The sequence below is a fragment of the Macrobrachium rosenbergii genome, chromosome 1 (genome assembly GCF_040412425.1).
Source record: "Macrobrachium rosenbergii isolate ZJJX-2024 chromosome 1, ASM4041242v1, whole genome shotgun sequence".
NCBI classification, from domain to species: domain Eukaryota; kingdom Metazoa; phylum Arthropoda; class Malacostraca; order Decapoda; family Palaemonidae; genus Macrobrachium; species Macrobrachium rosenbergii.
Genome location: NC_089741.1, coordinates 12,754,626 through 12,826,714, shown reverse-complemented (window position 1 = coordinate 12,826,714; position 72,089 = coordinate 12,754,626). Strand labels below are relative to the sequence as shown.

The 72,089-nt window shown below is 36.7% G+C and overlaps 1 protein-coding gene across 1 annotated transcript; it reads right to left on the bottom strand.

Moving 5' to 3' along the window:
• Positions 1–30,673: 30,673 nt before the first annotated feature.
• LOC136839506 (protein FAM200C-like) lies at positions 30,674–32,174 on the bottom strand. Its single transcript, XM_067105675.1, has 2 exons — positions 31,350–32,174; positions 30,674–31,108 (listed from the first exon to the last, which is right to left on the bottom strand). The coding sequence occupies exons 1-2, from the start codon at positions 32,172–32,174 to the stop codon at positions 30,674–30,676; spliced, it is 1,260 nt and encodes a 419-aa protein (XP_066961776.1).
• Between the last annotated feature and the right edge of the window lie 39,915 nt (positions 32,175–72,089).

Genomic DNA, 72,089 nt, shown 5'->3' with positions numbered 1-72,089 from the left:
TGAGTGTGATGCCAATAATCAACAAATGAATAGCTTTCATCGATCATTTCCAAAATAAAAGTGACTTAATGCATAGTGATGCAATCTTTTCAGACACTTCCCCCCTTTTTACGAAATTCATGAATCAAGAGTTCCAATCTAAGGTCAAAATACCCAAAGAATACATTATTCTCGTTGAGGATTATGATGCGGTAATTATTTTCCTTGGAGTAAAATTCTGTTGGAATTGTATGAGTCTTTCCTCCTCCCTGTGCAGGATGATGCAATTTCCCACATGGGGTCAACGGGGCCTTGAAGTAATGGATCATTACTTCGAATATAATGGTAAACCCCCTGGAAATATCCCTGTCTCAAATGACTAAACAAATTGACAGAGAAACGATTAACCGCAAATCAGAGACAAACGTCGCTCAGCATCAATTAAAAATTCCCCATGGATGCTAGCCTCAGAAAATTCATATTCATCTCAAATAAACACAAGCAAAAAATGCCCCCGAAGTTTCTCCGGCGCAATCGAGTTTTCTGTACAGCGTATAATGCTGTATGAAACTTTCAGCCACGGCCCATGAAACCCTTAACCGCGGCCCATAAAACTCAGCCACAGTCCGGTGAAGGCCTGTGTTGTTGGTACCTATAGCGGCGCCAGAAGTACGATTATGGCTAACTTTAACCTTACATAAAATTAAAACTACTGTGGCTAGAGGGCTGCAATTTGGTTTGTTTGATAACTGGAGGGTGTATGATCAATATACCAATTTACAGCCCTCTAGCCTCGGTAGTTTTTAACATCGAAGGGCGGACAGGAAAAGTACAGACGGACAAACAAAGCATTTCAATAGCGTTCTTTTACAGAAAACTAAAAATTTTCCATCTGGATACAGAAGAGGAAAAGATTCGAGGAAATTTGGTTCAGGCCAAGAAAGATTTTGTGAAAGAATTGCAAAGTGTGGCTGAGGTGAATGACTGTTATAAAGAAAATCTTGAATACCTTGTGACAGAAAAAAAGCAATTAATTACAGTCATAACTACATAAATCATCATTTCTGTAAATAAATGAACATTCGGCAAGTTTTCACAGTCTTATTTGAGAAGCTTTGAAGATTAGTTTTAACTTGAAAAGTGGACTAATTGGTCTTACTTTAAACTTTCCTTACGTCTGTAGTGTCGTGAATTCTGACCCATTCAAAAGAGTTCGTCTGGAGTAATGCATTTCTTTGAGTTCCGTTCGCTAAGATACAGTTTTCATATATGGTAAATGTGTCCAAAACAGATCCTACATTCTCTATCTTCTAGGAGAATGTTTACGTAAAATCGTTGCATATTTTTGAAGAATTTTAATTATTATTTCGACCGTGTCGGATGTATAAAAACGAGGGATGAACATCAACAGAAATGCCGTATTTTAACAAAAGTTACTTTTCCATTTAAAAATTCTCTTTTCCTTCAAACGATGCAGCGTATATTTGTCAGTAACTGTTTGATGATATGTTGCTTATTTGACTGCCCGCGACATATCTCCCTTTCCAGTGTTCTGTAAAAGAAAACTATTGTGCCGGGTTTTTCTGTCCGTTCGCACTTTTTTCTGTTCACACTTTTTTTTGTCCGCACTTTTTCTGTCCTCCCTCAGATCTTTAGAAACTACTGAGGCTAGACGGCTGCAAATTGCTATGTTGATCATCCGCTCTCCAATCATGAAACATACTAAATTGCAGCCCTCTAACCTCAGGTAGTGTTTATTTTATTTATGGTTAAAGTTAGCCCTAATCGTGCTTCTGGCAACGATATAGGATAGACCACCACTGGGCCGTGGTTAAAGTTTCATGGGCCGCGGCTCATACAGCATTATACCGAGACCTCCGAAAGATAGATCTATTTTCCGTGGCCATGATTTTACGCTGTAGTGGCTGTACAGAAAACTCGATTGCGCCGAAAAAAACTTCGGCGCATTGTTTCTTGTTTTATTTAACTAAACCTTTGAGAAGGATTAAATTTTAGGTAAAAATAAAAGGCTGAATAGACGCCAAAAAAACTCACAAAATTATCACTGAATGTTAATTAAATTTTGTGCCATTCTAACACATGGAGCAAGGATGAATTATTAGATTTTCAGTTTAATCCGGATTCAGATGGGCATTTAGGATTACTTGAGTGTCTGTCCTTTATTCCAGAAGGTATCTCAAAAGGTTATGGATGGGGAGGGTTGACTTTGGAATAAATAAGATTTGCTTAGATGTGGAAATGGATTTGGATTAAAGCAATGAATTTGTGCATGTCTCTCTTTAGAAGACCTCTCAAATTATTTACATTAATTTTAATAAAATAGTATGAAATGATTTTCATTGAGTTTTTTAATGTTATTGTTTGGCTTCAGTGTAGTTTCTTGGAGAAGCAACTTATTCATGAACACATACGAATCCTCTGCCAAGTTTAACTTTCTTTTCGCATTTTACTGTCCTGTGCCTCCTTTTGGCTGGTATTTTCATCTTTCCTTTCACTCATGAAGTTTTTATTGCTATTTCTGTGGGCTACCCAACGCTAATGCCACTCCATGATTATAGCATCAGTCTATTTGTCCAAGTCTTCTCTTTTACATCTTCTTGATCTTCGTTCAACTTTATTGCCTGCACTTGAGAACATGGAATTTTGTACTTCGCCTTCGTCATTTTCTCCCTTTAATTTGTCTACGTCAACCTTCTGTTTTCTGTCCATCCTTTTCCGCATCCCAGATCTCATTTGATATCTATCGTTTCCGCCTTGTTATTCCTCCTCACTTTTAGTTTCTAGACATTCAGTGTCCTAAGCTTCTCAATGTTAATCTTCAAGAACCTTTACCGTATTCAGTCTTGATGGTCAGCAGCCTTTTTTTTTTTTTTTTTTTTGTCAAGTACTTTTAATTTGAACTTAAGTGTGGCCATGTCAAGTTGGTAATCTCTGCCAACAACTTTTTCTCTGTAGCCTCTAACATTCCTGTGTTTTTTCTCTTGATTAATGGTTCCAGGATCTGTTTGATTTCTGATTGCCGTCAGGAGAAGTCCAAGATTTGGTTTTGTTGGAAAAGAGCAAATACAATCATCAGATTATTTGCAGTGCGAAAACTAATATCCGTTACAACTTTTTACATTCGTTGTCCCTACCAATTTCGCATTCATATCACTAACAACAATATTATTCTTATATCTCCTTCTGGTATGTCATCTGTCTCATTCTGCAGTTTTATGTAAATTTCATCGTTTATATCTTCAGACGTCATTCATTGATGCATAGCGCACTAAAATGCTCATTTGCGCTGATTTTCTGCATTTTGTGGTAAGGTCATGATTACTCCATCTGTTCTCACTGAATTAGTATATACATTAACCCCTTCCAGTCTTTATTTTTCCATCCCTTTGCACCATGATTCACAAACAATTAAGATGTCCAAACTGTATCTCTTGAATTCCTTTTCTTCCCTGTTCTGTATTTCCAATATGATTTAGGGTTCCTATACAGTACAATTGCCAATTCTTCGTTTATCCTCAGTTTTTATAAGCCAGGGGACCCCTCACAATCCCATATGCCCGGAATCGGGGGCCGTTTTTAAATTGTACCTACCAATTTTGGGCAGAATCCATGGACGTTTCATTAGCTAAAAACATTAAGTGATACCCATTTCCTTGCATTGTCTTGTTGGTAGCTGTCTGGGTGCCAGTGATATTTGCCATTACTCATTGGATTTTAGCCAAGGTCATCCATCAGGTGTACAAACTTGAAGTCAAAGAGACAAAAGACTCAACTCCCTGACCTTATCTATCATCCTACTGCAAATGATTTCTGGCACTCCTCCTGAGCAAGGCTACAATTTTCAATTGTGGATTTGGCCTTTACCTAAAAAGGTGTCAACCTAAGAGGCTGCCGGTGCTCATACCCTGAGCTCAGAGATCTAATCTAGTTACTGCTAAACCTGATTCTTGCTGATAGGCAGTGACGCAAGTACCCGGTGTAAACATACTCCAGTTACCTCGTTACATACCTCAGTTACCACAATTAACCGACGTAAATCTCAGGCAGTCTCATTTGCCTACAGTATATTGAATACTATATTTTTTCCCCTTAAGGTGAGATATGTTGAAGAAAATCGCTTTAAAAACATTTATATTCTCTGGGATCTCTGAGGTCTGATTCAGTGCATTCATTCGGAAAGGGTGAAAGGCTTCCTCAGCCTCACCCCAATTTGCCTTCATTTCCTCCCACCACACAACCTTTTCCTGCGTTCTTACTCTTTTTTTTTTTCTTTCCTCTTTTTCATTCCCATGGGAAATCCAGTTCAGTGAAGCCTATTGAATGATTAATAATGTGAAGCCACGGGCGTTTTCTGATAGAATTGTCTTTCTCTTTCACCTTTTGTTATTACCAGAGGGAGTATTAAAAAGAAAGAGGATTGTGACATAATGGCGAGTAAAATTTTACCTTTCTATTTCTATGCTTAGACTAAGATTTTCGAAAGGTGAAGTTGCAGCAATACTTTGGAAAAACTTCATTTACGTCTTTTGATTTACAACCAATTCGTTCATAATTTTTCATTTCCTTGGTGGAAGAAGGGTTTTATAACAATCTGCCAAGAAGAGAGATTTGATTTTTTGTCTGATTAAGCTCAAGAACTATTGCTGCTTTCCCAAACGGTGCACAGCATACCAAGATTTTATCAATAGATTACCAGTTTTCGTAAACTTGATAAAAAATTTATGAATATTAGTATGCTGATGACAGAGTAATGACAAAATACATGAAACAATGAACTTATTAAGTGCAGTTTATCAAGTGAGTAAATTAGTATTATATTTAGTTCTAGAAGAATTTCAAAGTATTTTCATGCTCCTTTATATTATATTTTCCTACTGAAGCACTGTTATTCTACTAGTAAAAATTCGATGACCGAACCACAAGAAAAAGTAAAGTAAATGTCAAAATAACAAATACCGTAATATACTTCTCTATTTTGATAAGGAGCAGACAAATATGACATTTCTTCAACTGATTTCCCTCGCTCTTCCACAAGAGGGGATTCTCTCTCTCTCTCTCTCTCTCTCTCTCTCTCTCTCTCTCTCTCTCTCTCTCTCTCTCTCTCTCTCTCTCTCTCTCGCTCTTCTTATGCTGAAGCTAAGGAGTTTATGAAAAATTTACTCTTACCAACCGATAAACTTCTGAAAAAACGAAACTGGCATTTCTTTGTTCCCCTCTCCTGGAGTGGAAGCATTTGCTCATAGGAAATTAATCATCCGCGGCTCATGACTATTCAACATGACGAAGCGGTAACTGTCATCTCTCTCTCTCTCTCTCTCTCTCTCTCTCTCTCTCTCTCTCTCTCTCTCTCTCTCTCTCTCTCTCTCTCTCTCGCGATATATCTTCCTTAAATAAATTAGACTGCAGCAGATTTTACCAAATGTGATTAATAGAATAATTTTTTTCCCGTGGATGTGTTTAAGAATAAGCTCGACAAATATTTAAGATGCATCCCAAACCATCCAAGACTGGAAGATGCAAAATATACCGGAAGATGCATTAACAATTCTCTGGTAGACATCAGAGGTGCCTCACACTGAGGGACCTGGGGCAACCCGAACGAACTGTAAGGTCTGTAAGATAAGGTAAGATTAATAGAGAATAACACTACACAAAAGAAAATGCAAAATTTCTTTAATAATTCCAAGAGAAAGAGAGCGAGAGACAAAACTCAAACCAAGACAGAATTAAATTGGAAATATTTGTCATATAATTTTCAAAGACTCCAGGTGTGCCATTAAAAAATAAATCTGCATCTCGTTCCCAAAAGTTACCACAAGATCGTCTTCAACTTTCAGTGACCGCCCAGGGAGGAAAGGTACCCTGACTTACTTAGCAACTATATCTGAACCTGTTACCAGCTCCAGTTGTACTGTTGCGTTTTTAGTCAACAAAGAAACCTAATTTCATCTTGAATACAATTCCGTCTCTCAACCGAATGGACTCCAAAGTACCAGCCCGAAGTACAGGCACACATACCAAATTGAAGATGTGCATAGTGGCATGATGAGGATGCACCTTTTGAAAGGTCTAACTTATTACTTCCCAGGCAGCGCCAATAGAAGTCACTACTGGGGCCATCAAAGACTATGCCTAACCAGAGAACCTCTTGTCACCATGACAGGAGTTATCAAGTAAAAGTCTGACCCAGGGTGCTTCTTCCTAGTTTTAACCCCTCACAATGAGAGATAAAGCATCACCAGGCTTACAGTATGAAAATATTTACATCACTAGGCTCCTTTTCCACTGATTTCAATCTCACATTCCAGTGATGGGCTCGGGTAAATCATTACCTGTGATTTTTGATTGGTTGATACTTTCCGCTCTAAGCCATATTCTTGTATGAGTGCTACTTTTCATGTATTTATGTTTTTTTTCTCCCAAGGATAATCAGGCTTGCAGTCATGAAACATTCAGAGTAATGAAAACAACCTTAAATGATTAGACCTTGGATTTTTCACTTGGTGTAGGTCCCAAACCCGGATAAATAGCGGGGCTGGAGTCAGTAATGGCATACATCCATAGAATTTCCGTTCAAAATATAAACAGCCATGTATACATACACACACACACACCCACATACACACACACACACACACACACACACACACACACACACACATATATATATATATATATATATATATATATATATATATATATATATATATATATATATATATATAAGAATCCCACAGGAAAAAAGACAGGCAGAAGTTCAGTAGTACAAAGCGTTTACACGTTTATTGACGCATCGTCGGGGTACGAATGAGACAAAAATATGAAGAAGGTTACAAAGTAAACAAAAAAGAACAAGAATACCAGATGGTCAATTGTCAAAGGTAATAAACAGAAAGTTAATCCAGGATAATCCCGGATCGAGCTGTCACAAACTGAACCTAAGACCACACAAAAAGAAATACTAAAGTTTAGGCTTACAAAATCCAAAAACATGTATAACCTTGAATATTAGATGGTTAATTGCCAGGGGTTAAACAGAAAAGGTTAATCCACGGTAAATCCGGGATCACACGGTCAAAAACTAATCCAAATATATACTTAACCATAAGGCAAACGGCTTCTTACACATTCAAATTGCAGAAACATGTATATTAATTTCCTTATATTTATCAACAACTTTTTTAATTATTAAAGCATCAAGTTTAAATAAACCAAGACTTAAATTTAGAACCATTTAATTAAACAGTTTACCACTCAGTGTCCCACCCTACCATATCTCTACGTTTTAGTCAAGACGCACAAAATCAATAACCCTATTAGACCAATCATTAGTTCAACAGGCTCAGTTTCGTATAACTTATCTAAATGGCTTGTAACAATTCTTACACCATTGGTAGGAAACATTTCTAATACGAATATAAAAAAATAATGTCGACTTTATAGACAAATTGAATAGTCTGAATTTGAAATTTGATTTTACTATGGTTAGTTTTGATGTTGTCGCTTTATTTACGAGTGCCGGTAGATGATTTACTGGAATTTTTAGAGGAAGAATTAGTAAGTTATGGCATTCCCTTAACTGTAGCAAACCTCACAAAACTTATAAGGTTAATTATCAAAGATAGTAAATTTTGTTTCAATGGGGAATTTTTTTGTACAAAAGTTTGGTATGGCTATGGGTAATAACTTATCTCCTGTCCTTAGCAATATTTACATGGAATATTTTGAGACAAAATTCTCACCAAGAATTTTGCCCGGAAAAGTTATATGGTTTAGGTATGTAGATGACATTTTTTGTATCTGGCCAGTTCACGAAAATCTCCAGGAATTTCTCGTTAAGCTAAATAGTTTAGTCCCTTCTATAAAATTTACTGTAGAGGAAGAAAGAAATTGTAATTTGAATTTTCTTGATATAACTGTCCATAGACATGATAGAAATTTCACCTTTTCAGTCTTTCGAAAATCAACTAACATTGCCTCTTTTGTTCATTATTATTCCAATCACCATCAGAATGTTAAATTCTCTGTTTGTTCTGGAATGCTCTTAAGGGCTTTACGTGTTTGTAGCCCGCAGTTCATTGATGCTGAGATCAAAACTATTTATGATATTGCTTTGAAACTTAAATACCCAAGGACCTTTGTAGATGTAGCATGGAAAAGAGCCAGGAAAACATTTTATTTAACTAATAACAAACTTGAATTCAGTAAGCATAATATTCTCAAATTACCGTATGATGAAAGGTTTTTACAGATTCCTAGAATTTTAAAGCTTTTCAACATAAATGTTGTTTTCAGTAATTTAAATGTTAAGAGTTTAGTGATAAAAAATTCTCCTAAAGATGTTTCTGGCTGCATCTATGAAATTCCTTGTAAAAAAAATGTCATAAAATATATTATGGACAAACTGGAAAACCACTTTCACAAAGCATCAAACAACACTAATATTCTGTGAGAACTGGCCAAATATCGAATGCATTATTCGTACGTATGAGAGATTTTGATCATCCTATTAACTGGAGTAAAGCAAGACCTTTAGTCCCGTGCAATGACACAGTTAAAAGGAATATCATCGAATCTTGTTTTATTAAGTCAAATAATGAAAGTGTTCTAAATTTAAGTCTTGGTTTATTTAAACTTGATGCTTTATTAACGAAAAAAGTTGTTGATAAATATAAGCAAAATTAATACACATGTTTCTGCAATTTGAATGGTTAAGTATATATTTGGATTAGTTTTTGACCGTGTGATCCCGGATTTACCGTGGATTAACCTTTTCTGTTTAACCCCTGGCAATTAACCATCTGGTATTCAAGATTATACATGATTTTGGATTTTGTAAGCCTAAACTTTAGTATTTCTTTTTGTGTGGTCTTAGGTTCAGTTTGTGACAGCTCGATCCGGGATTATCCTGGATTAACTTTCTGTTTATTACCCTTTGACAACTGACCGTCTGGTATTCTTGTTCTTTTTTGTTTACTTTGTAACCTTCTTCAAATTTTTGTCTCATTCGTACCCCGACGATGCGTCAATAAACGTGAAAGCGCTTTGTACTACTGAACTTCTGCCTGTCTTTTTCCTGTGGGATTCGCTTATACACTGAAGTCACGTGCATCTACTGTGATTTTTAAGCATATATATATATATATATATATATATATATATATATATATATATATATATATATATATATATATATATATATGCAGAATCTAAGTTAAGAGGGCATTGTGGCTATTAGAATTACATATATATATATATATATATATATATATATATATATATATATATATATATATATATATATATATATATATATATATATATATATATATATATATGTATATGTATATATATATATATATATATATATATATATATATATATATATATATATATATATATATATATATATATATATATATATATATATATATATATATATATATATATATATATATATATATATATATATATATATATATATATATATATATGTATATATATATATATATATATATATATATATATATATATATATATATATATATATATATATATATATATATATATATATATATATATATATATATATATATATATATATATATATATATATATATATATATATATATATATATATATATATATATATAATATATATTTATATATATATATATATATATATATATATATAATATATATTTATATATATATATATATATATATATATATATATATATATATATATATATATATATATATATATATATATATATATATATATATATATATATATATATATATATATATATATATATATATATATATATATATATTCCCTGCATTACTAACTCTTTTTTTACTCGTTAGAGCATTATTGCTGTCGTCCTGAAGCATACATTCACGTAAACTCTTTCTTATGTCAATGTAGATGACACTCAGTAATGTTATGAGCGCGTAATTCAAACTAACTAATATGTGTGTTTAAACCTAATTGACCACCGGAATTTATTCTTTTTGTTAAATTGCCAGTCATATTAGCATCTGCAACTAGCAAATAAAAAAATTATTTTCAATGTCGTCTCTACTAGCATGCAGTACAGATTTCTATGAGAGAATGTTTCAGGCTGATACCGAGTAGACACAAAGGTTGCACGAACTTCTGAACTGCAGGAGAAAGTTTTTTCCTGTTGTGAGCTGGCACTGCTGTGCTATTGTAACTTGTAGCATATTAGACGCATGCTCAAGCCAGTTTTAGAGTAAAATTTTACTGTTATTTAACCTTTAGTCGCAATAAGTCATATTTATCTCCTGAAAAGATGATTAGTATGTCAGTTATGCTGGTATATAACAGATTTTTTTTTAAATGGTGCTTATGACTACGACAGGTACTGAATTTTCTGCAGAAGAAAGTTGTTACACCCCTGAAAGACGGTTGGTAAATCTATGTTTGTAACTCAGAGCATCAGTGAAGTGAGTTCATACGTGTTCTAGAGCTGTTATATGCTGCGTGGAAAAGTTATTGACAATATCATCTAATTTATTTACGATGTCACCTGAAATCGCATGTGAGAAAGCTTTCTATGAAAGTAAGCTTACGGCAGGTAGGCACAAATGTGGCACTGACTACCGAGAGAGAGAATGAGATTATATTTCTTGCTATAGCATGGACAGTAACTGTTGTGGGCGCGTAACTCGAGGCACCTGTTCAAGAGGAACGCATCTTAAATACTAGTTAGAACTAATTCGAGAGGTGAATTTTTTCACTTGTTTATTTGCTACTTACATTGCTTTTTATATGCATCATGAAAAGTGGTTTAACAATGTCATTCACATCAAGTTGCGAGAGAACTTTCTATAACAGCATGGATATGGTTTAGAGCAGGTAAACACACAGTCGGTGTCATGGCAATGCCTCCCTCTTTAGTTTTAAATATCTCCTGTACGATGTGAAGATCTTCCCTAGTGGAGCATTTATGGTGCAGTTATCATGCAGTTACCATATTTGTATCTTCCTGTGAAAGGACACGCACCCATGGAATGCAACACTACAAGAAAAAGATATGTAACCACTATCATCAGACTTGCAGTCACTGAGGTTGGTATTTGTACAGGTGGACTGATAAGATTACTTAAGAAAAGAGCTAAAGATGTCTGTGCATTTTGTTTAAGAAACAACAATAGTTCATGACAGCAAGAGCAACGATATTAAGGTTCATGTGGAACAGAAATAATTAGTATGAGTGTTAAAGGAATCAAAATAGTTGAACCGTTTGCCAAGAAACCAGTTTGGCAACCAATCCCAGAAAAGCCATGTTAAGAGAGACAAATAATTGAGGAAAGGTTTGGAGAAAGTTTTGAATTTGGGTCTTCTGGGAGGCCAAAGTCAAAACTGAATAATGATCACTTACTTTAGCATTTGTATAACAAGGTTGGCGATAGTACAGAAATGAATAAGTAAGTTGAAACTGTTGAGAAGAATTCAGTTGCATAAAAAAAAAAAACATGGAAAATTTCACACCGGAATTGTGAAATTCTCCAAAAACGGATCGAGACATCTTAAGAAATTCACTGAAAAACAAATTATCATAAGGTTTTGTCTTGTGGAATGATATGTAGATTGAATGAGCAATTTGGAAATTTGATCTAGCAAGCTCTGAGTGCGCAGCATGAGTGTTAAAATGAAATATGATTGTATATCATGAGTGATAAAATGAAATCTGACTGTGGCATAAGTGGTCCACAGCAATGGAACTAGAGTAAAGATATAAACATCCAGTGCATGAAATAGCAGAGGTTCGCAGTGTCGCTGATGATCCTGGAAGCTGAATATGATATTATCTGCTTTCACATTTTTCTGACCTTGTCCCTCTCTGGGAAATCTAGCGTTGTTTGTCGTTATTGTTAATAATAACAATAATTCTGGTTGTCTATATATATATATATATATATATATATATATATATATATATATATATATATATATATATATATATATATATATATATACACGATACAAAATGGCAGTGCCGTACTCATACATTTCCATATATATCCAGTGTAGTCACTATAAATTAGCATTCAACATTTAATTCAAATCCTCATTACCCTGCCAAATCTATAAAAGCATGAATAACCTAAAACCAAAGGCTCGGGAATAATAATAATAATAATAATAATAATAATAATAATAATAATAATAATAATAATAATAATATATATTCAACGACATTTACGTATGCCTTAATTCATAGTTATTCTCTAACCGAAATGATATGAAACCCTCGACGCTCCACCAGTGCAGCGTTAACGTGGAAAAGCTTTTACCTGATTGAGACTGAATTTCCCACCAGCTGAAGTTTGACTGACGGCGCTTACCACCCTCGGGCAGTGTCATCAGCAATGAAATGTTGGTGATATTTCTCTCTCACACTCTCCCTCTCTTTCTGTCTTATTTGCACAATATAGGAATCGGGCAATGTCGGCGGTAATGGAATGTGGGTGATTTCTGTGTCTCCTTCTCTCTCTTATACGACGCTCTGTATACACAGAGAATTGAAGGACGCACGTCCACCAGCAGCAGCATCACTTTTTCCCTGATGGAGTTCAGATGCTGAACGTTTTACTGAAGTTTGCGCTTGTGATGATGGCTATGCAGACAAAGTTGCATTGAATTCTGTTAGTATATACAGTATTAAAATAAATTATAAATATGAATTTTACGCAAAAGTCATCGGTTAAATTTAGTTTTCTGTAAAAGAAATCTATTTTGATGGTTTTGTCTGTCCGTCTGCAGTTTTTCTGACCGTGCTTCATTCTGCCCGCACTTTTTCCTGTCTCCCGTCAGACCTTAAAAACTACTGTGGCTAGAGGGCTGCAAATTAGTATAGTGATCATCCACCCTCCAATCATCAAACATACCAAATTGCAGCCCCCAAGGCTCTGTAGTTTTCATTTTATTTAAGGTTAAAGTTAGCCATAATCGTGCTTCCGGCAACGATATAGGATAGGGCACCACCGGACTGTGGTTAAAGTTTTATTGGGCCCGGCTCATACAGCATTATACCGAGAACACCGAAAGACAGAGCTATTTTCGGTGGCCTTGATTATACGCTATACAGAAAACCCGATTGCGCCGAATAAAATTAGGCGCATTTTTTATTGTTTATTTTCCACAAAATATGAGATGGCCATATGTCAGTCCGTCCGCACTGTTTCTCTTCGCCCTCAGATCTTACAAACCACTATGGCTAAAGGGCTGCAAATTGGTAAGTTGGTCATCCACCCTCCAATCATCAAACTGACAAAATTGCAGCCCTCTAGGCTCGGAAGTTTTTTATTCCAGTTAAGGTTAAACTTAGCCATGCTCGTGCGTCTGGCACCGCTATGTGTGCCAAAAACACAGGGCACCATCTGGCCGTGGATGAAAGTTTCATGGGCCTCGGCTAAGAGCTTCATTGGCCGTGGCTGAGAGTTTCATACAGCATTATACGCTGTACAGAAAACTCGATTGCGCAGGAAACTTCGGCGCATATTTTACTAGATCATATAACTTACTAGTCACTGGCTATCATGACTTAGGTCTTGGTGAATTTTTGGGGAAATGAATAAGTTACAGTAAACAGATTGGTGGTATCTTTTTTAGGCGTAGGTCTTTGGTTATGTTTCGCTCAGCATACACAATTTTTTCTTGTATTTCACTCATGTGACAACATGAACCCTAATACAGACATCATATAGCCAATCCGTGAGACATTTGGGTAGCGCCAAACTTTGAAGAAAGGTATCAGCTTTCAAATAAAAAGAAGTATTATGTAAATCGGACAAGAATTACCCGAGTAGTAGCAGTCTGAATGACATTATTTTAGCAAATGCGAAACTTCGGGAAACGGTCGTCAAAGTTTTTCAAGGTTTTCAACATAAATATGCTGGGCATTATCGATTATTTGCACTCAGATTGAGAGAATATTCATTTATTAAGGAGACTAATGCATTCTAAGTGAGGCTGCATGATTCTTGTGGCTGTGTGAGCCAAGATTGTTTCTCCTGGGGTGTTCTCAAAACACCACTTCATCTGACAGGGTTTCGTTTTACCTGGATGGGCCACTTCGACCTTCAGCAATGAATTTTTAAGGCTGTCAGGATTTGCTGAGATGTGGACTTCACAGCTATACGTTAATTTTGAAAAGACTGAAATTTTGTATAGTCTCAACATCTAAGTTCAGTCTGCACCCAAAGAAGTATGAGATTGAACTTTCATGACATCCATTGCTTCCCTGGCATTTTCAAATGTTGAATCCAAGTCAGATTGCTATAAAAAACCAACCCAAAAACCTTGTTTCAGAAACACATGAAATTCTATGCTCGTTTATGAACAAATTTGGATCAGGATGGACTCTTTTCATACGACAAAATTGCATGGTTTCCGTTTTACTTGCTGAAAACCTAAATCCAAATATCTTAGCTCTCTTAACTATTTTACCAATATAGTGAGAAAGGAGGCGTTCAGCCACTGCCATCGTTGTTGTTATAAAAGATATTGAAAGGTCATTAACAAATAAAGTATAAGTAACATCTGAAGGAATCATTTTGAATACCCCTTTGATTGCTAAAGCAAAAGGGTCTCTGTGAAAATTTCCTAAAATATTTGGAAATGGTGAAAGTAAGAGATCTTTGTGACATATTCTCAGTACTGCATCCCCTACACATACTGTATTTAAACACCCCAGTTATTTGTGATAAAATGAATTGTTATCCCTCTAGATGGGGTAACTGATTGACAATAAAATTACACCACCAAGATTCTAAAGATATATTTATTAAATGTAAACCCTAAATATTATTAAGTGGACTGGAGATAGCAAAAGAGAGAGAGAGAGAGAGAGAGAGAGAGAGAGAGAGAGAGAGAGAGAGAGAGAGAGAGAGAGAGAGAGAGGGTGCACACATTGTAATTCTTGAAGTGTTCTGCAGAACGTGAAAGTGAGTATGGCAAAACTCAGCTACAGAGGGACAGAACAGAGACCACATTCCAGCAATGCAAAATGAAAAAAACAGGAATTTCGTGGCATTTTTCTCTCTTTGACAGGATTTGTTAGGAGATAGAAAATAGAGAAAGGTTTATTTTTTATTGCAACTGCACCAAAACGAAATTGCATTCAGCACAATATGCTCATTAGTTTTGCATTGCGTGTTCAAAGCCTTGATGCCTGAAAAATCGTGATTTTCTTCTTCCATTTTTAGTTTTCTGTAAACAAAGACTATTGAGAGAGCTAATTTGTCTGTTCGTCCGCACTTTTTCTGCCCGCCCTCAGATCTTAAAAACCACCTAGGGTAGAAGGTTGCAAATTGGTATGTTGATCGTCTACACCCTCCAATCATCAAACATACCAAATTGTAGCCCTCTAGCCTCAGAAGTTTTTATTTTATTTAATGCTAAAGTTAGCCATGAGCGTGCGTCTAACACCGCTATAGGTACTAACAACACAGGCCACCACCGGGCCGTGGCTGAAAGTTTCGTGGGCCATGGCTGAGAGTTTCTTACAGCATTATACGCTGTACAGAAAGCTCGATTGCACCGAAGAAGCTTCGCCGCATTTTTAACTTGTTTTTTTTTTTTAATCTGATATTTATCAGATTTAGGTCATTTAAAAAGAATTTTTAGTTCTTTAGCCATTATTAGTGGTCCAATAAATTGTTTTTCATTAATCTCACTCCTTCTAATCTCGTTGCATTCTATAACTGTAAATCAAGTCATGTTAAGTTTGACATTTTTCACAATAACAGAACAGTGCTCGGGAAATAAATTTTAGTCACTCATTCATCTATAAAGAAATTCATAATCTTTCCCTGGAGTTAATACATTGCTTCACTTCTTCTATGTACTAACAGGATCAGAAACAAATAGAAATAAATTAATTGATTAATTACTTAATTTACATAATTTAATAGCAAAGGCAATGAGTTGATTTCTATCTTCACCACTGATTTTATTGTACAGTTTATAGCTAATTTTATGACCCTTTTCCTTCTTAGACGATTATAATAGGGAAATTATGTGGGAAATACGGGGTGAAAGCGTTTGATCTAGCAATAAAGATAAAGGAACTAAATAAGCACTGCTTAAGGTAGAAAGAAGAATCAGGTATTACGGAAGCATATAATATGTTAGACCAGCAAGTGTTACGGCATCCCCTCGTCAGAGTTACTAGCCAAAGGGTTCCCATCAGAACTGAAAGATCTTACCAACTGGCGCCGCGGGGAAATAGAGAGAGCAGAATGCGCGTTTGTAATGATCCCCACTTACATTCCTTAACAGAGGTTTGCACGGTCATTAAGTAACAGAATATCTTCTCTTTTTTTATTATTATTAACTACCTGTGGCGTAAAGCAATTACATGATTTATAACAAAAATCACTTGTGGTGAATAAAGAATCTAAAAAAAAAAATTTACGTAGAAACGCTTCAAATTTGGATTTTACATATAAATCAGTTAAATGTATGTAGAAATATGGAAAACCGCAACACAAAATAAAAGTTAGATTTTGTTATTTTTGCATGGAAACGAGAATGGAAAATACCATTAGCATATAACAGGACATATCTACCCATATATTCATCCAAAGATTGGTAGGGGAAAGCTGAAATACGATACGGGTAAGATGTTTTGCCAGTCTCCTAAAACCCAGACACCCTCCGGCTTTATCAAGAGAAACGAGATGACGAGAGGTTGCAGAATGAGACCAGGATTACTGGACTCACTGAAGAAGAATTACACTAAATATGAAACCGGTGGCCATAAAAGCCATAAAAGAAAACTATTGAGACGGCTTTCTCTGTCCACCCCATTTATTCTGTCCGCACTTTCTCTGCCGGCACTTAAAAACTACTGAGCTAGAGGGCTGCAAATTGGTATGTTGATCTCCAACCCTTCAACCATCCTACACACCAAATTGTAGTCCTCTTACCTCAGCAGTTTTTATTTTATTTAAGGTTAAAGTTAGCGATGATCGTGCGTCTGACAGCACTATAGTACAGGCCACCACCAGGCCGGTGGCTGAAAGTTTCATGGGCCACGGCTCATACAGTATTACTGTATACACTGTGCAAAAACTCGATTGCGCCACTTGTTAGTTTATTCGGTGAATAAACTATTACTTCGTCAGTATGGCGGACAAAGGAGAAGCAATATTTACAGAAAATTCTGAGATTGCTTTTGTAAGACCCAAATTTATGTCTGTATGCGTGTGTATGTGTGGCGAGGGGGTTATGGGACTAGAAGGGGAGAAATGATTCCCGAGAAGTAGAGAAACAGTGATTCCAAGGGTATTTTGATGAGAAAAGAGCAGCATTAACATCAGATTCTCATTGCAGGGGAAACAGGAATACTGCCCAGTTAGTCTCAACATCTGGAAGTGTATTTTCCGTATCCTTAACTAAAGAAAAAGTAACAGTTTTCTGTGCAGCGTATAATGCTGTATCAGCAGCGGCCCATGAAACTTTCAGCCACGTCCCGGTGGTGGCCGGTCATAGAAAGTTGCCAGAAGCACGATCATTGCTAAATTTAACCTTAAACCAAATGAAAACTACTGAGGCTAGAGTTCTGCAATTTGGTATGTTTGATGATTGGAGGGTGGATGATCAACATACCAATAGGCAGCCCTCTAGCCTCAGTAGTTTTTAAGATCTGAGGGCGGGCACTATAAAGTGCGGACGGAGAGACAAAGCCATCCTCTTTTACATCATAGCCATTTGTATCAATGTAGGTGGGGATTCTGGTAGACAATTTATTAAGAAAATCCAGAATGACAGCATAAGTAGAAAACAGATGTTCTTCCAGATTACAGCGAAATATGGCTTAAGACCAACGAATTTAAGTAAACGGATAATAAGACGCTCTCTCTCTCTCTCTCTCTCTCTCTCTCTCTCTCTCTCTCTCTCTCTCTCTCTCTCTAATTATTCTTTGCTTTCTTTTCCTACAAAATTTTTACTTCAAACGTACCCTGAGCTGAGAAAGGAATAGCGCAAATCTAATGAGAAATTAAGGATTAATCAAGACTCTATCTCAGAGTAATTGCTGAAGGCTTGACAACTCCCGAGGGCTGCATTCCTTCTGTTGCTCAAAATGGAACGTGGTGGCGTAGAAGTACATTTATGTTAACTCGATCTTTATATATATATATATATATATATATATATATATATATATATATATATATATATATATATATATATATATATATATATATATATATATATATATATATATATATATATATATATATATATATATATATATATATATATATATATATATACACACTAGTTGATCAACCCTGCAGCTACCTGGAAAAAATCTGAATAACAACCTATGTGTAAGCCCGTTAAAACTCTGAATAACAGTCCACGGGCGGTGGGAATGCAGAGGTAGGGGAAGGGGGTGGGGAGGAATAAGGAAGAAGGACGGGAAAAGAGGAGAGAAGTGAGAAGATAAAGGAAGGGAATGGGGAAGGGAAGGGGGAGGGGAGGGGAGGGATGGAGAGGGGAAGGGAGGAGGAAAGGATAGGGGTAAGGGAGGGAAGAGGGAAAATACAGCGTCCGTTGTCTATAAAAATATTAAATTATTATCACGATGGCAATTTTAGACACCGTAAAAAGAGCTGCAACTGTTTTCGGTTTCCTGTGCGAGTGAACGAACGCGTTTCAGTTTTCTTTGGCGTTTCTGAGGGAAAGCCTAGGCTGAAGTCTGAACGGTCTGATATATGGTGATTTTTTGGTGGATTAAGTACTTAGATATGGTAATGGTAATACCTCAAGGTACTTAAGAATTTGTATTTTACTGGTGAGGTATAATTATGATTGTCGCGAGTAATTTTTTTTAATGAGGGAGTAGTTTTGTCACAGAATCATTTAGTCTAGTAATTTACAAATTGTCGATATCAGGGGGAAAGGATGTCACGTTCCCCTATTAGAAAAGAATAAACGACATCACTAAACAAAGATAATAAATCAAAGATCTTATACTTATACGATTCGTGCTCGGGTGTCTGTGTATTTGTGTGTGTGTGTTGTGGGGGTGGGGGGGTGGGGGGGAGGGGAAAGGTCTGTCTCCCTTTCAACAGTAGACGGACCTTTTAACAATTACGTGAAATTCAATGCACAACAAATCGAAGGAGATTCGTTCTAGATATGACGATGGTAATACCACAAAGTACTTAAGAATTTGTATTTTATTGGCAGGGTATGATCAAGATACGTTTGGCTCTAGAGGAACACTGAAAAAAATGTGGTAATTTCGACACGACAAGTTTTTTTTTAATGAGGGGGCAAGCCAGTCACAGAAACATTTGGTCTGTAGCTACTTTTTTTCCGTGGCAAGAATCGAAAGGTCTGACTGATGTTGTGGTAGAAATTATATTTTGAATTACATTGCTTTATAACGGAATGAAAGTAATTCTAATACAGTAAAACACATCTGTTTACTTTTTGGATGTACTAGACTGATTATAGGGTTTGCAGCGGGAGGAGTTCAATGAAATCACACGTCTGACAGCACCTGGAAAAAAGGTTAAACGGAAGTTTTGTTTACAAAAAGTATAGTCAGACCAGCAATGGTTTATGGAGCCATGACATCCCCACTGAAGAAGTCTCAAGAACGGGAAATGAATGTGGCAGAGAGACGATGCTGAAATGGATGTGTGCAGTCATACGAAGAGATAGGATCAGAAATGAATTTATTAGAGGAATAGCTAAGATAGGGGCAGTATCAAAGAAGGCCCTGGTCATGTTATGTGGAGAGAAGATCGTGGGTAACAGGGTTATGAGCATGGAGGTGGAAGGAAGGAAGAAGAAGAAGGGAAGGCCAAATTTCCGATGAAAGGATAAAATAGCAAATGACATGGGAGAGACGTTTAAGAAGTCAGAATGTACTGGTCAGAGGAAGGTGGAGATGGCTGATAGGAAATAAAGGAACCACATGCGAATGGGTAAAGCTGAAGACAAAGAAGAAATATATATATATATATATATATATATATATATATATATATATATATATATATATATATATATATATATATATATATATATATATACAGTATATATTGTTATAAACTGGGGGCTTGGTTGGGGAGAGAATTGGAATAATTTATTATAATGTACTGCCAAAGAACCAAGGGGGCCCAAGTTTGCAAACAAAAAGAAAGTTATTTGAAACTTACCTTAGATTTTCCTAGGTTTATAAGTAAATGATTAAGGTCGCCATTAAGAATTAGACTTCTTTTACAATTGAAAGGGGTTTATTTACAGCGACTGGGGCAAATATGCAAGAAGACAAACAGAATGTTAATTGTAACCAATGTACAGGCACATAAATTATATACAGTAGGACAATAACGCAGTACTTGGCAAATAAGCAATGTAAATATGGAGGGGCCAAGGTACAATCATCCCCGATATAACAATAACTCGGTTAGGTTAAAATGACATTAAATCGTCTCTGGTGGCAATTCTTCAAAAGGGGTGAGCTCCAGGATAATGGAATCAGTTAATTACGATGATGCACTCGTAGCAACGGGATTTCCGCTTTCAGGCTGCAATCAGGAATGGTTGCGAAAGGTGGATGGCAGTCATGAACAAGGGCATATGATTACATACTGGGCAGGACAGGACTCTTGTGAGAGAGGTCCAGAGTTAATACAAAAGGGAAATGAAATTTCCCCATAGAAGTATTACACAAATGCACGTTCTTAAATGCTAAACATTACGTAGCCGAGATGATAAGTACAAGAAATCACGTAATCACAATCTTGGAATCGTAGTGGATTGGGCTCTGAAACAATAAACACGTGCTCGCCGTCACACAAAGGGGGAAGCTCGGGAAAGGAAGGGATTAAGCTTGAAGGTAAATGAGGGAAATGAAAGGAACTTAGTTGAGAGAGACAGGGGTGACTAGCGCCAAATTCACTCTCGGCTTACATATTTTAGATGAATATTTGAGCTCTGAGATACCATGTCTCGGGTGTACGATCGTGAAGTTGGGCCGTCACCTGAGACAGAGATGCGGTCAGACCGGTGGCTGGAGTGAGTCTGCTTGTCCTTTCTTTCTCGAGCAGTGTCATCGAAGCGATAGGCCTTTTACCTGAAAGCTAATTTTTGCCAGTAAAAGATCAAAGGAATAGTGGTCTTAAAGATAATGAGCTTAAGGTTTAAGGTGCTAGCTCCCCGGGAGTGGTTTACGCCTAACGTCTATTTCCTCCCAACGCCTACTTTGAAAACATTATCCCAAAAGGGGGTGGGGAATCTAGGTGTGTGCTGGTAGCAGGGGAGTTGAAAGAAAGGAGACCTATTGTGTGGTAGGCCCAGGTATTTCCTGAATGCTACGAAGGCATGCATCCTCGGTCAATATAAGTGGGAAACAACTGTTCCGCCATATTAGCGCCAATTATAAGTTAACTTAGATGATGATTTCCTAGAAGGTAGCTAGATAGCAGCATATATATATATATATATATATATATATATATATATATATATATATATATATATATATATATATATATATATATATATATATATATATATATATATATATATATATATATATATATATATATATATATATATATATATCATGATGCTGCCTTGTGATACATGTATCCTCGTATCATTTTGATACATTTACTTTTTTATTTATCATGTGTTATCTGTAATGATAGTGATTATTGAAGTGTTGTATTTAGTTTTGAATAACAATTGCCGATTCGTTCAGTAACTCAACTCAGTTTTTCGTCTTGTTTATAAAACATGTCAATCATAATTAGCCGATTGCCGTATGTTTCGGTCGTGTAGAGGTTTCTGCAAAAGATTTGTCTTGTGCGAGAACAAGACGAGTGATTTAGCATTGTTACATGCATTGTTCGAGTCACGTACACCACTTTGAGAGAAAGAGTATCATGTCTTGATTTAGTTACGTCATGTTTTGTCCTGATTGCATTCAAAACGTTTTGCTGGGATGACGTCACTTTCCTTCTAGAACTTTCTCTCGTATCTCGCACTCAAAATGCTTTAATGACGTCACCTCCCTGCTCCTAGAACTTTTCTTTTGTATCTCGTAATCAAAATGTTTTAATGACGTCATGTAATTGTTTCATGTGCTACTAGAATTCTGAAATATGTTTCATTCTTATTCTTGAGACCGATCACTTTGGTTCCCTCTCTCTCTCTCTCTCTCATTCTTAAAAAGAGATTACTTTTAATGTAATATATTTGTGGCCACTTGTTAGCAATAACTTTTGAGATCTGAATTTAGTGATTTACAGAGGTTTTCACAAGTTTGTGTAAGGTAACATGAATTTTACTTATTAATACCATGGTATAATAAGTTAAGGAAATTTTGCCTTAGTGAAATTATTATTGATAAATCTTGTGTAGTTTTGTGTTTTCTCTGATTGCAATCTCTTCATATTTTCACATTTTTTATGTTTGTGATGTAACATTTATTTACATAGCATTTAAAATATTTCTTGGTAATTTAACATTGTTTACTTAATTTAATTTTTCATTTATTAACATTTTCTTTTCAAATCTTAAGTGATTCTTGAAAGTTTAAATTTTACTTGATTAATTTAAATTCCTGACAAATTAAAGTTTTTGTGAAGAAGTTTTGTTTCATAATTTAATTCAAGAATTAATTAAGTTTTGTGTTATTTTCAAGTAATAGTAATTTTTTCAGACTGTGAATTCTAATTATAAATTTTGAGTTAAAAAATATATTTTTTTATTTAATATTTTTTTTGAAAAACAGTGTTTCATTCATTGACCACCAGAGAATAGGATTAATTGTGTGTGCATAAGGCAAAGTGATAAACATGTTTTGTTCTTTTACTTTTGCTAAAGTGAATTAATGCCAGGGAAACAGTTAAAGTTATTTGATGGAGTGATGCCCTTTTACAATAGAATATTTCTTTTTTAATTGTTGATACTTCACATATATTCCGATAAATTTAGTTTGATTTTTCAAGTAATTAATAAGCTTTTTAAGGGATCACTGTTACCTTTAGAGTACCCAGTCATAATTCTTATTGTTATGAGAGTTCAGGTATCTGGCTGAATTTTGAGATTCGTTGTGTAATAATTAGGTACTTGGTATGCACCGTGACAATATATATATATATATATATATATATATATATATATATATATATATATATATATATATATATATATATATATATATATATATATATATATATATATATATAGAGAGAGAGAGAGAGAGAGAGAGAGAGAGAGAGAGAGAGAGAGAGAGAGAGAGAGAGAGAGAGAGAGAGAGAGAGGATGTCTCCCTTGTAAAAAAGTTTACAATAAAATTCAGTTCTTTTATACATCTATGCAGAAGACTCATTTGCATTAAGTTGGTCTCCCTTATACACCGTAACATTCGCCTCTAGTTTGCATACAGGCATTCTTCCTGTATAGTAAGACGCTTCCCTTTGTATACCTCTTCTCTTCTTCCTGACCAGTACATTAGTGGTTTTCCTCTCCTTTTCTACAATACTGCCGACTATTGACACTTAAGAGAGAGAGAGAGAGAGAGAGAGAGAGAGAGAGAGAGAGAGAGAGAGAGAGAGAGAGAGAGAAGCATATTCAGAATTATACCGACCATTTTAAAGTTGATGAAGGAGGCAGCCTCAATTTTCTTGCATTTCTTAAATCAAATCCCATCTCTAGTTAATTCTTATATGGATTTAATTCTTATATCGACCTCAGAACAGTTTCCTTCTACCTAATATTTCCGCTATCGTTTTCTCTTACATCAGTTGTGTTTTTTAATATTTTTCTTAATATATGAAGCAATAGCCTCTTGTAACATATCAGTTATATTTCAACAGAAGTTCTTTTTATTAACTTCATAGGTTGCACATGTGAATTAGTGACAGGAGCCTCAAGATACGCTTCGCTTCTTTGGATTACTGCATCCATCTCGACCGTTTGTCACCTTTAGTTGCAGAAAGCGATGACTTGTTCTTATTTTAAATAAACAACAGATTCCGAAATTGGCTTCAATCTTTGAAAACAGTTTTTGTAGACTATGAAACTTTGATATTGAGAGAGAGAGAGAGAGAGAGAGAGAGAGAGAGAGAGAGAGAGAGAGAGAGAGAGAGAGAGAGAAAGGATACAATTTAAGAGAACCCACCACTCAATTTTCATCTGCGAAGCCCATGGGACATAAAGGGCAGGTTTAACCGTAAAGTTTTTTTATGATTTTCCCTCCAAATATTTCTCCCGTGAAGACCCTTGAGAAGCCATCACTTTGATATGATGAATATGGAAATGCATAAAGTCTTTTTAACTTTGTTAATGTTTCTATTTTATATTTAACGTAAGAGCTCGCAAGCTGCAAGTAATCTTTCTCAATATCAATAATTTTTCCAAGTGCGGCGCAAGTGTATTTCTATAACATAAATAAAATAAAAAAAAAATGAAAGAAATTACTTATATATTACGTAACTGTATCAATTTATAAACTCTTTTAGTTACCAATAAAAATTTTTTGCCAATACCAGATATAGAAAATTTTACTGATATATATATATACTATATATATATATATATATATATATATATATATATATATATATATATATATATATATATATATATATATATATATATATATATATATATATATATATATATATATATATATATATATATATATATATATATATATATATATATATATATATATATATATATACACATATATATACATATATATACATATATATACATATATATACATATATATATATATATATATATATATATATATATATATATATATATATATATATATATATATATATATATATATATATATATATATATATATATATATATATATATATATATATATATATATATATATATATATATATATATATATATATATATATATATATATATATATATATATATATATATATATATATATAGACAAAATCCACGAAGGAAAGAGAAACAATGGAGTGCTGCAAGGCCTTTTGACTTATAGTCCTTTACTTAGCACACTGAAGAAATATAAAAATAAGTTTATAAAGAAAGCTCGTATAAATAACAGATGGGGATTACATAGGAAAAAATTTAATATGTACCTGTAATCCAACACAACTGAAGAATTAGCAGACCTACCAAAACGGTTAATATTTAAGAGATTTTACAAAGGATTAACCTCAACGGCTCAGAAGCAGGGACAGAACAATAAAAGATTATACAAGGAAGGTGACTGGCCAACAAAAAATGTTTTAAAAGTACAACTCAGCAATTCTCATTTTGGTAAACAATAAAAATTTTTACAAGGTGAACATTTCTACAAAAAATATATATTAAACATACGAATACATAGAAAATATATATAAGGTAACTAATTTTTTATTAAATCAGTAATTTTATCTCTTAGGTCATTCTTGAACATTTTACTTATACAGGGGTCTAAATAATACATGCCAGTGCTAAGATTAAAATTACAACTAGAAGTACTCTGTATAATAGCAGATTCTAAAAGATTTCATGAAGAGAAGTATTTCAATCTGGCAACCACTGAACTTTCAGTCCAATTTATCCTGTGAGAGTTTTCACTTAAATGAATGAATATGGCATTGGATGTTTGACCAGTTTTGACAGAATACTTATGCTGTTAATCCGTACATCTAAACCCTTGCTAGATTGGCCAATATAAAAATCAGGACTGTCCAAACATGGAATTTTATATATTATGTTGTTGTTTTCCTTAGGGCTACTTTTTATTAACGTTCCTTTAAGTTCGTCATTATAGAAAAAAACGAGGTTGACATTAAAATATTTTAAAAATGATTTCATGTTTTCAAAACCACTAAAATAAGGCAAGCTAAGAATGTTCTTAGGTGTTCCTTTCTTCATCATACTTTCACTATAAAACTTTTTGTGGGCTTTATTGTAACAGATGTCTAGTATATGTGAAGGGTAACATAAATCTTTCCCTATTTTTTTTGTATTAGATTTTTTAATCCAAATACTGGGGACTAACAGTGCGTAATGTTATTAAAAACATAGAAGAAAAAAAGGGATATTTTGATATACAGGCGATGGCCTGAATAAAATGGACATGAGTGAAGCTGTTGGTTAGTTCCTATAAATACTGAATTTGCATTGAAATGCCCCTCTATGTATTAAAACATCTAAGAAAGGGAGGCAAAAGCACTCATAGGTAGGCAAAAGGGAAACCCACAGCCCTGTTAGCTAAAGGTGGCATAAGGCAGGTCCCACCACTGAAGCATAGTACAGGACACTGGGCAAAGGAGCGTGCTCCAAAAGACTCGGGCCTTGACTCGAAAAAGCCGTCTACTCCTGGTGCTGCATATGACATATTGTGCAAAAGGTAAGAAAGGGGACTGGATCTCCTCTCAGTGGAGTGAAAACCAAAAAAGTCCCCAAAGTCAAGGGAAAGAGACAGAGAGGCAATGATGAACAGGCAAACAGGGCAAACGCTCTGGATGAAAACTCCACTTGTCCAGTATCAGAAAAGAGAAAAACATATAATAAACCCTAGAAGGGAAGCCAAAAATAGTCTTAAACCAATTTCTGGAGACTTATGTAAAACAAACTATAATTTGCATTAGAACAGAATCATGAAAATTAATTAAGTAATTTTTACAATATCAATATCAATATATATATATATATATATATATATATATATATATATATATATATATATATATATATATATATATATATATATATATATATATATATATATATATATATATATATATATATATATATATATATATATATATATATATATATATATATATATATATATATATATTGTCAAAAATAAACACCCTCCTTCCTGTAACTTTGATTTCATTATTTAATTTTGAAATGATCTGTTATTCCTGCCTATCGATTTGGGTAATTTGGTGGGCGTCGAACACAACTGAGCTTACTTGAACCAGTCAACAGCCGTTAGCTAGGCCTCCTTACCCCCGCCACCCACCCCCTAACATCGCATGACCCAGCAAACAATACAAGCCCCCTTTCCCCCACCCCCCCATCACACGATGGGGAGACATGTAGGGATAAGGGAGGCCAAAAGAGCCATTTAGCACTAGGGAACAGGTAGAATTCTGAGCTGTAGGCATATAATGATAAGTGTGCTTTTCCTCTGCCCTATTGCTGGTTCTCTTGACATACTTGCAGGTACGGGTGGGCCCGATGCCAGATGCTCGAAGAAGCCATGCTTTTGAAAAGCAGAGAGAAACTGCTCCGACTTCACCTGTAGCAGACGTGCTGCATTGTTTTCCCGCTCCACTGGTTGAACTAACTTCGACGACAACTGGAACGGTTGTAGGCACCAACAACAGTCATAAAAGGTTCGTACGTTGCAAGAAGTCAAGACCAACCCTTCCCCCTTTTACTTAAACTCCTTAAAATTCCATTTCTTTAAAATTTAACCACTTCCTCCACAAAGCAATCCTCCCTTTGTTAGAATCTTGCCTGTATCCCATGCCTTGTCATTTACATACCTTGAATTCAAGTAAAAACCTCGTGATAACCATCAATTATCCCTCCACCAGTGCAATTTAAGGGCTATTTAGGTTAAGCTATATCAATGTTAATTTTATCTTTGTGTGAGTGCGATCATGTGTTCATTGTTAAAGCCTACACTGCTCCGATACTCAGATTGTACCTTCGTGATTTCATTATAATCATCTTCTAGGCTACGTTATGTTTTGTATTTAAGAACGTGTATTGGGTGGTATTTCATAGGGGGTTTCCATCTCCTTCAGTGTATACCGTCATTCCTAACTGAGAACGTCTCTTTCAGGGGGCACGCGGATCGATCACAATCCATGCTTCAGTATCTCGTCTGCCACCAAAATCCTGGTCATTCCTGGTCGCAGTCAGTAACGAATTCTGTTGTGGCCCGAATGTTCACATGAATTATCCTCCCATCCTGGAGCTCCATCATTTGCATTACCTGAGACTATTTCATGTAATCAGGGCAAGATTAAATATTATTATTATCATTGAACTGATTGTATTGCAGATTGGCCCCATTTTTAATCGACTTGCTTGTTGCCAACTCATTGCATCATTGTTCCCTGTGTCCTATACTGAATCTGTCCCTTAGTGATTATGTTGTGTCGTGTCTCATTGTTGATTTGCTAAGTTTCTGTAAATAAATCCCTGGAAATTTGTAAAAGAATTCTAAATTCCCATATGGCGACCTTCCCCATTCAATTGTAAATCCAGGAAAATCTAAGGTAAGTTTTCAAATAACTTTTCCTTTTGCTCATAAACGAGGCTCTCTTGGTTTCGTGGCAGCATCATTATAATTTTTTTAAAATTTTCTCACCAAGCCAAGGACCAGTTTATGACAGTGACGACCAAATGCCAGGATTAGTCTATTAGCGTTTATTAGCCTCGCTATTAAGCTAGACTAGAAAAAACCAGGAATATATGAAATCAATTATTTCAGCCACGGTAATCATTTCATTATTCAAAAAGCACAGGGAAGCGATTGGAGCTGAAGACCTTGGTAAACAGTGTTTGTGCATGTCCTAAAAGTAAGGAAATAAGAATAATATTAATATTCCTTTAAAGAAACGTAATTCTCGTATTGTAACAGCGTTCATAACACATGGGAACGCATAGGGTTCTTATATTAGCGAAAACACAGAAGTAGGTGCGAAATGTCAGTCCCGCAAAATCTCTAGAGTGTAGGAAAAAAATGTCGAGTTGTAGACGAGTAAATAGAGGAATTAGGAAGGCGTTAGTTAGGGAATTTTGCATGTGTAAGCTAGGACCAGTAGCTAAGAGTTTATTTTGGAATAGTTACGGCAAAGAAAATGTACATTTCTTGGTTAGTGGTAAATTTTGAAATAATGATTAGTTTACAGGAAACTGTATAGCGATATCTGGCATTTATACGGCTAGCGAGAAACAGTTGTGTTCAAAACGCGCATGCATAGAACAGTCCCAGTGTTGGAGAAAAACAGTTCCAAGCGTAGTTATTTAATGACCCCCCAGTGCATATTAAAGTATATGAACATAAAGTAAAGACAGTGCTGATATTCAGAGTAATAATTCATTTCGCATTTTAAAACCTGCATTTAGCAAGAAAGTGCAGTTTTGTTTTTCCTTTTCTCCATCCAATTCCAATTTCGTTCTGTCGCACGACGAAGCAAGAGACTACGATCAGCTGTTTCCCGCGCGTATTCATTCCCACAACATTCGTTCAAGGAACGAGCCTCCTCCTTGTGTGCTTAACGAAACTCGGGAAACTTTGTGAAACAGTTTGAAACACCCTTGCGTACCATACCCTAAGCTTTTTGATGTGTGCGAAGCAGGAGCAATTCCCTAAAATACTTAACTTAACGTAATTTCGCAACCATAATGTATTTTCGCTTAAGCACAAAATAAAGGGATTAAAATTTCATAACAAATACATGCCATTTCTCCCAGTGCCACTAATCTGCGCCACTGCTAAGCACCCAATCACTAAAGCACTTATCTTTCTCATTTCACTTTCCTATCTCTTCCCTTCTGTTGGAGTCTCTCATCTACCCTTTTACTCCCTACTTACCTTCTGCTCAGGCAGAGTACCTCACCTTCAGTGCCAATTCATGCACTGACATTTTGCATTGCTCCACGGAGCGCACCGGCACCATGATGCCACCCAACCAAAGCAACCTCTTATAAGCCATTGCACCTGTATTGAAGAAACAGGGTGCCATACCACCGGTGTTTCCACCCATAAGGACCGCAGCTCCCTCAGGAACACCTCATTAACAGTGCCTCCACCCATAAGGACCATAGAGCCTTCAGGAGCACCATATTTGCTAGCGTATCCACCCATAAGGACTCAGACTTCCTTCAGGAATGCTTTCCCCTAGTGCAGGGGTCGGGTAACTTTTTTGGGTGTTACCCCAATAGAACTTGTAGTAAAATGAATTTACCGACACACTTGGAAGTACTCTGGTGGACAAACCAATTTATTTATAGAATTCATGGATAATAAATAAATAAAAAATGTATATTGGAAAAATATTTAATTGTTAATTTCATCTATCATAGGAAATAAAAGTCTGTCTTTTTGGCATGGAAATAGCACACAAGAAAAAAAGTAGGAATTACATTTATAAACAGAAATAAAACACTCTTTTTAGCATTACATGGCACACAAGCAAAACTACTGACCATCATATATTTCAAATTCAAATTGAAATTTTATTGAATCCACTATTATGGGGAAAAAAGTTTATCCTTTCTGGCATAAGAATGGCACAAAAAGAAAAATAATGTTATTGTTTCTAGCATAACAATGGCACACAACGAAAAATAATGTTATTCTTTTTGGCATAAGAATGGCACACAACGAAAAATAATGTTATTCTTTCTGGCATAAGAATGGCACACAACGAAAAATAATTAAGAAAATATTGAAAACTTTAATATTTTAACGACATTGAAATCTTTAATGTTTTCATATCAGCTACCTCAGGCTTTGGAAAAATGATACTGTTTCATCTTGGATACAACAAACTCGAAATCAGGATTTTGATGTTACTGCTACTAGGATGCTGTCTTCAGGATTCAACCGGTTTCTGTATTTTGTTTTTAGATTTACAAGGGTAAAAAACCTTGTTCAAAAGGTAGGTTGTTGCGAAAAGGTAGTAGCATTTTAGTTGCTTCTATATGTACAGTTTTATAAGCCTTTGCAGTTTTTGACATCCAAAAACTTGAGAGATCATCCATGCTCTCAAATTCCATTTTTGTTTCATTGCTGGAACGAAGTTCAACAAGCTCTTCTGCCAATTCTTCAGGCTGTTCAGGCAAATCAGCCAGCTCACTTTTGAAGGGATTTACAGCCCAGCTGACAGTATGTGAATCAAGTTCTGGAAAATAGTCACAGAACCTATTTCTAAGTTTGGTCAGGTGCCTTGTGACTGACTCCTTTATGTCACTAAGACTGCAGTCTTGACAGTCTTCCAAAAACTCTCCCAGTTTTGGAAAGCCAGCAGTCTTATTGGCATTTATTTTCTGGTTCCAATACTGAAGCTTTGATAAAAATGCTGAAATTTTTTCCCTTGCTAACAGGAGATTGACTTTCTTTACTGGCAATTCCTTGTTCAGTTCATTTACATGTCCAAAAATGTCAGTTAAGTATGCAAGAAGAGCTAGCCAGGTTGTTTTTCTGAACTTTTCTGCAAGTGTGTTTTTGATCAGTCAGAAACGTTTCGAGTTCTGTTTTAAGAGCCCACACTCTATTCAGGACATTTCCACGTGAAAGCCACCTCACTTCCGTATGGAAAAGAAGGGTTGAATATTCAGCCTCTCCATCCTCACATAAATCATGAAACATCCTCGTGTTTAGTGCATGCCCTTTTACAACATTGACAATCTTAACCACATCATTTAACACAGCTTCCAATTCTGGTTCCAAATTCTTCACAACTAATGCCTGGCGATGTGTCATACAATGGATGACTAGAATATCTGGATTCTGTTGTTTGGCCAAAGCCACAAAACCATTGATGTGACCAAGCATGGCAGGAGCTCCATCAACTGATACTGCAATACAATCTTCCCACTTCAGATCAACACTTGGTTTTTTGAAGCATGCATCAACCTTATTGAACACATCAATACCACGAGTTCTCAACTCAAGAGGAGAACACAACAACATTTCTTCTTCGATTTCATCAGAGCCCCTATATCGAATGTATACCATCAATTGTGAATTGCTACTTACATCTGTAGTCTCATCGAGTTGAATGGCAAACTCTTTACTTTTTTTTACTGAAGAAATCACTTGTTCCCGCACATTTTCTGCTAAGATGGAAATTCTTTCTTTAATAACTCTAGCCGACAAAGGTACTGTATTCAGTTGTTTAGCTACTTTCTGCCCACACATTATTTCTGCCATTTTTACAGCCGCAGGCTTGATTAAGTCTCCACCAATAGTATGTGGTTTCTTGTTTCGAGCAACCAACCATGACACTTCAAAACTAGCTATTGCAGCTGAACGTTGGTCAAACATTGCACTCTTGTTACTTTCCAGTCTCTGTCTTTTGACTGTTTTTTCCAGATTCTCAAAGTATTCCCGTCCAGCCAGCCACTCCATGACGTCACTCCAACACAATCCAAGCTGCCACCACCACAACCACCACCTGTCACTCCTTTTCTTGTTCCCTTTATCCAGGCCTCCCTTACCTATGATCGTGGTTGTTCCTCCCGTAACACCCCAGGTCAAAAATCCACCAGGTAGATGACGAGGGGCTAGCCGCTAAATAAAGACTGATAAGTCAAGGAGCAAATGCCACCACCAACACAACAACGCAAAAGCGATCTCACTGAGGGTTAAAAACAGTTTCAATACTGATGAAACAGTTTCAATACAGATATTTCTCCGTTTCCATAGTTTTAAAGATCGTGGCATCCTTGATGCATTCTTTTCTCCAACTTTCATATCAGTTTCCCTCACTTAGCACATCCACATCCGTAGCACGTTCATTACCCCCCAAAATTTATAATTTTACCCCATTTGGGGTAAATTACCCCTGTTCCCCGACCACTGCCCTAGTGTGACCTTCGCACGGCACACTCATCCACAGTGCCACCTCATTCCAAGGTGCCACTTATTGGAGCGCCACTACTAAGGACACTTCCTCATCGTCACAAACCCTTTTCCTCTGGGAACACCCAAGTAACTCACTCAGCACCCCTTCCCCATCAGCAACATGTCAACCGAGGAGCACCAATATTTCAGGAATATAGGGAAGGAGGACGGTCTATCCGGCCAGGCCATTCAAAGGTTTGTAAAGGAACAGATCGCTGAGAAGAGAAAGTATGAAGAAGAACAAAGACAGCAAGAAGCCGAGCAGCGGAGAGAAGAAGAAAGAGAAGAGCGGAGAAGGCAGCAAGAAGCCGAGCAGCAGAGAGAAGAAGAAGAAAGAGAAGAGCGGAGAAGACAGCAAGAAGAAGAAAGAGAAGAAAGACGAAGACAGCATGAACTAGCCCTCAAAGACAGGGAGCTCGAGTTGGAGAGAGCCAAGAAGGAGAGTGCCGAAGGTTTAGCAGCACAACAAGCCTCTAGCCCCACTCCATCAGCCATAAATACCTCTCTGTCGACAGTTAATAACCTTGTGGGAAAATGGACTGAAGACGAGCCGGAACAATGGCTCAAAGAGATCAAATTCCTCTTCGAGACCTATGATGTCAGCCTGGCTGAGAGGGCCTTACTGCTTACCAAGCACCTAGACGGGAAGGCTAAGGCTGCTCACCGAGCCTTGGAAAGAGATCAACGAGGGGACATGGCTGCCGTCCGTGAGGCCATCGCTAAGGCGTATGAAATCACCCCTGAGAAGTGGAGACAAAGATTCAGAGGTATGGCTAAGAATGTCAGCTGGTCCTGGACAGAATGGGCCTGTCACAAGACCCAAGTGGGGACCCGTTGGCTAGAGTCTATGCAGAGTGACACCTTTGAGGATTTGTTCAACTGGACCATGCTGGAGGACCTCTCCCAGTGTGCGCCCGGGCCTCTGGCTGTATATCTTAATGATAAGCAGCCAGCCACCCTCAAGGAAGCCTGCTATTGGCTGATGCTTGGGAGACATACAATCCTTCCCATGGCACCTTGCAGTGCAAAATAGTAGCACCCGGACACCTCTCGGGCCCTAATCGCTCACGGAGCGGCACGCTTAACAAACCTCTGTACCCCATCTGAAAAAGGTATGGCCATGCCGAAGCAGACTGCCACTATAAAAATAGCGATCAGCAGGGCAGCAACTCTCAGCAGCCTACCAGCAACCATCAGTCCTCCTCTCCGCCTAATCCAACACCGTCTTCCCAGCACACCGTCACTGCCGGGAAATCAACATATCGCCGGGCCCCTGCCGAGACTGTGGAGCTTCAGGACACTCTTCTGCTGGGTATCCTGCATGCCCAAAACATGTGGTTACACCCAGGCACGTGAACATGATTAGAGCCACCGCATCCTTAGCTGAGCCGCCGGAGAGAACTCACCCTGAGAGGGTCTGGACACAGTCCGTCTCAGTGGCTTCTCTGGACGGTTCCAGCCCCCCAGTGCACCTGCCAACTACTGCCGACACTGGCTCAGACATTAGTCTGATCGATCGGGCCCAAGTGCCAGCCAGTGCCACAGTAGAGGAGCACACCAAGTGGACCGTGACCTGGGTGGATGAACAGTCCCTGACCGTCCCCACACTTGAGCTCAGGGTGATTACCCCTTGGAGCAACAAGGTGCATCGTCTTGGCGTTGTCAAGCGAATTAGGCACGGAGTAGAGTTCCTGCTTGGTCGAGACATCCTATGGGGATGTCCCACCCCCACACCACTCTGTTGCCTGACTGCTTCCACCAGCACATCCAGCACCACATCTTCACATAGGGACACACCCTTTGTGACAGCTGTGCCCCCGTAAGCTGACACTAATCCACCGTATTCACCTGCTAGGCCTAGTCCACGCGTCTTGCGACCGGACGGCCACCAAGGAATTACTCCCTCATTCCAAAGGGGTCGCACAAATTACCGCTGCAGGACCTGCAACATAAGGGGTCACACCGAGAGATGGGCAAAGTGCCCCAGTAAGCTAGCCACAGCGGCCAACTCCACCGAACCAAGAGGCACAATACTCTCATCAAGACAGGAATCGTTGTCCCAGATCACACCAGGGACACCGAGGGGTCTCGATCCCCCGTGTCCCCTTTCATCTTTGTCTGACACCCATTCGCTGCCAGTGCCACTTGCAAGCACTGGTCAGTGCCAAGCTCCACCCTTCTTGGCTGGATGCTCCCTGCCAAGCGTACTTCCCGAGCCTGCCCTGAGTTAGTGCCAGTGCCGGACTCCGAACATGACTCGGATCCTCCTACAGGAAGTCCACCAAATATCACCACTGTGATCATTGCACAGTGCGAACCTCCGACCCCTGATGTTTCTTCTTCCCACACTCTTCCACCTGCTGAGGACTACCCTCGGGCAGGCCTGGACGTTACCTCTTTTCTGGTCGACCAGGAGCTGTCCGGCCAGGATGCAGACGCTGGTTCTCTTCCCACGACGGTTGTTGAAGCAGCCGTAGTAGGAGACCAGCACGTAGCCCCTGAGGCTGCCCCTGATCCTGCTCCTGACGCCACTCCTGGCTGTTCTTCAGTCTGTATCCTCATTGTCCCCTAGGAATGGCCTAGCCAGACCCTGGAGGCCCCCGAAGAAGAGGAAGGGGTGGAAGAAATTTACTTAGTGAGTCAGAGCCATAAGCTCTCTTGGCACTCGTGCCCGTTGGCATAGTGCCACTTCCATCTCAGAGCAATCCTGGCACCTGCCCAGAGAGGGTAGCCTGTGTTGACTCTCAGCCCGTAGCATTAACCATTAACCACTTATGCTTTGTGTTATAAGAAGGTATTTCATCAGAAATTCCCCCTGGTGTTTGGTTATAAGGACTGTGTTTGGAACTCAGTCAGAGTTTGGTTGTGGCATCTTCATTTTCTCCATGGCTGTAGAATAAGACTGTTTTTGGAAGATCAGACCAATGTTCTGCAGGATTTCAGACAAACTCCATAGTGGTTTTTCTTGTATTTAGTATAAAGACTATATACAAAAGAATACAATTGGTCTGCACAGGATGATCTCCCATGTCGATCTAATATCTAAGCTTTCACACTTTTACATAGCAAGACTAAGATTCACACACACGAACAAACATATGACCTCGTTCCCAAGGACTTCCCACGGCTACGTGACTTTGCCTCAGCTCTGATCAAAAGGAGAACGCTGAGTTTATGCAAACGCATGCTAATGTATGATGACGCACTGTCTTTAAGACACTACACAGGTACTTATTGATGACGTTTGCGTCTGGTTTGATCGCACTGAGATATCGCAATAGCATTCCTTTCATGTGCGACAGAGATATATATATTGGGAATTATCTTAGATTTACTAAGAAACGTAGTTTATTTAAATGTGGCATAAATGAAATATGACATTTGCTCGGCCACGTAAACACAATAGGAACGAAATCATCAAAACAGGCATTCACTAGCTAAGCATAAAATCTCAGAAAGCAAAAGAAAATATACGCTTCCAAAAATCATTATACTCAAAATGTGAATGAGGATACATAGTAATTACTGAAGACAGCAAATACTGAAATACGTTGCATATTTGTGAACACAAGTCTTACAAAATGTAGCAAAGTGAGAAAAAAAATTAAGTTATATAACTCAAATATTGATTATACTGATAATGCTAACGATTAACATATAAATCATATATAGATAATGTAATCCGGATAAATCAAATAAAATAATGCAATTCAGAAATGATAATGCAATCCTGAAATGATAATGCAATTCAATACGAAGTAAAAACATTTGTGCACAGATTATATGAATACACTTGCAATGATAGAGATTGAAATCAATGCTTAAAAATGTATCCAAAAGGTAATAACCATATGGTAGGTTTATATAAACAAACAGTTATCCTGATAGATTAATCAGTATGGACAACCAAATTACTAAATGCAAAATGTTGAATGAACAACATGCTACTACACGCAATTGATACATACATATGTAGTATAGGTTATTAAAGAAATAAATGTAGATAAATGATAACACCAGAAATGTTCAGCTCTTCCTCACATATATTACCACCGAAAATAGAACCATTTCAGTCTTTCTCTGTGTATACGAGCTTTAATGAAAAAATGGCCAGTAATTCCATTATCGAACTCGGAACATATAATTGCGCCAGTCCAACGTTGACCTTTGAGAATCAGCAGATTTCGCAATGGTCTCCTTCATCTCTCGTGCTTTGTTCCAAAACATTACGCTGACGATTACGCCTCGGCTCCCAGCAACATACCAACGGCAATTAACGTGTAGAGGAGAAGAAAATCATGGTGATCAGAAGAATGGCTCGCAGGAGACAGCAAGTCTAATGATGCAATAGCGTTTTCGATGGGCCTGCTGTAGGGAATTGTTAGACCTTGCAGCCTAGTGTTTCCCCACGATGTATTGATGAAGAAGTTACGCCCACGGATGATCGATGTGCTAGCTCGGATGAAGAGTGACGACGTTGTTGCAATGCAGCCATCATTAACGACGAACATGTGTCCTGTTGTCCTAGTACCATCTGGGCAAGTGACGATGTATGGTTCTGCAGAGAAGACGAATGACGTGCCATTCACGAGCCTGTGACGAAACTGATTGTCACGATACCGTACTAAACCAGCCAAACAATGTTCACGTGTATGGGGAGAGGTTCTGTTAAGTACCAAGTCCAATTCGCATGAATTCAATGACGTAATGGATACATTTAAGAATTCAAACAAATCGATCCTGCACACTACTTTATTCATAACATCATGGCAATCATTTAACAATGCTTGGTCTCGGACTACCGTAAAAGCTTCCTTATAGGCGGAAACCAATACTAGAGCTGACAGATTATTAATAATAGGTGTCGAGACGTTAGATACATACGTGGGAAAAGGCGAACTTTTATACGCTTTCCACGCGTCTGATGGGTTGAAAGGAATGTCGATTACGATCTTATCAAGGTCAACTTTAACTGTGATCAAGCTGTAATAAAATTCAACTTTATGAAAATCTACTACTGGAACATAGCGCATTTTATCGTGAGCATTATTGATAATCTGAGTAAGATCTTTAATAGGTAACAAGTGAGAGACAACACGCCTTTAGCAGCAAGTGTTATAGCTTCCACGTAATCTTTTGATTTTTCGATAAAGCTTGAAACTCTCGAGCATACATGATTAATTTTAGCATGATAATACATCAAAGTTGCTAACAAAACTTGAGTGTCATGAACCTGATTGAAACGTCGTGACTGTTCATTTACTTTACTGATTACGCTGTTCAAAGCTTGAATTTGTTTGTTTAGTTCTCCTGCTAATACCTCTTGTTGATGTTCCAGATTTTCGATTTTAACCCCGTGATCACGAAGTTTCAAACGATTTGAAATCCCTAAACCAAGACCAGCTACGGAACCAACCAAATTTAATGCCGCTAGAACAAGTGGGTTACGCCTTTCTGTAACGTCATGAGGTATTGACCACATTAGCAAATCACGAGCCAAGATTTCAGCTTCGCTTGTTTTATTCCTTAATTCCCAGAAAAGCATATTAATTGTGTCACTGACTTGATTAGGTGACGTTGGATCACTGCTAGCTAAGAATGATTTATGCAAGTCTGCCAGAGATTGATAAAAAAGAGTTGATTCTGATTTCAAAGTTATTACTTCATTTTCGCTAGTAAAAATGGCGTTCATATTGACTTCTAAAACTATATTACTGCCAGTTAGAAAGAAATTATTCATTTCCTCTACTATAGAACCATGATGTAAAGTTATTTCAGAACTCTTCCCAGCTACGATAAACATTGAGAGGAATAGTGCATGGTATAATTTGACAAGCTTCATGTTGGAGCCTGCAAAAAAAAAATACTTTGTAAATAATGAAACAAAAACATCGCATCATTCAAATGATGTAAAAAAATTCACACAATAATTAACTTTTTCATAACAAACCATTGTCTTAAGCTCTCACATGAGAGATAGATACTGTTCGAACATCCGTTGAATCGGACTGATTCCGAATTTTAAGTCGGTTACCTATTAAAACTTCTATAACTATGAAAGGACCTTCAAATTTAGGCAATAATTTCCAATTTAGCCCTTTTCTAACATAGACCTGTACATATACTATATCTCCTTCTTGGTAAGGCTTTGTGACCTTAGCTTTTTATCATGTGCATTCTTCATTAACACTTGAGCCTGTAAGAGGTTTTGATAAAGTGTTTGATATCTACTTCGGCTAACATCTATTATATCCTTCAATGGATCTGATAAACTAGATGTCGGGGATAAGATGTGAAAAGGTGACCTAGCAGGTATCCCATAAACAGCTTCATGGGGAGACATACGGATTGAAGTATGATAATTGTTATTTAGGTACTGGACACCGTGGGTATTGCAATATCCCAGTTTGGGTCCATACCGCCTATGTTTACACACAGTATGTCTAGCACCTTTCTATTAACCCGTTCTACCAAACCATTAGATTCAGGATGGTATATCATCGTATTGACTTTCTTTATTTGCAGAATTTCACACAATGAGTTAAGGAAGTGATTATTGAATTCTCCACCTGAGTCGGAGATTATTATATTTGGGATTCCATGTCTGCATATATAGCACTCGTAAAACTTCCTAGCGCACTCAATGGCTGTTTTACTTTTTGGTGGTATTAATTCAGTATACCGTGTAAGGGCGTCAATTATAACCAAGAGGTTTTTATTCCCCGGTCTGTCTCGTAAAACATGTCAATAAATCAAGGTGTACCCTTTCAAAAGGTTTGCTAGGCACAGGATAAGTTCCGAGACCTACAGGATTCTTAGTATGGCCCTTGTGACGGAAACATATATCACAGTTTTTAATATATGTCCTAATATCTTTTAACATAGTAGACCAGTAAAATAATGACTTGGCCTTTTGAGAGGTTATTTCAACCCAGGATGACCATGCAGAGGATGGTTGTGAAGCCATTTCAGAACGATTGGGATTAATGTGATTGGTACAACCACCTGGTCGTTAGTTAACTGTGTTGAACTCCTGGTTCTCCTAGCCACGGATCGGCATAGAATGTTATCCTTAATCAAGAAATATTGATTCGTATATTTCACATATTCCTTATCATCTGGATTCCTATTTAATGCATCTATTATTACTCTTAATTTCTGATCTTTCATTTGTTCTTGTCGTACTGAATCTAGATTCCACTCCATATCTGTAATATTCTCTGTTGTTTGGGCTAAAGATTGACCATTTTCGATAGCAATTTTCATAGCTTGCGAAGGAATGGAATTTCTTCTAGATCAGCGAAAGGTATTGAGTGTGTTGGTACTGGGTTACGAGATAACGCATCTGCGATTACGTTTGCTTTACCGGGTAAGTATCCAATTTTAGCTCCAAAGTCCTGGATAATCATATGCCACCGAGTTCTTTTAGGACTATGATTGAAACCTTTAAAAAAAGTCAGTAAGGGGCTTGTGATCAGTTAGAACCTTGACACTATACCCATAGATTATATATTTAAAATGTACCAACGAATTAGCAATGGCTAAACATTCTTTATCTATTACTGCATATTTCTTCTCTGACATTTTTAATTTGCGAGAATAAAAAGCAATGGGGAAAAACTTGTTGTCATGCCACTGGAGTAACACACCTCCTACTCCTTGATCTGATGCGTCGGTTGCAATAACAAACTCTTTAGTAAAATCGGGAAACTTTAAAATAGGAGCAGAACTGATTTTTTCTTTCAAGGTATCAAAAGCAATTTGATGTTGGGATTCCCATTTAAAAGTTACGTCCTTCCTTATGAGATCAGTTAAAGGAGCTGCTATTACTGAATAATCTCGGATAAACCGACGATAATAACCTGAAACCCCGAGAAATTGCTGTATGGCTTTAACATTAGTAGGAACGGGAAATTTACTAATAGCAGAGATTTTATCATGGACTACTTTAAGACCTTGCCGAGATACCATGAAACCCAAATAGACTAATTCGTCTTTAAAAAACTCACATTTAGAAATTTTTACTTTTAGATGATGTTCTCTTAACCTTTGAAGGACTATTTCTAGTTTACTTAAATGCTCCTCCAAGGTGTTGGAAAATATAACTAAATCATCCATATAAGCATGGAGAATATTCCCTAGTAAATCTCCGAACACTATATTGATCATTCTAGTGAACGTAATAGAGCACAACGTAGCCCAAATGGCATACGTAGGAATTCATAGTGACCTCTAGCTGTACTAAAAGCAGTGTACTGGGTACTATCCTTAGCTAAGGGTATCTGGTGAAAGCCTTTAAGTAAGTCCAAGGAAGTAAAAATTTATTCTGTCCTAATAGAGACAAAATATCATCTGTGCAAGGTACTGGGAAACGATCAGGGATAGTTTGGTCGTTGAGCTTGCGAAAGTCAACACAAATCCTCCAGGTTTTATCCTTTTTGGTACTACTATCAAGGGAAAATTATAAGGGCTGTTAGATTTCTTAATAACCCCTCTTTTAACATTTTATCTACCTCAACATTGATTTCATTCAGAAATTTGGCCGGTAGACGATATGAAGGTACGTAAATGACCTGGTCCTTATCCTTTAAACGAATTTGATGTTCGATGACTTCCGTTTTGCCTAAAGCTCCAGTACTAGTAGAAAAAACATCACTATATTTGGATAAAAGATCAAAAATTTCTTGCTTATATCCCTATCTAAGATGTCTGCTTCGATTTTGCCTTTAATTACCTTTTTAAAAGAGATTCGTCTGTTGCTGATTCAGTGGAGTTAATTTCAGCAACTGTAAGGATTCGATGTTTATATGCTTCGATATTGACAATATGTTGATTTTCATGTACTGTTAAAGCAGCATTTAAGTGATTAAAAACTTCAATGTTAATCCGATGATCAGAATTTACTGTGTATAATGCTTGCGTGACTGAAAGCCCATTGATCTTTAAAGTATCAGGAAGAATTAAAACCTCTGAGCCTGGCAATTTTCTTTTAACCTTGACCGTGAGATACGATGGTGTGTTTGGCTCAATGGTTTGTGCGAACGCAGCAAGGACGGGTGCCTGAGAGTTATGTTGGGTTGCTGTAACAATATCATCGCTTATGAGACAAGTGACTGGCTCTTCGATATACGTTATCTTCTTACTCTCTGTCTCCTTCTGATCCAAAACAGATTTCAATGTGTGTGAAGACCCTTAGAATTTCCCTTTTATAAACACTCCGTGTTTTGCGGGTGTTAAAATTACGTTATGTAATGACATTGATGGATACCCCATAATAACTACTGGGTACATATTAATATTGCCAAAAATGATAAAGGTATCCGTAAAAGTACGTTGCCCCAACCTGTATTGTATCTGAGATGTACCAATTACATCTAATTCGTTATTGCCTATTCCTGACAAACGAACATCGGAGCATTCGATGGGAAATCTTGAAAATAAAAGGTGATGGGTACGTAAATCCATTATATTACGTGGACTACCTGAATCAAAAAACAAGGTGAAATGCTTGTGTTCTAAGCTAACTGCATGCAAAGTGGGTCTAACTTCTTCTGAGCCAATAATAGCGTGTATTTTGCAAAAATCTACGGGACCCTGCTCTGCATGTTTGGGAGACACTACCTCGATTTCTGGAAAATTCTTGTCTTCACACATATCTTGGAGAACATTAAACTTATTATCTGATTCAAAAAGTGATGATAACCCAATATCACTCTCCTCCCCCTTTAAGCTGGCTATGTGGTGTTTGTCTGCCCGCCGGCATTCGGAAAATTCACTGACGCATAGTTGTTTGGAACTGCTGAGCCTGAAGTTGGCTTTCCCGAGGAACGATTTGAATGTACTTGTTTCTGACCTGCATTACTGTTCTGCTTGTAATGTTTGTTCTTTCCCCATGGTACTGTTGCTTTTAGCGTCATTACCAGTACTTTGAATGTTTGTGTTACTGTTTAAATTCTTCTTTCTTGCATTGCAATGACTATACTTATGATTCGTACTATTATGGATTGAACAATAGCGGGATCTACACTCATTTATCATATGACCAGTTCGCTTGCAGTTAAAACAAATGACTGCTGATGGATTATTAGTGACTAAGTTAACCTGTTGCGGTGATGTAGACGCATGATTTTTGTTTTCTTGCTTTGTAAAATCCTGAATTAGAGAAGGATCGAGATCTGTACACTTGGACAAGTGTTTCCGAACTTGCCTATAGATATCTAATTCTGAGCTATCTGATTGTAATTTCTCATCAAAACACTTAACCAAAGGTTCAGGTAACATCGCTGTTACAAGTGTTAAATAGAATAACCTGCAGATAGATTTGGAACTGATATGCAGATCACCATTGACCCAACTTGAGCCATCAATCTGTCCTTTATACTCTTCGAGCCTATCTCCTATCAGAGCTGCCCTATCTGCTATACTTAGATTAGTCATAGATGTGAGTCTTATTATGTTGCGTAAAGCAAGAACTTCATCCAATGCATCCTCACTCCCATAAATGGAACGCAGATTGGCTTTGAAACCATCCCAAGTGTTTGTTTCTTTAAAAGATATTCCCGGCAAGTACGCACCTGCATCTCCTTAGCAAAATCTATGAAACTCTTTGCCTCTTGCAATTGTAAAGACGGATCGGTAATGGATTTTGCCGTGAGGTGTACGTCTATAGACGAAATCCAAGATTCGACACCCTGCGTCAAAAATCCATTGACACGACCTGCGAATGGTACAATTGGCGATCTAGCATTAACTGCCGTAACTACAGGATTCTGTGGGGAAGTGGTGGGGTCGCTCCCACTTGGGGTTGGAGGAGTCATTTTCCTACTAAGTTTCCTATCCGCACGCTTACTCTCTAAGTGATCTTGAAACCTATATGAATAAACACGGCCGCTACGTAACCTCATAAATCTAAACCAGGAACGAGATTCATATAACCGCTAAAAAAAACATCACTTATGAAAAATGCATCATAAAATACAATAATGAAAAATAATAAATGCACTTTCCTGAAAAAGAACAGAGTTAACAATGTGTCAGGCGTAAAAAATAAAAGAACACAAAAGTATGAAAAAAAATGAGGTATCAGGAACCGCTCCGTCTGCAAGGCAAAGGTATTAATCTACGGCACTGCTCACCTTATATCAGCAACCTGCCACTCGAGACCCGAACACTGTAAATGAATATACCAACTGTTATAAATAATGGCTGTACTTAGCTTTTTATTGGATTCTGGGAAGTAGGTCGACGAGGTTCCTCTGCTGTCCGACTTCCGTCTGGCTAGATACACGTCATCGAAGGGATGTTATTGTGGATGTTGAACGTCTTATATTGATGAATGTTGATTGCAGAAACCCTCAAGGAACATCGTGGAGTGTTGATGTGCAATGTTGCGTAGATTTGTGTAGATTTCTCTCTCTCTCTCTCTCTGCCGTGCGTTGGGGAAGATGTGTTGTGAAGGTCAGATGTTTTCCTCGCTTTTTCATTGTTGATTGTTTTCTTTCCGCTTCCAAGACGTTTTGATGCATCGAGTTGTCCGTCCGACTGTAACCATGTCGTTTATGAAGATGACAATTGTCTATGGTTTTTTGGGCATCTCGCCGTATCGGAGCTTCCGTTCCACCAATGTAGACGCCATGTAGAGGTGCTGCCAGAAAGCTCTGTTGTGACCGCTGTTGTGTATACTGCCACCACTGTTATAAGAAGGTATTTCATCAGAAATTCCCCCTGGTGTTTGGTTATAAGGACTGTGTTTGGAACTCAGTCAGAGTTTGGTTGTGGCATCTTCATTTTCTCCATGGCTGTAGAATAAGACTGTTTTTGGAAGATCAGACCAATGTTCTGCAGGATTTCAGACAAACTCCATAGTGGTTTTTCTTGTACTTAGTATAAAGACTATATACAAAAGAATACAATTGGTCTGCACAGGATGATCTCCCATGTCGATCTAATATCTAAGCTTTCACACTTTTACATAGCAAGACTAAGATTCACACACACGAACAAACATATGACCTCGTTCCCAAGGACTTCCCAAGGCTACGTGACTTTGCCTCAGCTCTGATCAAAAAGAGAACGCTGAGTTTATGCAAACGCATGCTAATGTATGATGACGCACTGTCTTTAAGACACTACACAGGTACTTATTGATGACGTTTGCGTCTGGTTTGATCGCACTGAGATATCGCAATAGCATTCCTTTCATGTGCGACAGAGATATATATATTGGGAATTATCTTAGATTTACTAAGAAACGTAGTTTATTTAAATGTGGCATAAATGAAATATGACATTTGTACTACTAACCCTTTTCTAACTAACCTCCTTCCAACCCACTCTAGATTCAAACTGGTCCATTACTTAACCATACATTGTGAATTACCCTTCAGGTTAGTCAAGTTTCAATTTGTTGTGTGTTAGTCGTAAAGCGTAGTGCCGATCATAACTCAGTGCGTGCCATTCGTTAGTACCAGTTCGTACAGTGCCAGCGTCATGGGGATAGTAGGTTAGGTTAGGTTAAGTATTTGGAGTGTGTATTTGTCTAGGCGTAGATTTCTCCCGTCATCCTAGCCAGTTAATAGCTGTATCTATACCCTTAGGTAGGTTAGGCCTGTAAATTAGCCAATTCAGAACCCCTCTTAACAGTTAGGTAGGTTCCTTTAGATGTGCAGAGCCACAATCCACCTTATGTAGGGTCACGGACCAGTCGGGAGGAATTAGCTAAGACCCTCACACCCGAAAGGGTGTGAAGGGCCTTTTTTAAGGGGGGACCTGTCAAGAATAAACACCCTTCCTTTCTATAACTTTGATTTCATTACTTAATTTTGAAATGATCTGTTCTTCCTGCCTATCGATTCGGGGAATTTAGCGGGCGTTGAACACAACCGAGCTTACTTGAACCAGTCAACAGCCGTTACCTAGACCTCCTTACCCCACCCCCCCCAACATCGTGTGGTCCAGCAAACAATATAAACCCCCTATCGCCCCCATCATGCGATGGGGAGACATGTAGTGATAGGGGAGGCCAAAAGTTCCATTTAGCGTTAGGGAACAGGTAGAATTCTAAGCTGTAGGCATATAATGATAAGTGTGCTTTTCCTCTGCCCTTTTGCTAGTTCTTTTGACATACTTGCCGGTAGGGGTGGGCCCGACGCCAGACGCTCAAAGAAGCCATGCTTTTGAAAAGCAGAGAGAGACTGCTCCGACTTCACCTGTAGCAGACGTGCTGCTTTGTTTTCCCGCTCCACTGGTTGAACTAACTTCGACGACAACTGGAACGGTTGTAGGCGCCAACAACAGTCAAAAAAGGTTCGTACGTTGCAAGTAGTCAAGACCAACCATTCCCCCTTTTACTTAAACTCCTTAAAATTCCATTTCTTTAAACTTAAACTCTTCCTCCACAAAGCAATCCTCCCTTTGTTAGAATCCTGCCTGTATCCCATGCTTTGCCATTTACGTACCTTGAGTTCAAGTAAAGACCCCGTGATAACCATCAATTATCCCTCCACCAGTGCAATTTAAGGGCTATTTAGGTTAAGATATATATATGTTAATTTTATCTTTGTGTGAGTGCGATCTCGTGTTCATTGTTAAAGCCTACGCTGCTCCGATTCTCAGATTGTACCTACGTGATTTCATTATAATCATCTTCTAGGCTACGATATGTTTTGTATTTAAGAATGTGTATTGGGTGATATGTCATAGGGGGATTCCATCTCCTTCAGTGTATCCTGTCATTCCTAACTAAGAACATCTCTCTCAGGGGACACGCAGATCGATCGCAATCCATGCTTCAGTATCTCGTCTGCCACCAAAATCCTGATCATTCCTGGTCGCAGTCAGTAACAAATTCTGTTGTGGCCCGAATGTTCACATGAATTATCCTCCCATCCTGGAGCTTCATCATTTGCATTACCTGAGACTATTTCATGTAATCAGGGCAAGACTGAATGTTATTATTATCATTGAACTGATTGTATTGCAGATTGGCCCCATTTTTAATCCACTTGCTTGTTGCCAACTCATTGCATCATTGTTCCCTGTGTCCTATACTGAATCTGCCCCTTAGTGATTATGTTGTGTCATGTCTCATTGTTGATTTGCTAAGTTTCTGTAAATAAATCCCTGTAAATTAGTAAAAGAATTCTAAATTCCCATATGGCGACCTTCCCCATTCAATTGTAAATCCAGGAAAATCTATTGTAAGTTTTCAAATAACTTTTCCTTTTTGCTCATAAACGAGGCTCTCTCTTGGTTTCAAGGCATTTTCATTATAATTATGTTTCAATTTCTCATCAGCCAAGAGTCCAGTTTATGAAAATATATATATATATATATATATATATATATATATATATATATATATATATATATATATATATATATATATATATATATATATATATATATATATATATATATATATATATATATATATATATATATATTTTATTTATATATATAAAGACATTTTTTCTGTCTGTGTAATACTTCCATTCCCTCCAGGACAAACATTGACTCGAAGCTAGTTGAAGATTGTTCTTAAACACTTCTTAAATAGGAATTACAAAATCACTCCCACAGGAGTTTTCTTCATTAACTATAAACAGCGTCTGAACAACAACAATAGATATTTAATTATTCGTCTTGAAACAGAAAACACATTGTTAGCAAGTGTTGACTCATCTCATGCAGTCCTGTCTCAAAGATTACTAAAGCTTGCTTAAGCATTATATTAAATTAAGTTATTTAACAAATTCGGTAGATGCTTACCATATCTAAGGGAAGTACTACGTTTTTATTCCATTCACAAACACACAAACTTTTACATGAATATGCATACACACAAACTCATCCGCTCCGTATATATATATATATATATATATATATATATATATATATATATATATATATATATATATATATATATATATATATATATATATATATATATATATATATATATATATATATATATATATATATATATATATATATATATATATATATGTGTGTGTGTGTGTGTATGTGTGTGTGTGTATGTGTGTACACATACACGCACACATTATATATATATATATATATATATATATATATATATATATATATATATATATATATATATATATATATATATATATATATATATATATATATATATATATATATATATATATATATTAAAGGTTTATAGCAATATATCATCCTGAACGTAATATATCATGCTTTTTGGACAGTACTGGAGTTGTTTATGCCAAACTTAAACTCAAGATATTGATATTCTACTATTCTTGTTTTGCAGTCAAGCATACTACGAAATAATAAAAATATAAAGCTTTGAAATAACATCAAAATCAGTTCCCTTCCGAGAACGATAACAAAGATAGCGACCGAGAAAACATCTCCAGATGTCTCCCTCGTGCTTTACTGCCCAATACTTATACACTATGGTATTTTATATTTTTCACTGCATATTTTTGTTTATTTGCTTGTGAAATTTTATAAATATCATTGCCTTTTGTTCGAAGATAATTACATAACATTCATCCATATACTTCTTTCTCTCTCTCATACATGTTACAGATGCCATTATATTAAAAAAAAAAAAAAGTTTAGATCTATCAGCCAAAGGCCAGAAAACATTTGCTTACATTTTAATGCTCAATAGCTATAAGGTATAGCATATATAGTTACCAAATTATTTTTCAAAGCGTTTACGAATCTGCTTATATAATAACATCAAAGACATTATATCCAAGAGGAAGATGACTTACAGAATAGGTACAGACAACATTCTCTCTCTCTCTCTCTCTCTCTCTCTCTCTCTCTCTCTCTCTCTCTCTCTCTCTCTCTCTCTCTCTCTCTCTCTCTCGTGTACACATTGCTGAGACATTTGTTGTAAAAAGCTTTACACTTAGCCTACCTATTAAAAATCTTGAAGAGTTTGGTATCTCTGTAACAGCTGAAAATAATAGCAGTGAATCATAACATTCAAAATGTAATTAATAGTACTTCTCATGGTGCCAAAAGTATTATAACTTTTATTTTCTTTAATTTTATTAAATATTACTTGTGGAAAAGTAAAAATTAAATCTTCACAGATTGATCTAAAAAAAGTATTCCAAAGTCAAAATGCTTTCAAGGGAAATAAATTCTGACCTTTTCCTTTTAAAGTTATTCAGAATACTGGAATAGGTCTGTCATTTGAACAGTCACCTATTCTTATGGCGCAATAATTAATCTACTTCATTTTTGTTACGCTATCTTTCACGAATAATGTTTTTTCTACGAAGTAAGAAAATTAAGTTAAATCTATCTTTTGACTTTGTTTTTCTAGCATACTACTATTAAGCAAACTATTCCTCCTTAAAATGATGCCAAAACTGGTTCCACACATGAAAAGTACACACAGTTCAGAAAATTTTCACAACACGAAAAGCCCGTTAGCGCGAGATTGCGCAAATTTGAAACAGAAATTATTTGATGAGGGTACATCTTATAAGGCTAAATGCCCTGTTTGCGTACACGAAAGAGAACTATAGAAAAACTTAGTAAAGGCGTATAATATAAAATTAAAAACTGAAAATAAATCAGTGGTGATATAAAAAATATAGATAATAAGCGAAGATCAACAGCTTAATAACGAGAGAGAGAGAGAGAGAGAGAGAGAGAGAGAGAGAGAGAGAGAGAGAGAGAGAGAGAGAGAGAGAGAGATTCCTAAAACAATCATATGAGTTTCCCCTTAATATTGTCACGATGCGTATCAAGTACCTGGTTATTACACAACTGATCTCAAAATTCAAAAGTATACCTCACTTCAGCCAGATACCTGAACTCTCATAACATTAATTATTACGACAGAGTACTCTAAAGGTAAGAGTGATCCCTTAAGAAAAAACTTATTTATCAATCACTTGAAAAATCAAACTAAGTCTATCAGAATATGTGTGAGGTATCAAAAATTAAACTAGAAATATTCTAGAGTAGAAGGGCATCACTCCATCAAAAAACTCTCTGTCTCCCTGGTCTTAATTCACTTTAGCAAAACTAAAAGAACAAAACATGTTTATCACTTTGCCTTATGCACACACAATCAGTCCTATTCACTGATGATCAATAAACTGTTTTTCTAAAAATGTTAAATACAAAAATTTATTTTCAAATTCAAAGTTTATAATTAGAATTCACAATTAATTAGAATTCACGATCTAAAAAATGTATTACTTGAAAATAACACAACATTCAATTAATTCTTGAATTAAATTATGAAACAAAACTAATTCACAAAAACTTTATCAGGAATTTAAATTAATCAAGCAAAATTTTAACTATCAAGAATTACTCAAGATTTAAAAAGAAAATCTTAAATAAATGAAGTATTAAATCAATTATGCAATGTTAAATTACTTATGCAATGTTAAATTATACCAAGAAATATTTAAAATGCTACATAAATAAATGTTACATCACAAACGTAAAAAATGTGAAAATATAAAGAGATTGTAAATAGAAAAACACACAAAAATACACATAAGATGTATCTATAATGATTTCACTTGTTCAAAATTTCCTAACTTATCATACCATGGTATTAATAAGTAAAATTCACGTTACCTTACACAAACTTGTGAAAACGTCTGTAAAACGCTTGCTGCACCTGTGTTACCACAAAACACACTTTTTTCCCAGGTGCCGTTACAAACTAAATAACTTTGCTAAATTCAGATCTCAAAAGTTAATGCTAATACGTGACCACAAAACACTGCGTTAAAATAATCTCTTTCTAAGAACGAGAGAGAGAGAGAGAGAGAGAGAGAGAGGGAACCAAATCGACTGGTCTCAGAAATCAGAATGATACAAATTTTTGAATTCCAGAAACACGAAACAATTACATGATGTCATTAAAGCATTTTGGGTGCGAGATACAATGGAGAAGCTTCTAGAAGGAAAATGATGTCATCCCAGCAAAACGTTTTGAACGCAGTCTTACAAAACATGACGTAATTGATCAAGACACGTATTTTTTCTCTCAAAGTGGTGTACGTGACTCGAACAACGCATGTAACAACATGAAATTACTCGTCTCGAGCCCGTATGGGACGAATCGGCGTTTGTTTTCGCAACCTGTCATCACTAACCCAAAACAAAGCGCTCCCTCTTATCTCAGCTGATGACAATTGAAATGAAACAAACCCTTCCTGGACACACACACACACGTGCTCAAATACTACGCTTTTATCAAGAAAGATTATAAACTACGTTACTATTAAAATTGTATTAACAATTCTAAATTACGCTATCAAGTTATTCAATCATTAGTTCTTTTGATATCTGATGCCAAATTAAATATGACACTTCAACAATCATTATCATTACACATAAACATGGAAAAAGAAGTAAATATGTCAAAATTATAGGAGGATATACGCATTACAAGGCAACATCATGAAAATATACTGATGGTATTCAATAGCCTTCCCTTCCATTTCAATATCTTTTTTTTTATGAGCAGTCTATAAGTAATGATGGAATGCAATTATGTTTCTGGGTAGCTTTCTCTTTTATATGAATGTCAAGGGCAATTAACCAATTCATATTCTTTTATACATAAACAAATTATACATAAACAAATTAAACATAATTTGGTACTGTAGAACTAATTTGATCTAATCTTAGATGGCTCTGAAACAGTCTTACTGTTTCACTTACGATTATTTTCTCAGATATATTGAGATTGTGCTTGTGTGTGTTACTTCTAATCTAAAGTTTGGTCTTTTCCTTACCTTTATCTGTTTTTACATTATATGCAAATAATCATAAAGTTATATTGGAAAACTACATTACAAAATCTTAAATAAACATTGAAAACTATATGAAACTGAATATGTATTCGATGGACATCTGTAGGAGTGATAATTTTGTAAACAGGATTTTATTTAGTTATTAATGAATTACTGTTAACTTTTATCATCAGTCTTTAATTCCTATTAAATTCAGTGCAGATGTGCAAGTTCTCTGCCTTACTTCTTTTGCCCTTTAATAGCAGTCGTATCAAACGACATTTTTTTCATCTTGGATCTAGTTTTTCTCCTACAGTGGGGACCTGGATGTTTAGAAATCTCGTAAAAGCATATACAGTCTCTTAGTTAACAGAATACCTTTTACTGGATGGCATTTTGTGGCTGATCTTCACAAATCCTCTTGCAGTAAATGACAGATGATAAACTATTCTTTTGACTTAGATATATGTGCATCGTTGGTAAGTGAGAACATAAGTGCTTGCCACATAAGTTCAAGTATCGAAATGTTAAGATTTAGACACTTCTTCGAACCTACGAGACAAGAATTTTAGAATCCATAGACGTTTAAACCTTTAATCTCATCTCAATCATGATCAGCCATCTTTTACCTTATTCATTGTGGAATAGCTCATTTCTTTGTTTTGCTTTTTTTTTTTTTTTACATATTTATGTTCTTTTTAGCTTCCATTTCATCTTGGATACCCAAACAGGTTGCAAAATGGATTTGAACGTGTATATTTTCCAGGCAATTTCATTGTTCCTTTCTGTTTATAGACTGAAAGTGGTTTTCTTGTTTAAAAGGCGAAACGTACCATGAATACTTTAAGTATGTGTGTACAGGCATTGGTATTGCAATTAATGCACATCAAGTCGTGTTTTCATCTCATTTAACATAAGCCTTTATAGTGCAGCAGATTGCTGTAAAAATCGTTCAGATAGTGAAACAAGCATGAAATTTGGCACAAACATTCCTAAGACTACGCTCTCTTAGAAAAGGGCGCTGGCCACCTGAAAATCCAAGATGGCGGCTATTTTTCAAAATGGCCGCCATCTATGTTGAGATTCACTGGTTTGGGAGCATCTATTGGATGGAATATGCCAGTTTTTTTTTTTTTTAAACCTCGACTTTTAGGTTATAAAAATGTTCCATACCACACATTTTATTGAAAACCCTTACTAAATGAATTGTAACCAAGATGGCGTACAAAATGGTTGCCATAAAAGTTTTTTTTTCTATCCACAGCGCTAGCAGACATAGAGACCAACTGTTTTTATTTAATGGTATATTCATGTGATCAGACAGTTTAACTAATATGCTATTTTCAACTGAAATAGTAATGGTATGGTCACATACAACATTGTGTCTAAGACTGTAACCATAAAAAGAAAAGAAGAGAAATACGGACTAAACGCAACCAATCTATGTATAGGTCTCTCAACCTACACCTTTGAAAAATTCGAGGATAAGAAGGTAGGCATAGCATGACACGTTGGATGCTCAAGCTAGATTATCTACTGAAGAGAGGGCAATATTTATCTAGACTTCACATTTGCAAGTGCACAGAGCTGTGCAGGGAAGACCCAGCTTGTAGCACTTGCACCTTTCCCGACAGCCTGCTTTGCATCCACATTTGGTAAGCTGTTGGCAACTCTTGGCTAAGGGCGAGTTGGTTGTCCAGAGGACTTGCCATGCTTCACCAGACTTTGCCATCCCCACTCAGCAGGGTTCTCTGGCTGTGGCTGACACTGGTGGCCTGCCCCCACACACAACCAGCCTGGTACGCAGCACGCTTGGTGTGTTGGAGGAGAGCTCCTGGTTGGTGGAATGGCCTCATATGCCCTTTGTTTTCTGGCAAACATATCAAGTCTAGCCTCATCCACAGTGCCAACAGTGCTGGATCTTTCATACATAAGTATGACAAACCTCTCCAGGACCTTCAGGTCACTCTCTTCCACTCTGAGAGGGGTAGTGACTCAGTTTGGAGAACACAGTGGAGGCCTCTGGAAAGATGTTCCATGTCTGCCAGGCGGTCTTCTTGCCCTTGCTCCGGAAGGCTGACACTGTATCACAGCCTGTGAACGCATGGAAGAAGAGCATGCCATTCACCTTCTCCTGGCCCAGAGAGTTGCACAGGTCATGCACAGCAATCCAGCGCAGGCTCTGGCCTTGGCCAAATGCCACCCATAGCTTCTCTAGCCCTAGATTGTGGAGAGTGGAGAAAGCATTGACTGCAACGACAAGAACATCTGTGTCATTTGCTTTAACCTTGATGGTCTTGGCTCCATGTTCTGTGGCATATTTGGCATGGAGAAAGATGCGGGTGTCAGCTTCCTCATGAGAGCACTTTTCCAGTCCCTGAAGACTAGCCTCATGAGTGCTGAGGACAGCAGACCCTTTCGTGGCAATGACAACATTTGTGGCAGACATCTGGGCAACTTTGTCTGTCAGGAACTGGAACAACTCTGTCTTGTTGGCATCGTGTCTTAGGAAATTGCGCCAGTTGGATGGAATTGTGTTCTTGTCTGTCACCTTGCGCCTTCCTCCTTGACCACGTTGGAGCCTGGTCTCAGCTTTGAGGCTGGATGTATTGTATACATCAAATACAAGATGTGATGATGTGTACTTGCTGCTATAGGATTGTATCACAGGCAAGAAGTCGCAAAGTGCATAGCCCTCAAAGGTCTTTCCTTTCTTTGGTGGCAAGGCATGGACCAAAGCTGATCCATCTACAATGAGGACATCAGTCTTTGGTTCTTTGTCTTCTAGTGTAACATGACTCTCCAGGACCGAGGTCAGCTGAGACTTCTGACATGTGTACAGCCTACCACCCTCACTAAGGGAAGCTGGGAATGTTTGATTCTCGTGCTGGAAGAATTCCTGCAGATCACATTCACGGCTCAGACAGGATATAAATAGCTTTGAGAAAAGCTGGCAATCCTCCTTCAGAAGTTTCTGCTTTGACTGTTCTACAGGAGCAGCTTCTTGCCTGAAGAAGTCAGTTCTGTTCTTCTTTATCGGCTCATAGAAGGAGACTGCATTGTTTGCCAAAGAGTCTGAAAACTTCTGAAATTTAGTGCGGCCTCTGTCAAGGTGTGTCTATAGAAGTTCTGCTGAGCTGGGGTGGGCAATGTCTTTGTTGTCAATGGAATACAGATCCTGGCTCTCTTCCTGAAAAGGACTTCCCAAGTGTTGCAAAGCCAATGACAGCTTGCTGACTCTCTCCAAGAATGTCTTCTGCGCATGAGGTGTTTGTTCATGGTGTGTTGTCTGCTCATTAGACTCCTTACTTTGAACCTCTGTTTCGTATGCAGACACCAAGCGGATGATCTCTGGGCCAGCCACCATCCATCTTCTGAGTGCTGACGGATCTTCAGTCAGCCCAATGGCTCCGCCATCAGCCTTTATAAAGGCATTGGTCTGCTCATGAGCTTGGTCAAGAGCCATTGCTGAGAACTGGCGACTGGTCTTGTGCACAACAAAGTTGCCAGCCTTGAACTCCTTGTGCAACTCTGGGTGGGAACTCTCTAGGGTAAGCATGTCCCTGAGGTGAATAGGCAGCCAACGAGCATAGTTTGTATTATTGTTGGAAAAGAAGTAGGGTATCAGCTCATGCAATGCCTGGCAGTAGAGGACAAAATTGGCCTCACGGAAGGACCTGATCAGTAGGAATATCACAAGTTCCATAGACAACACCATGTGCCAGAAGTGGAACTGTGGACTCTGCTGTCTTCGAAGGTCACACCACTCCTCAAACTCTAATGCCTGCTCATTGTTGTTTGCTTTCTCAGCACAGTAGTCAGTGTATGCTGTCCTCAGGAGTTTGTACAAACTAGAGGCTGTAACCTGGTGCATCTGCCGTGTCCTGGTTACACTTGCAGCTGACAGGAAGGATTCTGCAGTTCCAGATGAAGCAACTCCTGCCTCCACCAGAGCTCCTGTCCAACCACTGCCATGAAGAAGAGTACCAAGAGATGTCATTGCTGCCGTCTCAATGTGCAGACCACCAAACATTACCAGATACTTGTCTTCGCCATACTGATCAGGTCACTGCCACTGCACCTGCTTTGCTACGGCATAGATTGGCTGATCAGCTGTGATTATGGGTATCTGGCCAGGGTTCAGAAAATCATCCGGGTAAGTACATGAACCATCATGTACAGCCCCCATACCCTTGGCTCGGCTCTCCCGCGCTGGCACATCCTGTCTATTCAGGTGCGGCTATCTAACTATAGCTGGTCTGGGGCTGTTAGAAAGCATTTGGGACACTAAACTAAACTATACTACAACTACTAGTCTAAGACTACAGGATTAGTAAAGCTGGATTAGCTGGCACTGAACCCCATGCTGAGTTACACAGCAGTGATGTCACCAGTGTGCCCTGGTTGTGTGCAGACATACACTCTTTTACATTTATTAATTTTCCTTCAAAATTGATGAGTTATTCGAAAGAGATGGCCTCATTAGGATCTAAAACCACAGAAACCAAGATCCATGCTTAAAACGATAATTGTTGAACGGGCATTATTTCTCATTATAATTATTGTTTCTACCTTTTCTTGGCAGCCATATAGCCCCATATTTAAAGGTAAACTGTACTGGGAAGCTACAGAAACATAATATTCACAAGAAATAGTATGGAAGAGCTTTACCATATTGCTAGAAGCAAATACATGCCATTCTAGTGAAAAATTAGCCAAAATCTGTCGATACTGGCCGCCATCTTGGAATTTGGCCACCATATTAAATTTTTTGCGTGGCCAGCGCCCTTTTCTGATAGAGGGAACTTTAAAGAGCACTTGTGCAAAATTTCATGCTTGTTTCACTATCTGAACGATTCTTATGAAATATGCAATTATCTGCTGCACTATTATAGGTACACCGGCATAACGCTCGTATCTTGGTGGTGCGTTTCCTCAGCCATGATAGCTGCGCGCTAAATAATCGTCATACGGAATAGAAACAGTTCAAGCTTAAAGCTTCGCACTTTATATTGCGATAATTGTATATGCAGTGTTTAAAAGCTGAAGTTGGCATCAAAGTGCGTCTAATAAAAATTATGTTATCGTAATGAAAATAAATGCAAAGAAATTCTTTACCTAAATGGAGACTCATTATATGAAAATTATTTATCTAAAATAAAGTCGCAAAAGTAATACAAATCTTCATCCTAAAATAGTGCCTGATAAAGGAGGGTAAATATTTTCTCTCTCTCTCTCTCTCTCTCTCTCTCTCTCTCTCTCTCTCTCTCTCTCTCTCTCTCTCTCTCTCTCTCTCAGGACATAAGTAGACTGGAACAGTTCTTTTTACATAAGGGACCAGGCAAGAAACGAGTGTCCTTAAAACAAAAGGCATCAATTACAGGTAAAGAAAAGTGCTCTACCCACTGTTTACCCAAAGCAGAATATTAATCAGGAATCCTCATATCCTCCATCTGTGAAGAAATTCCGTTCCAGGGATGAAACAATTCAATCAAATGCCACAAGAGCCACCATGCGGGAGGAAGTTTAATCTGGGATGTTAAACAGGGACTTTCTCAATTGAAAGTAGTTGCAGTGCGGATACTTTAGTGCTTTCCACTAGGAAATTTGTATTCCCTTTTACTGGCTGAAAACCCTCTTAACCTGTAGCTCTTACATGTAACTTTTTAAAATAGAGTAAGTATTGGGTAAATTATTAATTGTGCAATTTTCCAGCAGCCTTTTATAACAGTTAATGATACAAGTCTAAACGCTTGGTTATATTTTCTGGGAAATCAGTCTTTTCTACCAGATGTAATTTGTATTTCTGGTTTTATCTTAGTTTTTGACGTTCGCTCTGTAATTTGTGTTCTTGTTATGACTTTTGGCGTTATACTGATTCTGGATTTAAATTCCTAACTACAAGACATTTCAATGCCACAAAAGCTAAAAACATGAAATATCACAGTACGTGAGTTTACAGATCTATCACAAATAAAAATTTATAAGTAAATAATCAAACAGGCGTGAAACTAGAAGTTAAAATCATCTAGTTATGCATGGAATACTCAACAAAAAACTTCTAAAGAGCTTACTTCAATTCTAAGCACTCTGTGAAAAATGAAATAATTTACATTATGAGTCAACCAACATTCATCTCAAAAGGACAGTCAATACCGTCGCATGTTTCTATTGTACATTATTTTCATTTAATAATACCACATAGTTCACCTGCCAGTCGTCGACTAGGCTGTATTTCGGGACAGTATGTGGGTGTGTGCGTGTGCATGTATGCTACATGAAATGCATCCTAACTGAGGAATGGCATATGAACTATATAAAAATTACTTTATTTTTAGTTAAATAAATACTGTTTGAGAAGGAAAATCTGGGCAAATGTGGTTGCCGTTTAACTACCGAAGAAACCTAATAAATAAATATAATTTTTTGTAAACACGCTTTTATTAGAATACATTAAAAAGCAACAACAACAACAACAAAAATTAATTTTTGAGACACACCAGGATTTTCTTGCAATTAATCATGTCTACAAAAGTAAAAGCGTGGGCGCCAAACATTAAAGGAAATGCTACAAGAAATGTTTGGATCCCACACTTTTATTTTTGTAGACATGATTAATTGTAAGAAAATCTTTGGCATCTAAAATATATATATATATATATATATATATATATATATATATATATATATATATATATATATATATATATATATATATATATATATATATATATATATATATATATATATATATGTATATATATACATACACTTTTTAGTGCATTTTAATAAAAGTGTGTTAAACAAAATATTGATATTTATTTATCTTTTACTTTTCAGTCTTTACAGAAATTGTAACCGATTTATGATTTTTTTTTTTTAGCTGACAGGTAAGATGGGTGAAAGAAGAATGAGGGCAGTTAGAAATATGGTAGGGAATAGTTTAGAAAGTTAGGTATTAGTAAGAGTGACGTCAAGTGTGGTTTAGCCACAATTTTATTTAGATAAAGGTACAATTTTTCTTACTTTGGTCTTAATATGATCATATTACAATAATGATTTTGCACTATATTAACATAGTGAATTATACAGATTACATATTTAGACTTTTATTTCTTAATAGTATAATTCTATTGAGATAAAGTTGAACATTTTCTTATGTCAACCTTAATATTAACGGTTATAATAATGATTTTGCAATATATTTACATAGTAAATTCTACAAACTACGTTTTTCACAAGACATTTCTTAATAGCATAATGTCTAAGGATCATCGCGATGAATACAGGAAGATACCCTTCTCCATCATCTGTGGTTTGTGCTGTTGGGTCGTTTCTCACTTCTGCTTCCGTTTCCTCCGTTAATTCTCCATTGTATTGAACTAGTTTACTCCAAATTTGGTTGCCAGTCTGTATATTCTCTGATTAATTGGTGGTACTTTGTATTTTTTGTGTATTTGTTCCATATTCAGATCATCATCCTCTTGATTGTTTCTCACTGCGGACCTTAGTATCTTATCTTGGAATTTTTGTAATGCCTTTATATTGGAAGTCGATGCTAAACATGTGGGTATTAGTGGATATCCCATTATTGGTTTTATTAGACTTTTATAGATATCGATTTTATATTTGTGTTCATATTCCTAAACCTTTTTAACTTGGTGTTTTCTGTTCTTGCTATTCTTAGCCTTTCTCGTACATGTCTTGAATTCCTCTATGTACGAATTGCATTCATGGTATTCTTGTGCTTTTAGTAAAATTCCCTGGTTGTTGATCTAACATTATTTGTGCTGGTTTGTATGCAGATACTGATACTAGTTGGAATTCTGATTTATTTGTTTTTATCTTCCACTTCTTTTCAAATAAATCTATTCTTTCAATTTGGTCCATTGTTTTCTGTACTACTTGTCTGTTCAAAGTAGGGTCTCTTCCTCGTGTACGTTTTTTCTGGGCGTATAACTATTTGAACTATATCATCTGCAAAGCAGACATCAGTACAGTACTCTAGTGGTGAAGTCACATCTGATGTATAAAATATGAATAATCTTGGACTCCACTTAGTAACGGGAATGGATTTCCTATGTAATTTTGTGACTCAGTTGCTGCTGTTCGATCTTTAATGAAGTTGCATAGAATTTTCTCAAAAATGCCTGAAAGGTTGAGATGTAATATTTTGTACTGAAGTCCTTGCATCCATACTTTGTCAAATGCCCTAGTAATATCGCTACATACTAAGCTGCATAGGTACTTTCTTCTTTGTGATAGTGCAATGCTTTCATATATTGTTGCTATTGTCATTTGGGTTCCTCTTCCTTTTCTAAATCTATATTGATATTTATTTTGTAACTGATTACCTTCTAGGAACAACACCAATCTGTTGTTAATTATTTTTTCCAGTATTTTACCAGGTACTTCTGGTAATGATACTGGTCTATAATTCTCTACCTGACACGTATCTTTTCCTGGTTTGGGTATCATTCTTGAAAATGATTGGAAAATATCCTATTGAAAGATCCCGATTGTATATCTCTTTCATAATTTTTAAAATGCAATGTCTGGTAAATTTTGAATTACAACCTTGTTAATTCCACTTCTTCTTGGTGCCTTGTGTTTAAAATTTTTAATTGTCTTGTTTTCCCATAATCTTCTTTCCTTGTTAGTGGACAGTCTTCATTAGGTCTGCTAATATCTGCTGCATGATGCGGATTTGTTGTGTGTCTATGTTGTTCAATGATTTCATTAACTACTGCCTCATGTTGGTTGTGGAAATTTTGGTTATCCTCATGCGTTATTTGGAATATTTCCTGCCAGTAGGCCTTGTGTAATACTTCTTTCTCTTGGTCATCATATATTTTTTTTCGTTCCTGTGCATTATGTATGGTGATGAATTAGTTTTGCTTCCAACAGTCTTGAAACGGAGCTCCAAAATTGTTTTGGATTACTGTACTGTATTTGTGTATTTTTTATTAGGTCTTCCCAATTTTGATGATATGATCTTTAGTTTTCTTGTACTAACGCTTCTTCTAGTTATACATATCGTCTCATTAACGTGTTGTTCCAACCTGTTATAAGTATTAATGGGGCGAGGAAGTGTTAGTGTATTTAGTTATGGGTATATGATTTTTTTATAGCTTCCCCTATGTTTTTCTACCATTTTTCAAGTTCTTCCTCTACTGTTTCTTTTGTCATTTCTATTTTATTTGAATTTATTGTTGGTTGGCTAATTTTTCCTTATATTTCATTTTTGAAGCTTTCCCAACTTGCACTTTTTATATTTGTTTTTTCTAAGGATGGAATCATTATTGGGTTTATTGACAATGTAATTATTATTGGTGTATGATGGGAGGAGATTGCTGGTCCTTTTGTAACGGCAATACTGAGGTGGATTTTGTTATTTCCTAATTCTATATTTGACTTTCCTTTTCTGTCATTTGCTACGAAAGTATCAAAATCAGGTCCTAAATGTATGATATACTTTTTATTTATTAATCTGACTATTTATTTGCCTACGTAATTAGTTTGTCTATATTCCAAAAGTTGGTGTTTGGCATTTAGATCCGCAATGAGATATGTTGGTTCTTTCCTGTTAATTAACTTCATTACATCTGGAAGTGGGAAATAATATCTTCTTAGCGGCTTGTAAGCTATAGCGATCACTACTGGTCCTTCGTTAGTTTGAATTTGGAATGCTAAGTCGTCTTGGAAGTCATCTATTATTTTAAGTCTAATATTACTCTTGGTTGCTATTGCTATTCTTGCAAAAGGTTTATCAGCAAAGTTTTGCATATATGTATTATATCCAAACATTTTCATAGTTTTATTTCGTTTCATACCATGCTCATTGATTAATATTATGTCAGGGTCTTCTTCTCTGTATATTTTATATAATCAAAATTACCACGTTTTCCAGGATTTCACGTTATGTTGAATCATCGCAAGTCTTCGCAGAGTTGAGTCCATTCTAGTTACAGTGGTCTAATAATTATGCATTATCTTTCTTTCATTTTTCTATGTTTTCTGGTATTCCTGGCTACCGGCGTAGTATGTTTTGATGCTGAAGTTACTCCTTGTGGATTTGGCAAAACAGGAGACTTGAAGAAATCTGAGAAGCTTTGTAGTGAAGCTTGTATTTCTTCTGTTAATTGATGTTGCGTCTCTTGCAAATTACTTATGCGTCCTGAGGGAGGGATTGGTGACTTTGAGTCCGAATTAGGTTCATTTCCGGGTAAAAAGTCTTCATCTGATGAGTCGCCTTCTGAACTCTCTGCTGTGTTATGTTCACATTGTGTTCAATCTTACATATCCTGTTTAGTATCCTGAGTTGCTTGAAATTCTTCTGCTTTGTTTGTACAGTTTTCTTGCCTTTCATTCCTTTACTTGGTGCTTGCTATCATGTTTATCGTTTCTTCAGAGAAATGTGTTGTTGGTAAATTGTTATCTGCTAATATGCTGTTTATTACTGAGGGGTAGAATCCTTCTTGACGCAGCCCCAGGTTTATTGCTAAATTTGTTATTGTCGTCATTCTTGTCTCTTCTTGTATACGACTTACATTGCTTTGGATGTTATTTGCATTATCCTGGTAATTTCCTGTATTAGTGACTGATACTTTAGCGTAACTTGTACCGTTGTTTGTAGTGGATGTTGCAGATCTGTTATCTTTGATCTCTTGCCATTTTTTCATTAGATTCTTTCTCACTGGGCATTTCGCTGCTAAATTTCTATGTTGTTGATTGCAGTTAACACATTTCTTTGCATTTTCTTTACATTCTCTGTATGTATGATCATATGATGAGCATTCAGAGAATATTTTAAAGTTTTTATCTTTAGAACCTTCCTCATACATATGCTCATAAGAGTAGCATTTAGGGCAAAATAACAATTTCACAAATATAACCTGTTCAATATATTGGCTTGGAATGTAATGGTAGGCTATAAATAAGCCTCCTTCTATGGCTTTCTTCGCCATCTTCGGTGTCTCAAGCTTTATTTTCATGGTGGGGGAATTGTTCGGGAATTTTATCACATCGTCCATTTTAGCCCAATAATTTTTCCTCTCAATGCTTCCTTTAAGGTCATTTTTTTCCGTATTCCGCCGTTGTAACGTCCAGATATTTTGCTACTATAGTTTTCATGGCATTATATTCCCAGGGTCTATCACTTCAAACTGTTCATTTGGAAAAACAGTCCTGATCCCCGACTGTTGAATCTTTTCTGAGTCATTTTCGTGAACATTGGCAAACAATGCTGTATTAACTCTGGCCGCAATAGCGTATATACACTGTCATAACTTGAGCTGTCTACTTGGCTCGTGCGGCCTGGGACTATTGTCTTGTATCTAAATCTTCATGTTGCATCATAGCATTTACTTTCTTTTTCTTGAAGTTTTGCCACAGAGAAGGGTGACATAAACCTAGCTATGTTCGCACTGAAAAGAGGCCAGAACGATGCCGATGACCTAGAATCGAGGAAAGATTTTAAAAACCTCACGGGCCACTTCCTTCGGATACTAAGCAGTCATGAAAACACGTCTTTCCCCTACGGACGCTGGAGGCAGACTCGATTTATGATTGTAGCTAATGAAATTGAACGTGATATTCTATAATATCCTGTCGAGCCAAAGAACGTTTGAAAAATCCGTAGAGTTATTCACTTCATACAAATCCTGCTACTGGGAGAGGTCACTGTAGGGTCACAAGAGGACACTGCTGACCTACTGAAGGGAACAGGTCGAAAATTGAGTTATGAGATTTAACCCAGACAAACAAACAGACAAAACCAAAAAAGCAAGCTAGATAAAAGCGTATAAAAAGATTACTGCTGAAGGTATGAACTGCTTTGGGTAGATGGGACTGTTATGGCTTATGGCTTGTACATTGGTACAATTCTTGAAGACACGCCATATCGCTGCCAGTTTTCCCATGTATATCTATGTGAGTATGTATGTTTGTAGGTATGTAAGTTAAGCTGAAAACTGTATAAACACCTTGTTATAAATGGTTCAAGGGAAGTTAATTTACACACTTGGAAAATTTTTAGTATTTTTATTACTGTTTAATCATATGAAATTATCAAGTGCATAGCACAGACCTCTTCCTCTCGAGGATCAGCTTCTCCTCCACACCTGTACTGGAAGTAATGAAAACCTACATAAATGGCAAAGCCTTGGAGTTTTGATCTTAATTGATATATAAGAAGAATACTACAAGAAGCACTTATACATAGGAATAAGTGAACTTGTTACCTTAAATGTGAGTAGGTCAAGGGCAGGAAAAACTAAGCCAGATAACCATATTATCAATGCTGGATGACCCTATACTGAAATGATGTAACACCCATATAAGTTACTATTTACAGAAAGATAATATTCTTCAGTCGTGTATCTTAACTTATGACAACGAAAACGAAATCTTAGCTTACCACTTATGTACAATACTATAAAGAATAACCTTCAGCAGAGCTTCAGAACTACTGCAAGGACAAGAAAAATCCTTCAGTATAAAAAATGTAATAAACAAAAGTAATCGTACTTAACCAGTTACAGGCAGAAGGTCATTAAAAGGCAGCAACAAAGGCTCAAAGAGATGACTACGGTTACCCTTATTTGCCCTAACAATACTTGGTACTCACCGTAGTCCATTCGAGCGAGGAATGATTGACGCTAATGCTTCGTAGAACGTTGTATGTCCCGACCGAATCATCCACTGAGGTGAGGTGAAGTCGGAGACCGTGATCAACCATAAACTGTGGGGGTCAGAGGACATCCAGGTGGCCGCCAATTATGCCGTCCAAAATATGGAGTCACAGGGAAATATACAAATGCCTCGTGAGGGACCTTTGACTCAAAGTAATTTTAGCAGAGCCATAAATGTACATCATACTTGTCGATGACTCGCTTAACTGAAGACAGGCTTATACTGGCTTACACTGAAACTGGCTCAACTAGCCCAGGACTTTTAGGGTTTTGAGTGGAAATAATTAGATAAAAGCTGAAACTTTGCAGAAGTATAGACAATTGTGACCTGAACAACATATGAAAATTCCCACTGTCTCCCGCGCTTGCGTTAGCCGCCATATTGGAAAATGGCCGCCATATTGGAATTTCCTTAAAATTGAAATATCTCAAAAAATATTACTTTTATCAAAAACACCACTCAATAAAGTTGTTTAGAATTGGTTTTTCTATAGGAATCATTGTGTTATTTTACAAAAATAAGTAAATTTATGTGCAGGAAAAATAATAATATTGAAATTTCATTCATAATTTTATTTTCAACAACATTTTCCTTGAAATGGTGGAATGCATGTCAAAATGCTTCTGAAACAAAAGTTGTAGAACAAACTTTTTCTTTTAAACGGTATATACAAGTCTATGTCTATTTTAAAAACTAAAGAAGTTACAAGACATAAACGAAGAGAAACGCTAGACCTTAGATACCTTATGGGTATGTGGAAGCTACTTGAGTACAAGTAAAATACCAGGCTGGAATGGCTACATGCAAGCAGCAATGAGAGATGGTCATTTTGAAACTACTCATATACTTGCACTCCCCTTCATCAACTTGAACCCAGGGAATCTATCAACTATATACACAGCACTTTTACATGCTGTTGAGGGTACTAAGTCCCAGAATCAAACTCACTGTGTAGTAACTTTTGACCAGCCCCTCTATATGAAAGCAGTTGAAATAGTTGGTTCAGCTGGCGAAGAAAGCCCATTGTCAAAAGTAGTTGTGCGTTTGGGTGGGTTCCATCTTCTCATGTCCTTCATGGGAGCAATAGGCACCATCATGCGTGGAAGTGGACTGGAAGAATTGTGGGTCACAATATATTCAGAAATTTCTGTAAGACACATGCTTTCTGGACACATATTACCGTGCCCTTCGAGCTCACTTTCTTACACAGGCTGCTCTTACAAGAATTCTTCTAGATGATGTCAATATGAATGATGAAGAATGTAGTGTAATCCTGGAGATATTCCACTCCTTCTTGACCCATGAAGTTGATGTTGAAGACGTACTAAATAATGAAATCTTAACAGACATTAATACTAAGCTGATAAACAACATCAATCAAAAGGAGGACTTGATTCGCACAGCAAGACTTTGGTTGCAATATCATGAGCAAGTATCCCTAATTAAGCTCTTTCTGAGAGCTGAACGCACAGGACAGTGGGATTTGCACCTGTATTGTGTACGAGAGATGCTTCCACATTTCCATGCTGCAGGGCATCTACATTATGCCAAAGCTGCACAGATCTATTTGCATCAAATGCATGAACTTTCCAATACAATGGCAAAGAAGGAATATGAGAAACTTACAATTGATGGATTTTTCACGGTGCGTCGCAGCAATCGTTATTGGTCAGGGACATGGAGTGATATGATAATTGAGCAGAATCTGATGAAGGGATTTAAATCTTCTGGGGGACTTACACATGGCAGGCGTATTACCGAGAGCACTTTAGCCCAGTGGATAAAAGCAATGCCAGCAAGTACACAAGTTTGTGATGCTGTGGAGAAATTTACTGGTGTTTCATCTGCAACAACTGAACAGCATGTTGAATTGAGAGAATCACGACAATTTATTGATGAGAAGCACTTACAAATATTGCAGAACTGGCTACGATCTCACTCTCCATTTCAAGAAACTTTTAGTGGGTTGGTATCCTTGGGAACAGGAATAATTGCTGATGATTTAGTGAACTGTGACACAGCAAAATCAACTGGCTTAAAAGAAATGCATGATATGGATGGCAAGAAGTTCTCAACTATAAACTTAAAAAGAAAGAACGCAGTACGGTCAATATCAGTCATGAGGAATGGACTGAAAGTTCGTGAGGATGTTGTTGCAGTGAACTCTCAACAGCTTTTCAGCAGAATAATATGTTTTGAAAAATGATGACCAACTTGCTAATTATATGACTTATGAATTGGCCCCTAAACCTCCTTCACTCTTTGACGACATCTCAATGAGAAAAGGGCACAAAGCAGCCTTAGTGACTAAATTGGAATCATATGGACCTTGGGAAGGGTTAGTTTCAGATGAATACCAGTATGTTGTGGATGGTGGTCATCTTCTTCATAAAGTTGTGTGGCCAAGGCCAGCTATGTATCGGGATATTTTTCAAGCCTACACAGGTTATGTAATCAATCATTATGGCAAAAATAAAACAGTTGTTTTTGATGGCTACCCAGTGACACCAACAACCAAATCTCAAGAGCAAAATCGTAGGGCATCCAAGCATTGTTCTATAGAAGTTGAAGTCAATGAGGAATGTTACTCAACGTTACCGCAAGCAGATTTCCTGTGTAATAAGCGTAACAAGACACTGCTGATCAGTAAACTGAAGGACCACATGCAGCGTGCTGGCATTACAGTTATAGTTGCCAAGGAAGATGCAGATATGTCTATTGTTCAAACTTCTTTGTCATTAGAAAATAGTGGACATAATGTAGCAGTGGTGGGTGACGACACAGACTTACTAGTACTTCTAGTATCTCTTTCTAAATCATCCACAAAAATACTTTTATTAAACCTGGTAAAGTACACAACCCCAACAAGATCTATGATATTAGGAAACTTATATCTAACCTGGGACATCTTCGTCAACATCTGCTGTTCCTCCACGCTGTTACAGGTTGTGACACAGCATCAGCTTTATATGGGAAGGGAAAGAAAAAGTACTTTGATATTTTGAAGAAGAGCCAAGACATATGCAATACAGTGTCTGTATTTGATAACCGAGAAGCATCTAAAGATGAAGTGGCCAAAGCTGGCGAAGCTTTCCTCCTTTCTATGTACGGAGCGGAGAAATTTCAAACATTGGACAGGTATCGTTTGCATGCATACAAGAGAACAGTTGCAAAGATGTCACTTAAATCTGAGTTTCAGTTATCAACATTGCCACCAACAAGTGATGCAGCTCGCTTGCACTCGTTTAGGGTGTTCTACCAAGTACTGCATTGGCATGGTAACCATCTCTCTCCAGTCGAATGGGGATGGGAGAGTTCCAAAAATGGGCTGAAACCAATCCCTTCAATGAAACCTCCAGCTCCAGATGACTTGTTACATTTAGTCAGCTGTAACTGTCGCAAAGGTTGCCGCCATCAATGTAAATGTCGTAGGGTTGGTTTATCATGCTCATCCATCTGTGGACAGTGTCGTGGTGTTGGATGTGAAAATTCACTACCATTTGAGGAGGATGTTGAAGAAGACGCTCATGAGATGAAAGAAAACTTAACATCAAGAATGTTTGAGCTCTGAGTGTGTTCTATTCAGATATAATTCAATCCATATTTACTTTCAAGAGTACCCTATATGACATACTTGTCCCACAATTACTTTATGCAAACCTGCTGTTATATTTTTTTGTGTTTGAGAGCTTATATTTGTATTAATGAACAATCTCTCAGTTGAAATATTTTCTTTCGTATTTATTGTTATTGTACATGTAAGTATAACCAAAGTGTATGTATTATTAATCCTACACAAGGTATTTGTCTGAAACCTCATTAATATATCAGGCATCCTTCTCTATTCTAAAAAAAAAAAAAAAAAAGGCACGAGATCCTTTCACTGCCATTGTAAATTTCACTATTAAGAAATGAATAATGATGCCTATTAAAACATTGTTCAATAATTTATCAGAATGATTGCAAATCAACACTTCTTAATTAAAAAAAAAAATGTTTGATTCTGTACGTGAAAATTTTACATTTCAGTTTTCTATATATTTTCCTCCATAACTTTTTTATTTATGAATATAAGTATAAACTTGTATATATGTTTCAAAAGAAGAAAGTTTGTTCTATAACTTTTGTTTAAAAGCATTTTGTCATATAGGACACCAGTTCTGTAGAAATTGACTTTGAAAATAAATTCATTACTTTAATTTCAATATTTTTTTTATTTTTTTCATATAGATTTTCTCATTTTTTTAAATTAATCTAGTGAATACTATAACACAATCAATTCTGAACAACCTTTATTGAGTGGTGTTTTTTGATAAAATTGATATTTTTCGAGATATTTGAATTTTAAGGAAATCCAATATGGCGGCCATTTTCCAAAATGGCGGCTAACGCAAGCGTGGGAGACAGTGGGACTTTTGATATGTTGTTCAGGTCACAATTCTCTATACCTGTGCAAAGTTTCAGCTTTTATCTAATTATTTCCCAAAACCCCCCAATTTTGACCTATTGCTCCTGGGTTAAACTGCCCTCTGGCTCTGACAGAAATCTCCCTTCTTTTTTTAGCGGCAGAGTCTCGACGCTCCCTCGGAACAACAATAATACAAAGAGAGGAGGAGTCAAATAATTGCCAATTATCATTATGGCCGCAGGAAGGACAGTTACCTGTTCCTTCCTGCTGCCGTAGAAAAGTGTACCAGAAATAACTGGAATTCTGCATAGTCCAGGGGGAAGGATGGAAATTTTTTCCAAAGTACGAAGAAATTTTCATCCAAAAACAAATTATATGTACAAAATATGTTTGGACAATACAGTAAAATGAAAATTTATATACAATTGATAAAGTTATATACAATAAAAATGAATTTAGTGAAGCATTTGTCTTGTCCTTGCCTCACTGGTCTCTGCAGCCTTCCCTCTGGGACGCGAGGATTTACTCAAGAACTGACTTTCGGGGGAAGTGTTACCTTGATCAAAATTAGTATCCTCCAGTATGGGGATTGGGTTAGACAGGTTTTTCCCTTTTTGACTAGAGCATGGTAACCTCACCCAGATCATTAGAAAAATTCTGCAAAATAATTCCTAATGGATAATTAATTTTTAGTATATTCTTCTCTGATTAGCAATATATCTCCTACTTTAAACAAGTTATGTGAGATGGGACGATGTCTGCTTTTCCTGCCAACAGCTTGATGAATTAGTGCCTAAAAATTCATTATGTTAGGTATCTAACAATACATTTCTAACTTTGCATAATTTGGTGTAAGTTTTAGAAATGTCTGAAATATTAGATTTAGCAGGATGAAAATCTAGATCTTCTACCGGAAAAGGCTGTAGCTCAGGGATTAAATTTAATGAGGTCAACTCATATCCCCTGATAAGCTGTTCAGGTGTTATAGGCTCGGGTACATAATCATTGTTATTGCCTAGTACAGCCTCTTTGAAAGCTATTGGTCGTCTGTTAACGAGATGAACTATGTTACACACAAGACATTCAAAATCATAAAACGAAAGCACGTTGTTCTTGATCGCTCCAAATATTAACAGATTAACCATTTTAACACACACCTCGACCAAAGAACCCCACTGACTACAGCCCTTAAAATATAGTTGAAAAGATAAAGGTTTCACATTGTTTTCTTCAAAATACAATTGCGTCTGAGGGTCATTAATAAAATAGCTTATAATATTAGCACCTGTACCTACTGCGTTCCTAAATCGCTGATGCACAACTGGGGTATGCCATATTCAAAACAATGTAATTGAAAAGCTCTAAGAAAATCTGAAACGTTCAAACTTCTACAGACTTTTAGATTAAATTAGTGGCCCTTGACCAAGTACAAGTTATGCACAATAACCAAATTTTCTGTGTCACCTTTTAATTTTTTGCGTTAAAAGGTCCTAAATAGTCAACAAAGACATTTCCAAAGGGAACAGCAGGAGGATCTGATCGGGAGTCTCTGTAGGAGTTTTGATTGAATTTTATGGTGCGATTGTTGAATCTACGACAATGACCATATTGATTGAGAGTTTTTTTTTTTTTTACAACGGAAAAATGTTTAGGGATATAATGATAACTTTTAAGCTCAGTAAACACAGAATAACAACCTGAATGTAACAATTTTACATGGGCTTCCCAAATAATCGATTCAGTTAAATGGCTGTCTAGATGTAATAACACGGGAAATTTGTCGTTAGTGCTGTAATGCCACTTCCTGAACTTACTTTTCACTCGTAAATTACCCTGTTCATCAGAAAATAAGTTAAGCTGTGTTATGATAGGAGGAATTTCTTTCTTGGAATACCAGTTTGAAAATAAGAATATACATCAAGGAAATACTTGCTTTGTTCAAAGTGCAACAAATGCCTGAGAGAGGCGGAAAAATAGTTGCTGACTGGAGGGCAAGGAATTCCTGCCTTCAATTTCCACTTTTGTAAAGCAAAAAATACTCTTCGATATACTAGTAGAAGTCTCCTTAAACAAGAATACCTGTCCACATCAACCAAATGGTCTAAATTTTCAGTAGCACAAATTAAGGGAGAGAGACGAATGAATCTCAGTGGTGGCTTCAAATACTGGAATAGCAATTAACAACTCAGGAACATCGGCCAAGCTAAAGTCTGGTCCCGTAAAAATGCGTAACTTTTGGAGCTGATTATATGATACACATCTGGTGATCAAATATGCAGGATTATTTTCCCCAGAAATGAAATTGAACCTTACAGGATAAACTTCACACAGTCTCTGTATGTTACCAATTCTATTCAAAACAAAGGAAAATGTTTATTCAATTTGTCTAACTTCAAAGATACAGAATTTAGCCAATGCAGGGCGCAGGGAGAATCAGTGTAAGCAATAACACTGTCAGTTTCTATGGGCCTTACGCAAGAAGGGCCAGATAAATCTTTATAAATATCCAGAGCGCACTCAACACTTAAATTTCCGGCATTTAGTTTAAGGGCAGGTATTGATTTATCCTTTAGTTGTTTATTGACAAGTCTGCTTTTAACATGAATAAAACTTAAATGGCCTGTCTCAATATGCTGCAAATAAATAACACAACCGCAAACATCTCGACTTGCATCTGAAAACACAAAAATGTTATATTTACCATCTCTAGCGTCTACAGATTGGGGTACTCTCAAATGGGGAGCTCTGTTTATCTGTTTGAAAATATTGCTCCATTCTCTCTGCAAATCTGTAGCCGAGATTTGATCCCAGTTTAAATTTTTCTGGCATTGCAGCTTATGCATAAATAATCTGCAGCGATTAAATAAGGGCATATTAAAGCCAAAAATATCAAACTGAGAAAAAGCAATGGTCTGTAGAATTGACCTGTTGGTTTTTGGAATTTGGATTAAGGCAAATAGGGTTAGTAAAAATTTCATCAGAAGGGTTAAAAATACCAGGAAGCTGTTGGTCCGACCATTTCAACTCTTCTGAAGTATTAACAATAATAGCCCCATTCTCCATGTAAATAAGAGAATAAATGGACTTTTTCAAGCCTGATATGCGGGAATCCTCAAAGCGCTGCAAAATCAAAGTGTAATAAGGAGCCATCATTAGTAAAAAAGGACTACATCGAAGACCAAAAGGTAGTCTCAAATTCTTGAAAACCACGAAAGAAAAGTCACCTCGGCTGACATTCTTGTACCAAAAAAACAAAAGTTTAGCCTGGTCATTTTCGGTCAAAGTCAACATATTAAAGGCTTTCTTGAGATCACAAATATGCAATTTCCTGCCAAACCTTAAATTTAGAAAGGAAGAAGATAACTTTTGATTTAATGCAGGCCCAGAATACATGCACTGATTATGAGACAAAGAACTACCATCTTCAGAGTCTTTAAGATTGGATAAAAATCCTACCCTACATATCTTAGTGTCTCTGTCGGGTTTAAATATAGGCATGTGAGGCAGAAAAGAATATTGAGGATTCTCGGCTTTAAAAACATC

What these genes read in the sequence shown, in the direction of transcription:
- LOC136839506 (XM_067105675.1), bottom strand. Translation starts at nt 32,174, where the DNA reads ATGGAGTGGCTGGCTGGACGGGAATACTTTGAGAATCTGGAAAAAACA. An exon ending in CCCTTCTTTTCCATACGGAA is followed by an intron (nt 31,109 to 31,349) that starts GTGAGGTGGCTT and finishes TTTTTATCAAAG; the next exon opens with CTTCAGTATTGGAACCAGAA.